This window comes from Salvia splendens, chromosome 12 (genome assembly GCF_004379255.2).
Source record: "Salvia splendens isolate huo1 chromosome 12, SspV2, whole genome shotgun sequence".
In the NCBI taxonomy this organism is placed as follows: domain Eukaryota; kingdom Viridiplantae; phylum Streptophyta; class Magnoliopsida; order Lamiales; family Lamiaceae; genus Salvia; species Salvia splendens.
Window position 1 is genome coordinate 21942936 of NC_056043.1, and position 71651 is coordinate 22014586.

At 37.3% G+C, this 71651-nt stretch overlaps 6 protein-coding genes, 1 long non-coding RNA gene, 1 other non-coding gene and 1 pseudogene across 10 annotated transcripts; 2 read left to right on the forward strand and 7 right to left on the reverse strand.

Moving 5' to 3' along the window:
• Positions 1-1242: 1242 nt before the first annotated feature.
• On the reverse strand, positions 1243-2787 carry LOC121759415. The gene is made up of 2 exons (XR_006041656.1): positions 1636-2787; positions 1243-1549 (listed from the first exon to the last, which is right to left on the reverse strand). It is a non-coding gene; the product is annotated as an uncharacterized LOC121759415 (long non-coding RNA).
• A 14132-nt stretch (positions 2788-16919) lies between these two features.
• LOC121758339 lies at positions 16920-18666 on the reverse strand (annotated as a pseudogene).
• LOC121757710 (G-type lectin S-receptor-like serine/threonine-protein kinase At1g11300) lies at positions 18608-22946 on the reverse strand. The gene is made up of 2 exons (XM_042153212.1): positions 22724-22946; positions 18608-19785 (listed from the first exon to the last, which is right to left on the reverse strand). Exons 1-2 carry the CDS (start codon positions 22944-22946, stop codon positions 18608-18610), a joined length of 1401 nt encoding a protein of 466 aa, XP_042009146.1.
• Positions 22947-25726: 2780 nt separating this feature from the next.
• LOC121758376 (calcium-binding protein PBP1-like) lies at positions 25727-26240 on the reverse strand. Its single transcript, XM_042153787.1, has one exon. It carries the CDS (start codon positions 26152-26154, stop codon positions 25795-25797), a length of 360 nt encoding a protein of 119 aa, XP_042009721.1. The 5' UTR covers positions 26155-26240; the 3' UTR covers positions 25727-25794.
• Positions 26241-28951: 2711 nt separating this feature from the next.
• Positions 28952-33921, forward strand: LOC121757165 (26S proteasome non-ATPase regulatory subunit 13 homolog A). The gene is made up of 6 exons (XM_042152675.1): positions 28952-29247; positions 31283-31729; positions 32405-32485; positions 32852-33048; positions 33148-33247; positions 33498-33921. The coding sequence occupies exons 1-6, from the start codon at positions 29098-29100 to the stop codon at positions 33681-33683; spliced, it is 1161 nt and encodes a 386-aa protein (XP_042008609.1). The 5' UTR covers positions 28952-29097; the 3' UTR covers positions 33684-33921.
• A 5394-nt stretch (positions 33922-39315) lies between these two features.
• Positions 39316-45665, reverse strand: LOC121759461. Of its 3 annotated transcripts, none has more exons than XM_042155041.1 (7): positions 45509-45665; positions 43804-44360; positions 43237-43400; positions 42438-42533; positions 41165-41421; positions 40388-40608; positions 39316-39951 (listed from the first exon to the last, which is right to left on the reverse strand). In XM_042155041.1, exons 2-7 carry the CDS (start codon positions 44107-44109, stop codon positions 39574-39576), a joined length of 1422 nt encoding a protein of 473 aa, XP_042010975.1. In that variant the 5' UTR covers positions 44110-44360; positions 45509-45665; the 3' UTR covers positions 39316-39573. The 3 variants fall into 3 exon arrangements, with proteins under 3 accessions (XP_042010975.1, XP_042010977.1, XP_042010978.1); XM_042155043.1 differs by having other exon boundaries at positions 43804-44377; positions 45509-45637; XM_042155044.1 differs by lacking the exon at positions 45509-45665 and adding an exon at positions 45408-45494.
• A 4443-nt stretch (positions 45666-50108) lies between these two features.
• LOC121758968 (protein IWS1 homolog 1-like) lies at positions 50109-54411 on the reverse strand. Its single transcript, XM_042154438.1, has 11 exons — positions 54164-54411; positions 53480-53951; positions 52911-53027; positions 52509-52729; positions 52245-52374; positions 52090-52152; positions 51561-51638; positions 51175-51263; positions 51029-51085; positions 50747-50900; positions 50109-50533 (listed from the first exon to the last, which is right to left on the reverse strand). The coding sequence occupies exons 1-11, from the start codon at positions 54178-54180 to the stop codon at positions 50435-50437; spliced, it is 1497 nt and encodes a 498-aa protein (XP_042010372.1). The 5' UTR covers positions 54181-54411; the 3' UTR covers positions 50109-50434.
• Positions 54412-63961: 9550 nt separating this feature from the next.
• Positions 63962-67402, reverse strand: LOC121759344 (26S proteasome non-ATPase regulatory subunit 8 homolog A-like). Its single transcript, XM_042154900.1, has 6 exons — positions 67208-67402; positions 66407-66485; positions 66197-66299; positions 65248-65511; positions 64539-64650; positions 63962-64407 (listed from the first exon to the last, which is right to left on the reverse strand). The coding sequence occupies exons 1-6, from the start codon at positions 67310-67312 to the stop codon at positions 64267-64269; spliced, it is 804 nt and encodes a 267-aa protein (XP_042010834.1). The 5' UTR covers positions 67313-67402; the 3' UTR covers positions 63962-64266.
• Positions 67403-70238: 2836 nt separating this feature from the next.
• Positions 70239-70319, forward strand: TRNAL-AAG. Its single transcript has one exon. It is a non-coding gene; the product is annotated as a tRNA-Leu (tRNA).
• The last annotated feature ends 1332 nt before the right edge of the window (positions 70320-71651 follow it).

The window sequence follows — 71651 nt, forward strand, 5'->3', positions numbered from 1 at the left end:
ACCTAGTTAGATAGATCTAGTAGTTTTACGTTGATTTTTGTTGTTTACGTGCTCGAATCTGCCTAGTTAAGTTAGATCTAGTGTTTTTTTAAGTTTGAAAGTTTCAATCGTCATTTCTTATAAAGATGCATGGATCTCTGTTATGTTCATTTCCGCCACCTTGCATGTTAGTCAGTTTAGGTATCCGTTGCTTTATGCATGATTTAGTTGTCGTAGTTTAATTTCTAGTTTAGATCTGGATTTTGCGACTTGAGATTGTGTTTGATCTGAGTTGTTAGAGTTTGATTCCGAGCATTCATCAATGGAGTCTTAATTTTCTGGTCATTTTCGCTGCTTGGTGAAAAAGACCATCACAATCTAAGTTGGGACCACTTTAATTTCTAGTTTATGCTTTAGTTGTCGTAGTTTAATTTCTAGTTTATGCTTTTTGTCCTTCCACCTTTTCAACTTTTCTGCGGATTTAGGTAGTTAGTTAGTCAGCATTGTTTGTTATTCCTTTTTGGTTTTGTTTATCCATTTATAGTAATATTTCACTTTTCACATGCACCTCAATAGTCCAGTTCACCCATTTACGTACACATTCCATTAGCATGAATCATTCAGAGTCTTACTAGTCAGGATAGGTGAAGGTCCCAATTTATTCTACGCCTAGTTAAAACTCAATCCCAAAGCGTGGTAGCAAACCAACCCTTCCAGAATGTCATAGAAAGTGTATAACGTCTACATCCATCTCTATGGGATCGATCATTTACTCCACTATACTAGCCAGTAGAAGTGGGTTGAGGTTTTTGATATGGAAAGTTAGATGCATGCCCAACGACACAACTAGGTCTTGGCACCCTTCTAACCAGTTGGAAGCATTCACTTACGAATCTGGTCAGCAACCAATTAACTCTCATCACAGTACAACGCTCACACTAACGTACACATCCCGCAACATGAAGCACTGGAACCTGCCAAGAGAATGCGTGCTAAAAATTGATAATAAAATATGTCGATCGCAGACTGACCAAGCAGATTGACTGGACCAAACTGATCAGGCAGATTCGCTAGACCTATCTGTGTAATAACCACAAATTAAAATTTCCGAGACTTATGAAATTAAGTTGGAAACGTAGAACAATTTCATCGTTTCGATTAATTAATGTATGATGAGTATACGATCCTCAAACCCATTTTTGGGAAACGCGATTTATAAGGGATACAAAACGAGAAATTTAAAGAAAGAGGATAAGGATCGAATGAAGCGAAAGTGTATCCATTTATTTCTTAAGTAAATGAAATACAATGTATAAATCTCAAGCTAAGTCTTAGATTACAAATAATTGATGATGGAAATTTAGGAAACAAAATACACACCAACTTTTATATAGATTTGCATACATGTTTGGAAAGAAAGGGGAAGACTTCAAAGTAGAAACACTACTCTATTACAATATGGAACTACTAGCTTCGGGCCGCTTTTAGCACGGATTTCGGCCCAGATTTTCGACGGCCTGTTGGGCCGAACCAAAGAGACTGCAGCCAGAAGGGATCGGTCTCCCTGTCCCTGCCAAACACAAACCATTAGACAAGAATGCATAAGGAATGGAGAGGTTAAACAGCCCACACTAGAAAAGGGAAGAGTAGTACTACCTTGCCAAAAGTGAGGAAGTGCTTGGGCTGAAAGAAGCAAGCCCAGCCGGCATCTCCATCCCAGCCGCTGCAGGTACCTGGCAAGGCTGATTTTGGGCAGCTCATACCCCATCTCACCTCTGCCATCGCTGAGAAAATTACCTACAAATCCCTGCCAACCATTGTACACCTGCCACAAGGGACAATTGCTATAAATGAACAAGGTACTAAGCAATTACAAAATGCCAAAAGCGGTTAAAAGAGCTGCAGGATGTAACAAGAATGCAGCAACTAGATTGGACCCTACGAGTACACCCCTCCCCTATAAGAGAACCCCTCCATGCTCACCCAATTCCCTTCACATTCCCACAATGTTCCAGCAGCAGAACAAAGCAAAGAGAGAGTTCATTCTAAGCTCGGCCGGAGATCCCACAACCTCACAGCCCATTTCTCAGTAGGTAACCCCACAATACACTCTTGCATCATTTAGGGAAGGCACCATAAATAGTCAAGAACTTAGAATCATAGAAGCATGATCACTTAAGAAGCCATAGAAATAACCAACAGCCAAACCATAACAGTCAGTAGGGGAAAAGCGTAGCATATCTATGTAAGAGTTCATTACAGTGAGCTAAATTTCTGCCAAGGATCATAACACAAAGCTCCTGGTACAAACTAATTAGATGAACAGTAATCGAACTCTCACAAGACCAAAGCTTGAACATCACCAATAGTCATAAATCGATTTTACATAGCTTTGCCAAATGAAACCTACGAACCAAGCTAAGCATTAAAGGGCAGAAAACTTAGCTTAGAGGAGGTCGTCTGTCGGTGGCGCTACGTCACGAGGGAAGGAGCGGCGGCTGTGAGGCTCGCCGAGAGCGGGGATTTGGCAGCAGTGCAACGAACGCCGGAGAGAGAGATCATAGAGGCGGTGCTGAGCTGTGTCCGTGGAGGGAGGCGACGCCTTCTCTGTCTCCGAAGGCGCAAAATCCGCCAAGCTGGCAGTGACACGGTGTCGACGCGGCCGTGAGGAAGGCGAGCCATTTCCGGCGACGAAAAGAAGAGAGAGATGCGGGCGATGAAAAAAAATGGGAGATGGATTTAGGGTTTTTGAAAATTGATTTGGGAAAGAGGTGAGAATGAGGGAGAAACCGACATGGTGAAGGGAGTGTTTTTTTTAAAATTTGGGCTCTTTTTTTTCAAATTGATTTGGCCACGATTTAAAATCAATTGGGCCCTTTCTTTTTTTTCTAAACTGAACTTGGGCCATGGAATTTTAATAGATTTGTGGCCATGGGATTTAAATCACTTGGGCCATAAGAAATGTGGGTAAATTTAATACCTTGTCAAATGATTATATGAATTGGATTTTTGCCATTTAAAAATCCAATTAACCGGGAAGCCCGAGAACTAAACTAAGAATGGGATAACAATAATATTTAAATCATAGCATGAGCTACAAATTAAAACATTAGTATGACAAAGAACATTGAATTTAATTTATAGATCCTCCTAATATTTTACCAAATTAAATAATGGATAGCCGCTATTTAATTTCGCGGAAATAAAGTTTAAGAAGCTTAGAATTTAACCAATGCTCGAAAAAAATTCGGCAAGGTTCACACTAAATTAAATCACTTGATTTAATTTATACTCAAGAATTTTATGGATTTAGGAAGAAGAAAATAAAAATAATCACACACTTAGGAATGCATGCACGCTAATTAAATAATTACTTAAGCATAACTTAAGTACATTATTTATTATAAAGGGACGTCGTCGTAAGGCAAGTAAAAGCAAGTCAAGGAACGCTCGTTTGAGAATTTAAGCAAACGATGTGGGCTTTTCTTTCAAAATTTGATTTTATGTGAAAACGTGAATATTTTTGAATGAGTTGTCATGCCATGTTTTGTTTATGATTACCTATCTGTTGGCTATGCCAAGCAAATTAAATCGAATTCGGGTCCCAGTAGGGCCGTAAACCCTACTCGGACTAGTGTACACATAAGGGACCGTGCGCTAGCGCTAGAGTTAGCCGGTCCAGTGACCGTCGTGGAATGTGGCCACATTCCCGGTTCACACCAGATCAGGTATGCTATGATATGAGATGTTATATGACTGCGCAGTCAAACTTATGAAAAGATAAAGGTTTTAGTGACCGGTGATCATTTTAAGAAAAATCCTGCGCTCACTCAAGTTTGGCTGACAACTAAATAAGAAATGTTTTCGGCAATGAGCCCACTGAGTATACCAAATACTCAGCCCTGCATGTTTGTTTCTCTTAACGTGCAGGTTGATCATGGTCGGAGCGAGGAGGTGTTGGGGAAGGTCTTATAATAAGAGGCTAGGTAGCTGATTTAATATGTCTCCACACATATTACTTCGTCTTGGAACCTTCCGCTGCAAGTTTAAGAATCGTTTTTAGAAAAGACTATGCACTCAGTTAATTACTCTGAATTCGATGAAGTTGTACCCTTTTCGCTATGAGACATTGTTTCCCTTGAATTAAGTACTTATTTACGATGAGCTTGTGACCATTTAATTAGTTTAGTCGTGAAATAGCTACACTTTCTATTACTAGGGAGTTGTGGTCGTGACAATCTGCGTGTCATCGGATGCGCAATCCAAGGATACTTTCAAAACCTTAACCCGCAAATACTATTAATTAGTATATGGAAGTAAGGATCGAATCCCACAAGGATGGAGGCGAAAAACATGTGTTCGGGACATTTTGGTAGGTTTTTTGCTGCTACCACGCAAACTAAGTGGGTTAAGAATCTACTTGACTTAGAAGATTAAACAGGGGACTCTACCTAACGGATCAACTAGACGGCTAAGCACGGTAATATGCATGAACGACTAAACGTGCAACAAACATTTAAATATAAGATTAAACAACCAAGAGCACCTGCAACACTAGACCATACTGGAACTTTTCCTAAAATAGACAAACAAAGTTTAAAAGTAAGTGGGGACCAATTTTCCTAAAATGACTGGTTTGGTAGAAAAGCTGTTAAAGGCAAAAGCAAAAAACAAGTTTGGATCTGATTTCTAACTACTCTCTACTTCATCTTCTTCAAACAGCCAAGTAAAAACAGAGGAAGAACAGAGCATTGAACACCATTGACGAAGAAAAAACAGAGCATGCTTCAAAATAAGACGTGAGCGAGGAAATTTAAACTAAGAACTACCAGATCATGCAGATCTAAAATAAAGAACACTAGATCTACAAAATCAAAACACGAACTAGCATGGATCTACGGAATCAGACATTAACAAGCTAGATCTAAACATCCTAACAACTACAAATGTCACACCCCAACCCCTATGATGTATATACTTATAATAAATAAATGCAAATTAAAGTAAATAAATCACATATCAACTACATGACCCGAAGGTCCATTGCCATTGTTTATAACCCGAATGTCTCATTGCCATTGTATATCATATATATAACCCGAAGGTCCATTGCCATTGTATAATATGACCCGGAGGTCTCATTGCCATTCTATATCATATATATGACCCGAAGGTCCATTGCCATTGTATATGACCCGTAGGTCCATTGCCATTGATATCAGATTCAATGCAAGACCGTCACAGATCCTCTTTAATCCAATGATAATTTCAATGTGTTGAAAAGTAAAATGCGGAAAAAAATAAAACTGAAGAACTCTTGAAGACTACATTGTGATTGATTTTTGTATTACTTGAGATACATTGTACATTCTTATTTATAGGATTAGAGGAGTAGATGTGCCAAGAGACATATGAACTTGAGACTCTACCATAATAATGATATATTACCTTAAGACCCTAAAGGTACTCTTTCTCACAATCTTGAGACTCTCAAATTTTCTGTTTTCAATAATCCCCCTCAAGTTAAGTATCTAGTTTTTCAACACTTAACTTGCACGATCTTCACTTTGATAAATAGTTTATACTCAGTACTCAGGAGTTCTTCACTCTTCATTGACAATTTATGCTCGTATCATAGAGCTTCTTTAATTCATCATTGATAGTTTATACTCATATCAAGGAGTTATATTTTTTTTCATAGAAAGTTTAGGCTCTTATCAAGGAGCTCTTCATTCATTATTGAAAGGTTAGACTCGTTTCAAGGAGATCTTCAATTTTCTGTTGACGGTTTCAACTCTTGTCAAGGAGCTCCTTAATTTTTGGTTGACAGTTTTAGCTCGTATCAAGGAGCCATCTTAGACAGTTTTAACTTGTGTGAAGGAGCCATCTTCGATAATTTTTGCTCGTATCCAGGAGCCATCTTAGACAGTTTAAGTTCGTATCTAGAAGCCACTTCATTTTTTTCCCTACTGACAGTTTTTACTCATGTTGAGGAGCTTACTGATCTTTGGACTAAATTTAATTTGCAGCCCAAAGCTTAATTTTTTGGAGGACCATTCCCAGCCCATTCTAGCTCAAACTATGAGCCCATTATTTTCATTTTTTTCCTTCTTGAGCCCAATAACCACTAGGTCCAAATTACTTCTCCTTTTTGGAAACCCTATAAAATGAAGACTAACACCATCAACCTCATTTCTCCTTTATGGCTCCCTTCTCAGTGATAGACTATCAAGGCACGCCACCTCTGCCGAGTAACCACTGAAACTTCGAATATCCTCTGCTCTGTAGGTCCTTCTTCTCCGGCTAACTTTGGTTGGTTCATTCCTTTGCATGGAGGGGCATCTCTACGGGCTCCATTTGGAAACACTTTTCCGACCTCCAATTTTATATCCTCAAACTCTGTTGGGATTGGTTGATTACACATCAATAGATGCTTTATCACTATCCAAAGCTACAACTTTTCCAAGTCCCTCTACTTCACGAGCATATCTCAAAGCTCTAAGTGAAGGGGTTGGCAGCGGAAGTGTGCATCAAATAAATCAGATAATGAAAGCGATCTATTTAGCAGATTATTTAGACAAATTCTTTTGGCGCAATTATCACATATATCTTGCTCATAACTCAAATAAAATCATGCTTTAAGTATAATTAAAACCTAAAACATGCTTTTCTACGTATTAGCTATTTTACCTTGATGATTCTCTAAAGAATCGAAGATAGCTAACGCATTCTCCACGTGAAGATCTTGATTACTAAACCACAGATCTTCTGACTGGTTCCCGGACTGTATACTGATATCAGGGTGGGCTGATCTCACCAGAATATTATGACTTGAATAAAGAAGACAGAAATTCTATTTCACAGAGGAGAGTTGAATGAGAAAATTTCATCCCTCACATTGTAGGAGAAGGAGACGAAAATTATGAATAATATTAAGTGTGTTTTCTGTCTCATTTATTCTCCTATTTATATTAAGTCACATATTGATCCCAGACAAGGATCTATGGAAGGTTTTCGATATGACCTCCCCCAATTAGCTTTTTACTAATTAAATTGAACCCACAATTTAATATAAGCTTATATTGTAATATTACGAGCAGCCACTACAGAAGTAATATTGCACTGCCCATCCAAATATAAAAATTATAAGTAATCTGAGTTTTCATTGTTTGTCATTTATTTCTCGAGCTTAAGATAGTAACATCCATTAATTAATTAGTGTCTGCTATAGACTTAATTAATTAACATCTTAATAATTCCAAGAGTGGACTCAGCAAGAAACGCTGATTTATTATTCATAGAGTAATCAAACTCCAACTAGCTAGGTTACGAATAATAAAGTCTTATTTCGAGCTCCTCTTGAGGACTTTATCAAACGAGACTCACCTCGCGCACGATCCAATATAATAGCAATCATAGCACCGCTAGTTATTAATCACCACTACCCAATATACCAGGATTAATCACCTCTTCCTTTTCTTTTCTTCTTGTTTTCTAACCCTTTTATTTCTCTATAATGAAACTAAACTTTATTATTCTCTTTCCTCTTCTCCCCCCTCCACTGTTTACTAACTCGACGGAATTTTTGAAGATGGTTATCCTAAAATTATTCAATTAAAGCTATTGATATGAATCATAAATAACTTAAAATAAATGTCAACATGCTAATTTTAATACTCCCACCGTTCGCAAATAGGGGTCCCGTTTTTCTATTTTAGTCCGTCCGCAAATAGGAGTCTCTGTTCACTTTTACCATAAATGGTAATAGAGTCTCACCTTCCACTCACCCATTCCACTCACATTTCATTTAAAACTAATATATACAAGTGGGACCCCTATTCCACTAATTTTTTTCCACCCACTTTTTATAACATTTCTTAAAATTCGTGCCGCCAAAAAATGGGACTCCTAATGGTGGACGGAGGGAGTAGTACTCATTTAGAATAAATATTATATATATTTTTCCATGCAAAAATTACTTCTTATCATTCCATGCATACACAAACATTATTACACGTACACACGCATACTTGTATATATACACAAACATATATTAATTTTCATTTAATTAGTTAAATCGTAATTTTAATACTAATTTACTTTTTTTATACTATAAAACACAATATAATATATAATAAAATATAAAACTTGATACAATTGGATTAGGGATGTCACAACCAATTGTGAAAAGCATCTAACAAAACATAAATAAAGCTCAACATCATCAAATCTAACAAGAACTCAAATGTAAACTTCCATAACAGCATAAATAAGATCAGATCCAAATTCCAAAACGATAATATCCAAACTAACAACGAAATAACTGCGAAATTCTTAAGCTAAGAGGTTCAAAGCACCAAAACGTAGCAAGACAGAAATTAAAGATTGTATCTTTGCTCCTCGGAGCGGTGGAACCACGATTACAAACTAAGAACAACCAGAACTAGGATTTCCCCTCTAAGCGTAGAGGCATAGAGCTTGAAACTGGAGTTGGAGTGGACTTTTGTAGCTAAGAACTCTATCTAATGACTACTGTGTGACTGTGTCTAGAATGGTGAGCTCCCAAAGTCTGCTATCTTCCTTCAATGTTGGTCCATTTATATAGGGTGGCTTGAGGTTCAAATCCCTAGGGTAAGCATTCCATGATTTGACATTTGTACCCTTAAAATTAATGGTATCTTCGAGTTCTCTCTCCTCTGTCCTACTTCTTGCCCTGCCTGCTCCTTCTGATAATTCCCCTTGACAAATTAGGCGGCTTTTTGGCATTCTCACTCCATTTCTGCTCAATCTGCGTCTGCTCGGTCAGTTTGCCTGATCTACTTGATCCAGCAGCAACCTGCACACTTAAACTCAAATTTGTGTGCATTATCTCCCTTGAAAAGCATATGAATTCACCCAATAACTTATGCATGAAACGAGCCTTATCAAGCATCTAGTGACTCAATGGTCAGGATATGTCTAGGTCCCATTTTATTTTGCGCTTAGTAAAACTCAATCCAAAAGCATGGTAGCAAACCAACCCTCCCAGAATGTCATCACAAGTGTATAACGCCTACATCCATGTCTATGGGGTCGATCATTTCCTCCACTATACTAGCCCGTAAAAGTGGTTGAGGTTCTTTTATAGTGAAGATAAACACAGACCCAACAACACAACTAGATCTAGGTACCCTACTAGTCAGTGGAAGTATACACAAACAAGTCTAGTCTAAATCTGATCACTTCACTACCGTATGTTGATATAGAAGTTTGTCAAATGGGGATTTGATACACTATATAGTCTAAAGGTTGTCAAAGTACGAGATAGGAATTCCCGTATGACTGAGAAAGTGGTTATATGGGACAGGCCACCCCACATAACTCGAATCTCGGTAGCGTCATTGTCAGACAAGAAAATTTATGACTCTAGTGAAATAGGTTTAGAAAGGTCGATTAGAACGTGTTCTAATAAAAAAATAAAAATAATAATAATAACGAGCTCATTCGAATTGTGGGAAAACATGGTGTTTAGCTAAAAGATTGTATAGAAAATGTTTAGGTCGAGGGAGGAGGAGGAGGATGAGGGGAAAGGGAAAAAGGAAGGCCATTGCAGGTGAGTCATTGCAGGCGGATGGGGAGGGTGCGGAGGAGCATAGGAAGGGTTACTGTCCGGAGGAGTGCACTGCTATTGCAAAGGCGTGGGTCTCTATCGTAGATGATCTCGTTCGGTCGGATAATCAGACAACTGATGGGATGTGGAATCGCATCCAGCTCAGCTAGGACCAATTTAAGACAGATGGTGCGAAGTTCCTCTAGCCTGACGAACTCCAGAAGAAATGGGAGTAGATAAAGGTTGTCGTCTCTAGATTCAGCGGCATCTATGACAACAATGTACGCAGGATAACCCAGTGGGCAGACCATCGAAGACGTAAAAGAGTTGTCTTAACAACAGTTCCCTGAGCCCCAGAGATCCGCTCGTTTTAAGTATTGGGAGGCCCGTGTGGTCCTGAAGGATTCTCCCAAATTCTTGCCGAGGATGGCTGCGGGCTTCCGGAAGCAGATGGGGCTCGGTGTCTCTGGCGACTGATACGCTCGGATTTTACACTATTTTAAGGCCTTTATTTGGTCTATTTTTAATGTCAAAATCACAATACATGTCCATATTTTACATATTTTCTCTATTTTAGTATTTTGACGTGTTTTGTGAGATTTGTGCATATTTGAGCCTAAAAAGACAGGAAAAAGTCGAAGGTGGAAATCTGGAGCATTCGAGATGCCCAGCGGTCCGCTGCAACATGCACAGCGTCCGTTGGGGCACAGCGACGGCCGAGCTATTAGCGGTCTGCTCCGGAGAAAGTTTTACTGAAACGAAGAACACGTCCAGCGACCGCTAGGGAGTGCGCAGCGACCGCTCGAAGAGTTTCCGAAACTACGGAATTATTCACAGCGACCGCTGCAACATAGTGTAGCGATCGCTATCTAAGAGGCAAAGGTTACAGATCAAGGTGCAGCGGCCCGCTGCGAAAATGCGGCGCACGAAATTGACCTACTTTTTCCCCAAGATTTACCAAACTTAGCCATTTTTTGCCTTATTTGATGGAGCTCGATTTTCCCTCTATAAATAGCCCCTCAAACCTCTTCATTAGGATCTTCTTTTTTCCATATAATTCTATAACATAAAATTGAGAGAGTTCTTCATTGTGCAAGAGGTTGAAGAAGGAATCAAGAGAAGATCAAGGCTACAAGGATTCAACCTTTAGGTTTTATTGCTTTAGTTCTTATGTTCACTTTGTTTTCTCTTTATTCTATGTTTTTAGCTTATTCAATTATGTGTAACTAAATTCATAGGATTCTAGGGATGTGTTAGTAACGACTTTGGTTATACAATTTCGTTTCCTATTTAATATCCGTTTTGTTTTTACTTGGTTTTTTCCCTAAGTTGTTCCATAATACTTCACATTTGAGTGACACATTCGGTGATGATTTAATATAACTTGCTACATAATTGTGAGAGGAGGTTGGCGAGTTAGATTCACTTAGTAGACACTACAATTAGCGTCCCTTAAAACGACACTGTTACTTGAGAGTGAGGACTTTATAAGGGTCTTAGGAGCTTTTAGGAGTTACGGATCTAGGATTGACAACCCTAGTGTTAGTAATCTACGCTTGTACTTCATGGGCAAAACTTATGTGACTCATTCTATAACCATAACTGTGACACATCCCTGGAATTCTCTTATCTCTCATATTTTTACCTCTTTAATTATTTGCAATTAGTTGTTTTATTACTTTCAAACTGCTTTTAGTTTTCAAAATCTCCAAAATTCTCGGTTTTCCAAATAGTGAACGAAGCTTAGTAGAAGTTAGCCAGTCTGTGACTTTATTGCCCATGTTCGATATCCGGTACTGACCTTTAGCTATACTATTATACTCTATATACTTGCAGGTTTATTTAGTGCTAATAAAAAGTGCATCAGCGACTGCAGCAACGGCGGTTCCATTAACCCTGATGACGCAGTCGATGAGGTGTCTCCCCAGTTCCCCACCGATGTCTTCTAGTGGGCCAGAAAACGGCGATGCAGATGTCGAGAGGATCGACCAGCGAGTGCACGCCTGCCCAATTGAGGGCTTAAAATCCAGAGCTGACCGATGGCCTCAAGATCCAAGCGGCACGATGCTGCAGTTGAACGCGACAACTAATTAACCCTAAATTCAAGAGAGAGTTGTATCTCAGGTACACTCAGATTTTGCACTCTTTTAAAGCCATTATTTGGTTTGTTTTGAGTGTCAAAGTTGCATTACATGTCCATTATTTGCATATTTTACCTACTCCCTTCGTCCGCCATTAGGAGTCCCGGTCACTTTTGCGCACTCGTTTTATAAAAATGATAATAAATACTCTCTCCGTCCTGGCTCTGATGACGCAGTCGATGAGGTGTCTCCCCAGTTCCCCACCGATGTCTTCTAGTGGGCCAGAAAACGGCGATGCAGATGTCGAGAGGATCGACCAGCGAGTGCACGCCTGCCCAATTGAGGGCTTAAAATCCAGAGCTGACCGATGGCCTCAAGATCCAAGCGGCACGATGCTGCAGTTGAACGCGACAACTAATTAACCCTAAATTCAAGAGAGAGTTGTATCTCAGGTACACTCAGATTTTGCACTCTTTTAAAGCCATTATTTGGTTTGTTTTGAGTGTCAAAGTTGCATTACATGTCCATTATTTGCATATTTTACCTACTCCCTTCGTCCGCCATTAGGAGTCTCGGTCACTTTTGCGCACTCGTTTTATAAAAATGATAATAAATACTCTCTCCGTCCTGGCTAAGTTGACATATTTCTTAGCCGGCACGGGATTTTAGGATTATTGATTAATGTGTTTAATTAGAGAGAGAAAAGGTAGGTGTAAGTATTAAATTAGAGAGAGAAAGAAAGATGAATATTTTAATATGAGTGATAAAAACTGGTTGAGTGTATTAATTGGAGAGAAAAAGTTTCTAAAAAAGGAAATGTGTCATCTTATTTAGGACAAACTAAAAAACAAAATGTGTCATCTTAAGTGGAACGGAGGGAGTAGTTAAAGTGGAGAAATGGTAATGTAAGATAGAGAATAAAGTTAAGAAGACTCTTATCAACATTATTCTCTCTTTTACTTTATCATTTCTCCACTTTAACTATTTATTATCATTTTTATAAAACAAGTGCGCAAAAGTGACTAGGACTCCTACTGGCGGACGGAGGGAGTATTTTGATATTTTGACGTATTTTGTGAGAAATGTGCAAAATAGAGCATAAAAAGATAGTAAAAAGTCGAAGATGGAAATCTGGAGTATTCGAGCCAGCCAGCGGTCCGCTGCACCATAGCCATCGACCGCTGGCCGCTATCAACCGCTGCCCCTGTAGAGGTCTGCTTCGGAAAATTAGAGCTAAAAAGAAGAACATGCTCAGGGACCGCTGATTTAGATCCAGTAGCTACGGAGTAATTGCTAGAGACCGCTGAAACAAGTGCAGTGACCGCTGGTCGAGAAACAAAAGCTACATGATGATCTACAGCGACAGCTGAACAAAGTGCAGTGGCCCGCTGCGTGACGTACGTAAATTGCCATATTTTCTCTCCAAGACTTACCATATTGTGCTAAAGATTGACCATATTGTGGATTCGATTTTGAGGCTATAAATACCTCCTCAAACTTCACCAAAGGAACCTTGTGCTGCATAATTTCCAGAGCATAATATTTGAGAGTTCCTTCTACTGTTTATCAAGATCCAAGATGTTTGAAGTGTGGATTCAAGAGAAGATCAAAACTACAAGTTTCTACCTTTGGGTTCTATTGCTTTAGTTCTTATTTTTTTTATATGTTTCGCCTACAAACTATGTTTTTAGAATCATATGTAACTAAACTCATAGAATTCTAAAGATGTGTTAGTAACGACTTTGTTTTATTCGGTTCCTATTTATTTAATATCCGTTTTGTTAATTACTTTCCTTCTATTCTAAGTGTTAGATAATTGCTTCATATTTGAGTGACACATTCTATGATGATCTATTGACTTGCAACATAATCGTGAGAGGAGATTTGCGAGTTAGAAGAGCTTAGTTGGTGTTACAATTAGCTTCCCATAAAATAGCACTGTTAATTGAGAGCGAGAACATTAAGAGTTTTAGGAGTTACAAATCTAGGATTGACGTCCTTAGTGTCCGTATTCTACTTTGTGTCGCATGGACAATAATTATTTGACTCGCTCTAGTAAAGTTTGAACTGTGTTAGGGTGTTGTAGTTGGAACTTATATAAACCATAACTGTGAAGCACATCCCTGGAATTCCCTTATCTCATCTGATTTTTCTCTGTGATTTTATCTGCAATTGTTTACTTGCTCTCTTGGTTTTTACAATAACTTTCAAAATCCATAAAACCTTTGTTCTTCCAAATAGTAGAAGAAGCCTAGTAGAAGATAGACAGTTTGTGATCGTTTTCCTTGTGTTCGATATCCGGTACTGACCTTTAGCTATACTATATATATACTCTGTATACTTGCAGGTTTATTTAATACTAATAAAAAGTGCATCAATCTCCTGATGAATCAGATGAATCGCAACATGGGGATGCCAATCGATGACGATGAGCAGGGCTATTGGGATGCCGATGGGGATGGTGGAGAGGACTCTGACGAGTGAGCCGAGCCGCTTGTTGAAGCTTGAATAAGGAACTCTTTTTTTTTATTGTAGTAGATGTTTGTTTTGAATCGTAGTAGAAGTTTTTATATTCCTGAAGTATGTTCAAACTTTCTTCGTTTTTGTCTATTTTTTAATTTTGTATTTGTTACTTCCTCCGTCCGCTAATAGGAGTCCCATTTTTCCATTTTGGTTCGTCCCTGAATAGGAGTCCCGGTTCATAATTACCATAAATGGTAAAGAGGCCTCACATTTCACCAACTCATTCTACTCACATATCATTTAAAACTAATATATACAAGTGGGACTCATATTCCACTAACTTTCTTCCACCCACTTTTCTTAACATTTATTAAAACCCGTGCCGGAATGGAATGAGACTCATATTCACGGACGGAGGGAGTATTTGATAAATGAGAGGGCTAAGCTAGGCTATGGGAAGGCTGGGGCATTGCCTAGGTTGTGACGGGGCTGTGATGATTTAGCAGGAAGAATTTTATGTTGGGATGTGGTTGGGTTGTTCTTATTAGTATTACTCTAACGTACAGAAAATAAGGCCACCCGCAACGCGTCAAGCGGGTGGCCCGTAATCCGTCACGCCGGGACGAGACGGCGGCATGACGCGTTGCAGCGCCCCGTCTCGTCCCCAGCCCGCCGAGCGTTCCGTCCCGTCTCGCCAAGCGCCAGCGCGACGTGCTGTGCTCCGGCGCCATGCGTGACGCCCACTCGCGGGCCCGCCGGCCCGCGAGTGGGCATCGTCACGCTGACGCAATAAATCATTTTTTAAAAAAAATCAAATAAAAAAAAAATAAAAAAATGAAAAACGGTAATATTACCGTTAATATTACTTTTTTTATTTTTTATTTTTTTACTCTATAAATACTCCTAATTCATCCTCGTTTCACACACAAATACACATCTATTCTTCCCAAATCATCTTCATTTCCTCTCCAATTTTCATCTAACCTCTCATCACAAAATGTCCGGCGACGGAAACTCTGGCGGTGGCGGTGGCGGTGGCGGCTCCGGCGGGTTCGACATCAACGCGTTCGGCGACTGGGGGGGCATGTACAATGTCCTGGGTGGTGGTTCCGGTTCGTCGACGCTGGGCACCCAGGGTTCGTCGACGCCGGGGGGTACCAACCACCCCATTATGATGTGGATGCATACGTCCGTCCCTCCGCCTCGAGGTATTCGCAGGGATTATCCCAGATTCGGGATGATTATTCCGTTGAACCCACTCCGGAAGAAGGCCGATGCGGTGGAGGAGGCCGAGGCGGTGGAAGCTCCAGGGCGGAGGCGGACGAGGAGGAGGAGGAACTAGGCCGGCATCCGTACAGCCCCAAAGAAACGCTGGCGGTGTACAACGCCTGGATCAGAGTCTCGTACGATCCCATCGTCGGGAATCAACAATCCCGGAAGTGCTTCTAGGAAAAGGTCACTGAGGCCTACCACGAGATTAAGCCGAAGGGGTCCCGCCGCCGCACATTTAAGATGCTCCGCGCTCACTTTGACCGAGTCGACAGAGAGGTCAAAAAATTTTGCGCCATCTACAAGAGTGAAGTGGCTCATTACCAAAGCGGAGCCACGAGAGCCGACATTCCGAGGTCGGCTTTGTGAGTCTACTTCGACGACACCGGCAAACAATTCAAACATGTCGATATTTGGGAGGTCGTCAAAGACGAGGAAAGGTGGGCCGGCGGTGTCCGGTCCAGCTCGGGCTCGACCTCGAAGCGCACGAAGCACACGACGGGTGGCCAATACTCGTCTAGTGAGGGCGGTTCGGGCAGCGCCGCACAAGAGTTTGCCTCACAGGAGGTTGAGGGCACGACAGACAATGCCGGGGGGTCCTCCCGTTGGCACCGTCGGCCGCAAGGGAGAAATGCGACGAAGGCGGCTAGAGGAGGAGGGGCCGAGCCGAATCAAGCCAGGCGGGCTCGGGGGCACCCTCGAACTCCCTAATGTCCATGTACATGACCGCCACAATGACGAACACTTCCCGCATGACGCCTCCCCAATACCAAGTCTATCTTACCGGAATTGAGTTTATGGCAAGACAATTTGGTATTCCACCTCCAGGTGGCTTCAGTGCACCTCCACCGCCTTCGGGGGATGATTCGCCGGCGGAGTAGTTTTTTTTATTTTCTATAAAATTGTATTTTAAATTATGTAATTTTTTTTGTAGGATTTTAATTATGTGTTTTTTTATTTTTTTGAATTTTAAGTTGTATTTTTATTTTATGTTGTAATTTTATTTTATTTAATGAAGTGTGTTTTTATTAATTGAATTTGGTTGGAAATAAAAATAAAAAATGAAATTAAATGAATAGTAATTTAAGAAACGGCTAAGGGACGGATAAGAGATGGAGGGTTGCAGGTTTCGTCCCTTAGTTAAGAGATGAGTAAAAAAGTACAATGTGGTCCATGAATAGTAATTTAAGGGACGGTTAAGGGACGGATAAGAGAGAGCGTTGCAGATGGCCTTACCTATTACATCCACATTATGCTTTCAATGAATAATTAGTTATTGTTTCTCGCTTTTTTTTTACCAAAATTATAGAATAATATTTTACACTTACAGACTTACAGGTATTTATAAATTATTTTAATGGCTACATTAAACATAAACATAAATATTCGGGAAAGAAGGAAATCCGAGAATAAGCTTATAAACTGTTTGACGCAAGTATGACCTATTACAGGAAAGGTAGTAATAAAAGATAAGTTGGCATGAAATGAAACATATATAATCACGTAAAGGCTGTGTTGCGCTTCGTGTTGTTGTCGATGACATCTGTTGGTGACTTACGGTATTGAGCTCATAAAAGATAATACTATAACGATACAATCGGAAATAGTATCATCTTCCATCAAGAACACTGAGAGTGAGTTCGTTTTGGTCTGTTGATCCAGGTCCTGGAGTCGAACCATTTTCCGCAAACACAGGCTGCTTGGGCAGTGGCAGCTCCACTATATCACGACTCAGCATCGACAGCACGATTTCAATGGAAGGCCTATCCTTGGGATATTCTTGCACACAAAGCAGCCCTATCTGAATCCATCGAACCATCTCTTCCTCCGTCTCCCTATCTGCGATGCATTCCTCCACGAAACTCAAACACTTACCCTCATTCCACATTTTCCACGCCTGAAATATAAAGATAAATCATTCAATGGCAGTGATTAGTTTTAAAAGATTATGACAAAGTTAACAAGTGCTTACAAATCCAATAAGGCTCAAGGACCATTCATCATTTAAATAGTGTGTGTTCTTTTTTCCTTTTATAATCTCCAACATTAGCACTCCGAAGCTGAATACATCAGATTTTTCAGAAAATCTGCCTTCCATTCCGTATTCTGGCGCCATGTATCCACTGTAATTATCTTACCATATTAGCAAAACTTGTTGATATATTAACTGATCAAGATATACTTACTATGTCCCCACGACTCTTGCAGTATTGCCATGTTCTTCATTGCCACCGAATATTCTTGCCATCCCAAAATCTGAGATTTTTGGGTTACACTATTGGTCTAGTAGAACATTACTTGGCTTTAGATCTCTATGAATGATCCTTAGTCTTGATTCTCTGTGCAGGTACAATATGCCTCGCCCAATGCCTTTGATAATGTTGTAACGCATATTCCAGTCTAACAACTTCTTTGTCGGATTTGTAGCATCTGTCCAGAACATATATATTATGAAAACTTTGCTGCTGAAAATATTTTTAGATGCTTAAGAACAATGAAATCGGTTGAACTGACCAAAGAGACAAGCGTCCAAGCTTTTGTTTGGCATGTATTCATATATCAGAATCCTCTCTTCGTTCTCAACACAACCTCCCAACAGTTTGACAAGATTCCTGTGTTGGAGTTTGGAAATTACAATCACCTCATTCATGAATTCTTGCATTCCTTGTCCAGATTCCGCTGATAGTCTCTTAACAGCGATCTCTTTCTCGTTTGCTAGAACTCCCTACCAAACACCATAAAATCTTGTTATTCATTCTAAAAAGTGAACCTTACAACCCTGTGTACCTTGTAAACAGGACCAAATCCTCCCCTCCCAAGAAGATTATCTTCGTGGAACTGGTTTGTTGCAGTAGCAAGCATCTTAAAAGTGAACTTTGGCAATTCACCAATATTAACTTTCTTTGATTCATTTTTTAGAACGATTGCAGTTGAATCTGTCGTGAACATATGGCCTGCTTCAAAGTTACTTGTATCTTGCGCTTTGTTCTCTGATTTGACCAAGAACACAATCATTTCAATAGTGACGTAGAGCAAATATATGTACTGTGTCAAATGTAATAATAGGTCAATCACCTTTCCTCTTGACTATTAACCACCAAGCAATAAACATCATAACAGATATGCAAACAAAACCCACAGCTACTCCAACTATGATGTACAACTTTCTCCTTTTGTTACTATCTGGATAAAGAAAAAGATAAATTACAAGAAAAATAAGCTACCATTAGCAAGTAAATTGTGAAAGGAAGTTACCGAATTCAGACGCAGAGAGACGGATGTAGAGATCAACACCAACACTACCAAAATCCTGAGTGTCAATCAAGATATCGCTCCAAAACATACAGCCAATGTTATCATAATAAGCATAAGCTATACAGGAGCAGTTCCCCAGACATGTGGTCCGACACTCGTCTTGAACCATAAAAGGCAAGGGTTTAGCAAAGTCCGGAACCTTCATATTCCGCAGCCTCTCAAATCCATCGTCTCCACACTGCAACTGGCTCTTCCTCCTACAACCATTAGTCCAATTCCCTCTCCTCCATTCATCCTCATTTGCAGGCTCAAAACCTCTCAAGCAACTACAAATAGGCGATTCGAGAGCATTGCAGCTACCAAACGCCCCACACGTTCCATAAACATCACACTCGTTTTCAGGACACGCCATCACCACGTCCCATTCCATGCCATTCCACGCCTTTCGGTTCAGACTTCCTGAATAATTCACGGTGGATATGATATGCCTATCATTCTGCTGGGGCGGGGTAAAGAAGAAATTTCCAGCACTGTCATTCGTGACTTGATTGAACCCATCTAAGTAGTTGTAGAACAATTTCTTTATCCCAAGGAAAAGCAGGTTGTTCCACGGCCCGCTTCTCCAGCGCGGGCGCCCCTCGTTCCAGATGTAAAGCTGCTTGGTCCCGCTAATGACGTCGAGGCCCATGGTGAAGCTCCCTTTCTCGGGGTCAGTGGCGTTTTTCCACGCCGTCAGCAGCACCTGCTTCCCGGTGTTAACGTTCTGAGTTAGCCTCATTCCCTGCACCTGAACATCCAGAGGTTGTGAGAAAGACTCCCACAACGTGTCTCCAGAGGCCTCTTCCCGTAAGACGAGATTGCCAGTGTCAAGGATTTGGACTACTGGATTGGTAGGAGAGGTGGTGAGATTGGTGGACCAGACGGTTTGATTAGTAGTCCCGTCCAAGACGACAAGATTGCCGTGTCGGGACAGAGTAACGGAGCCGGAAGAATCAGTGAGGGGTGTGTCTCTGTTGGCGACCCAAATCACGGTTTCTAGGGAGAAGGAGAAGAAGATGCCTAAGTAGCGGTTGGTTGTGTTTGGAGGTGTGAAGAATCCTAATTTGTATATCTGTTTTTGGGATGTGATGGTTTGTGGATCTTTGATCACTACACGTGCGGCAATGGTGTCATTTTCTTTGCTCAAACATGCAACAAGTACACATTGGATGATAAGAAGAAGAAGAAGAAGAATTGAGATTTATGGACAAAGAGTTGAGAGATTCTTGGTGTCATCTTGCGCTTATGATTTTGGTAGCTTGCAGTGAATGGCTTTTATGGTTGGTGGAATGGACTAATTTTACACCACTACTCGAATTGATAATTTTTCTAGATACAAGTTAATTTAGTTTTTTCTTTTTAATTATCGAATTAATAGAAATATAATAAACAGAAAAGATAAAGTATACAAGTAAAAAAAGAATAAAATAGTATAAATATATATATTTTTTTCCAAAAGATATGTCTCATTTAATTTGGAATGTAGTGATAAATAATATTACCTCTATACACCAATTATAATCTCATTTTGAATTGACACGAATTTTAATAAATTATTTGATTTTATAAAGAAAAATAGATAAATGGGTTAGTGAATCTCACTTTTTATATATTGGGTTTAAGAGTATCATGATTTATTTAGTTTAATGGTAGAGTGTATTTAACCAAAAAAAAATTAAATCGCCGACACGTAACTAGAGTAATTTAGGTTAGCGATGATAAGTAGAATGAAATGATGTTATGGTCACCAAATGGGGAGACTTTGAAAAATCAATATACGAGACTATGAATAATTATTTTGTTTGGTATTGTAGAAGTAGCATTTTTCTCCATTTTGCTGGACCGATGCCAATGTTGTCGTAGCGAGTCCGAGAATGATATGTATGTGTTTGTCTAGTAGCTCTAATATTTGCATAATATTCAAAATGGGTGAATTTGAACTAGCGTAAAACTTGGGTACAAGCGCGTATCTACGCGCAGAATTAGACGCGGTCATTATATGGTAATAATTATAATGTTTTTTTTTTTATTTTTAAAACAAATTCTTAGAAAATATTAATAAAACATGAATCTTATTCATATATATTAAATTTATATTAAATATGAGTGAAATAAATTAGTGGAATATGAGGTTCATTTATTAAAATTAGTAACTATAAAATGTTAATATTAGTTCTATAATAAAATAAGAATAAAATGAAGTGAAGCTTGTATTTGTATAAGGATGGGATTAGCATATGGATATTTATTCATACCACATTATGCATAAAAACTTAACCAGGATTTAGTTAATTTAGGGTTATTAATATTCACGTTCCAATTTAGTTTTTATGTGTATGCATAGTACTTAATTAGTTTTTTAAAATCCTTGGTCCATTAAAAAAAACTGTTAATTTGATCTTACCTTATTAGTTAGGTTTGGTATACTGAAAAGCATGTTTCGAGCACGAATCAGCACGAATAGAATCTTGTTTGTATACGAAAAACTCTACAATCCACTTTTAACCCGATTCGGTATTATTCGAGCAGTTTTCGCACGAATAGAATCACTAATATTATTACATTGTGTTTGCTTGTGCATTTATAAGATGTTTTATAAACATTTAAATGCATAAGAAGTAAACAAAGTCTAAGTCTTTTGCTTAGTAGACCGGTTGTGGGCGTCGTCCACTTTAAGGTAACACGGTCGGTTCTATGCAATGCTTTGCAAAAGAAAAAGAAGAATTTCACAACTCAGATAGGCTTAGACTACCTATCGTGAAAGGTTGCAATGTCAGTCCGATATTTCTAAGTCTTACTGAAATAAGATGACATTGGTGTAGTATAGCACTGAACGAATCTAACAGCAAAACATATCTTCATGCTATCTACTGGAAGACTAGGTCTTGATAAACAACTATTTCTTAATCAACATACGTTAGCATTGAGCATACATTATTGATTATGCACTACTTTGACTTATCAATTGGTGCGGATTTTTCGCAACCCAATAATCATGATATATTGGGTAGTGGTAATTAATATCTAGCGGTGTTAGGATTGCTATTATGTTGAATCGTGCGTCTGGTGAGTCTGGTTTGATAATGTCCCCAAGAGGAGCTCGAACAAGTTTTTATTATTCGGAAATTGGCCAGTTGGAATTTAATTATTCCATAAATAATAAATAAGTGTTTCTTGCCAAGTCCACTCTTTGAATTAATAAGATGTTAATTAATTAATTCCATAGCAGATATTAATTAATTAATGGACATTTATATATTAAGCGCGGGAAATAATCATTTAAACAAAAGGAAGCCCGGATTACTTATAATTTCGGATTTGGATGGGCTGTGCAATATTACTTCTGTAGTGGCTGCTCGTAATATTCTAATATAAGCTTGTATTAAATTGTGGGTTTAATTTAATTAGTAAAAAACTAATTGGGGGAGGTCATATCCAAAACCCCCCATAGATCCCTGACTGGACTCAATAAGAACTTAATATAAATAGGAGAATAAATGAGGCAGAAAGATTATTAATTTTAAACATGAAATTTCGTTCCCTCCACTCTCTAGAGTAGGAGTCGAAATTTTCAGCTCTCATCCGTAAGATTTTTCAGCTCCTCCTCCGTGAGGAATTTTTCTGTCTTCTTTATTCGAGTTATAGTATTTTGATAAGATCAGCACACCCTGATATCGAGATACAGTTCAGGAACCAGTCAGAAGATCTGTGGTCTAGTATTGAAGATCATCACGTGGAGAAGGCGCAAGCAATCGATGATTCTTTGGATAATCAAATCGGTAACTCTAAACCGTAGTATTCATGTTTAGGATTTACTTTCTTCAACCATGAATTATTTGCGTTCTAGCATGCAAATTATTTGTTTAACATGTGATTAATCACATAATCGGTCAAATAGATCCTTATCTGATTTATTTGTTTTGTACAAGTCTTCCGTTGTGCAAGGGGCACCAAATCCCAGCAATTAGCTCATACTATAAGATAAACACGCGATGGATGTTATTGTCAAGAATATAAGAATGACGTAATATATAACGCTATAACGTACCTCTACTATTAAGTCTTGCAAAAGGTTGAAACTCTAACTCAAGATCACCCCATGTCCTGGCCCGATAGCCGATAGTAATATGAGACGTTTTTAATACGGGTATGCAGTGGCCCATTAAAAGGGAAGGTGTAACCCATTGTCCTGCCAGAAGCTCACCTCCCAAGTGCTCACATTTGTACCTAAGAAGTGTTGCAACTACATGGCAGTAGTGAAAATCGATCATTGGTCATTATTGCAAATCTGTCCCTCCGGAACCAACTACACTGCCCCTATGAACACTTCGATTACTAAGTCTATACCCTGTTACCTACATTAAGTCTATACGACTATACCTACATAATAGTACTAGTACAAAACACTTTCTTTTGTCAATTTTCCGAATAAATATCATCTCTTGATTAATTTTATAATTTTATCAAAAGAAATTACGATCGTTCCTACTCCCTCCTCCATCACATCCAAAGTGATTGACTGTTTTTCAGCAGTTTTTAGAGAAAATGATAATAAATAGTTATAGTGAATAGAAAGTAAGAGATAGAATAATAGAGAAAGTAGAGTAAGTGAGAGAACAATAGAGATAAGACTCTCTTCTATATTATTCTATTTATTACTTATTTTCTGTTCACTTTAATTATGTATTATCTTCACAAAACTAACTGCTAAAAAAATCAATCACTCGAGTTGGGACGGATGAGTACTTTCTAAAGTGTAAATCATCTAACTAAATTTCGCAAAATATTGACAAAAATTTCGCAAAACAGAAATGAAAAGAAATAAACAAAAAATTAATAGCCATCATTAATGTCGCAGCGATATTTATTTTGATTTGGTGTAGATTTTAAGAAAATGGAAAGAAGAGGCGAATGAAAAAAATTAATGTAAATGAGTCTGACTTTATTTATTTATATAATTAATTATATACTGATGAATCATAAAAGTCAATCTAAGAGCATCCACATCGGAGAGTATGCAGCCGTCCGTCTGTCCGTGTCAGCGGTACGGAGACGCTGTCCGCCGCTGCGCTCGCGCTGCTGGCACGGCGCTGCTCGATGCATCGAGCACGTCCGTGCTAGCGAGCAGGCGACGTGACGCGTTCTGATTGGCCAACGGCATATCCGTTGGAAAATCATTTTTTTAAATTGAAAATAATACCAAAGAATAATAATAAAAAAATTCTCAATCCCAAAAAAATGGTCATTTTTTGGCCCATTTTTCTGTATTTTTTTGATTTTTTTATTTTTTTCCCTAAAATCATCTATAAATACACACATTCATCATCCATTTTTCATATCAAATAATCTCTTATTCATCTCTCATTCATATTTTTCATATAACTTATCTACACATTCATCTCTCACTCAAAACCTCAAATGGATTTCACCCATCTCATTGCGGAAGCGGAGCGCGAAGAACAAGAATACTACGAACAACATCGTGCCGCTTATGAAGCATATGTCGGAGCGAATACCCCCCTCCTCCTCAACCAACTAGATCAACTCGCCGCTACATCCATCGTGACCGGGAGGGAGCCCACGAAAGGCTCGTTGCCGACTATTTTTCCGACCAGCCGCGGTTTCCGGAAGATTACTTTAGGCGCCGTTTTCGCATGTCAAAGCGCTTGTTCATGCGTATTGTCAACACATTGTCCGCCCGTGTTGAATACTTCCAAACATGTCCAGATGCAGCAGGTCGACAAAGTCTCTCGGCGTTACAGAAGTGTACGTGTGTCATCCGACAACTCGCTACTGGGCAAACGGCCGACCTCTTCGACGAGTATTTGTATGTCGGTGAGTCCACTGGAATCCTTTGTCTTAAAAATTTTTGCAAGGGCGTTTGTTCAGCTTTCGGTGATGAATTCCTTCGGGCACCCACCACCGATGATTGTCAACGGTTGCTTCGTCTTCACGAAACATTCCATGGCTTTCCCGGTATGCTTGGCAACATTGACTGCATGCATTGGAGGTGGAAGAATTGCCCGACTGCTAGGAGGGGGCAACACTTAAGCGGCCACAAAGGCAGCGGCCCAACACTTATCCTTGAAGCCATCGCCGACTACCGCCTATGGATTTGGCATGCATATTTCGGTGTTGCCCGATCCAACAGCGACTTGAACGTGCTCTATTCTTCATCCCTCTTCAATGATGTGTTGAATGGTGTAGCACCGGCGATCGACTACACTGTCAACGGAAATGTATACCACATGGGTTACTATCTCGCCGATGGTATCTACCCAAGGTGGTCGACTTTCGTGAAGACGCTCAGCAACCCGCAAGACCCGAGACGGGTTCTTTTTGCGCAGCGTCAAGAGTCCGCGCGGAAAGACGTTGAAAGAGCCTTTGGGGTCCTTCAAGCCCGATTCAACATTGTGAAGGCCACGTCTCGGCTGTGGTACGTAAAAAATATCGCCGACATCATATATACGTGTATTATCTTACACAACATGATTATAGCCGACGAAGGACCTAGGGCGGCTAGCTTTTACGACGAGGATGAAGCCGGAAGCTCAAGCGCGAGGTCTCCCCCACACCGAGGTGTGCATACGACGGTGGGTGAGAAGATCAAAACAAGGCACACAATGCGCGATACCCGAACCCACGTTGAGCTACAAGAAGACCTAATCAAACACATGTGAGCGAAATTCGGCCACGAGTAGTAGGTTTTTTAATTTTATGAATTTAATTATGTAATTTTTAATTTTTAGGTGTTTAATTATGTAATTTTTAATTTTTAGGATTTTAATTATGTAATTTTTAATGTATTTTGTAATATTATTCCGGGTATTTTTAATGCATTTTAATTTTGTGGAAATGTTTTTATTTAAATTGAATAATGGAATGATGAGACCCTTGTGCTCGTCCTTGCGAAAGAACACAGATGAGGGTGGTGAGCTCTTGCATAAGAGGAGGCAGAAAAAAGTGGGTCACACATCTGTGCTCGTTATCAAAAGCACGGATTTAGATGCTCTAAATGAAAAAAAAGTAAATACAGTAAAATTTTAAAAAATACGCATCAAAATGTTAATCGTATTAAAAAATAAACTACACAGATCCAAATACAAAATGTGAGGTAAGCTAATCGAAGTCATGAAACAAGATATCCGTAGCATGATCCATGAGATTGGGGCTCAATCTCAACATCAAAACACAAAATTCCATCTGATTGAGACAGCCGTCGCCGTCCAAATCTCCTTCCTCCAACATAGAGCGCAGCAGCTCATCATCATCATCATCTTCAAATCCCAACGCCGCCGCATTGTTCTTCAAGCTGGTGAATGTGATCATCTGGTTGTGGGAATCCATGAGCAGCTCAAACCCTTTGCACAGCTCATCGATGAACCCCTCCGCCCCCAGCTTCTCCACCATCGCCGGAAAATGATCCTCGAACACCACGCCGACGCCATTAAAATTGTTGCCTTCTCTCTTCTTATCCATTTTATAATTGCGATTGTATGCAATGATTAATGAGAGAGGTTGATTGAAGGGTTTGATTTATATAGACAGACGTGGTAAAAATGTGTGGAGAAGGAAACTTCGCAATTTGAAGAATGGCGCCGACTTCGAAAGCACTGTTCAGATTGGATTCTGTTTAAACTTTAATGCTACCATTATTGTAGGGGAGATGGATCGTCTCTCTCTCTATTTCTCTCTCATAAGAGAAAGCAACTGTTTCGTTGAAGTTTCAGGGAAACGAAGAGGCGATTAGGCATCGTGCATAGCATTTCCTTCTCTCTTCCAAATCGGTTTCTTAATTTGGTGTATATTCTAATCTTTATTTTCTTTTCATCAATATCAAATCATTGTTCCAAACATATTAAACTAACTTACTTATATAATCATATAATATTGAATTCCGATTTAGGAATTTCGGGCGACACCTGTATTTGCCTGTCAGACTTTGCAATCCCTCAAATAATAATAATAATAATAATAATAATTTGCCTGTCAGACTTTGCAATCCCTCAAAAAATAATAATAATAATAATAATAATAATAATAATAATAATAATATAATACTAATAAATAATTAATTTTTAGTTTACAACTTAATTTTGATTTAACTTTTAGTTTAATTTCAATATATTTGATACTCTCTTCGTCCAAGAAAGTTGAGACAAAATTTTTGGGCATGGAGATTAAGAATTTATATTAAATAAATAGAAGAGATGAAAAAAGTAGGAAATATAAGAGATAGTAAAGTAATTGATAGAATAAAGTAAGAGTGATTATATATTTTGTCTTTTGTTAAAAAAAAGAAATGAGTCAACTTTGATGGAACGGACTAAAAAGAAATACGACTCAACTTTTTTGGGACGGATGGAGTACTACATTTCGTCCCATTTTAAGTGACATATTTTTCTTTTTGAAATGTCTCCGTTAAATGACACATTTCTTAAAATAAAAGCATCACTTTCTTTAATTTTTCACATTTTTATTTTGTCATGTTTCCACTTAACTTACAAAACAACATTACATAAAATCTCGGGTAAAAAAAATTCAATTTAGAGTAGGATGGAGTGATTAACGAAGAATCCAAAGTGAAAAAGTATACCCCCTCCGTATTTTAAAAATAACAACTATTTTCATTTTAGTTTGTTCCTTAAAAATAACAACTTTCAAACTTTCTATTTTAAGAAATTTTTACACCCATATATATCAATTTATTTATCACTTATACCACTAATAAAGTGGACCTCATAATCCACTAACATTAATTTTTCTCTCTCTCTCTCTTACGTTACCACTTTTTTTTCCCTCTCTTGTTTTACCAATTTTTCTCTCCATCTCTCGTACTTTAACAAATTGTGCATTAAAATCTTTGTAGTTTCAAATGATTTTATTTTTAAAAACTAAGGAAGTAAAAATTAATTATAGTTTTGTAGAGAAGTTAGGCCACCCTCAACGCGTCACGCGGGTAGCTCGTAACCCGTCATGTCGGGACGAGACGGCGGCGAGACGCGTTGCAGCGACTCGTCTCATCCCCAGCCCGCCGAGACGGATGGCGAGCCGTCTCGCCACGCGCCAGCGCGACATGGCGCGCTCCGGCGCCATGCGTGACGCCCACTCGCCGACCCGTGAGTGGGCATCGTCACGCTGACGCAATAAATCATTTTTTTAATTCGAATTAAAAAAAATAAAAAATAAAAAATCGAAAAACGGTAATATTACCGTTATTATTACCGCTTTTTCTTTTTTTATTTTATTTTTTTACTCTATAAATACTCCTAATTCATCCTCATTTCACACACAAATACAAATCTATTCTTTCCAAATCATCTCCATTTCCTCTCCAATTTTCATCTATCCTCTTATCACAAAATGTCCGGCGACGGAAACTCTGGCGGTGGCTGCTCCGGCGGGTTTGACATCAACGCGTTCGGCGACTGGGGGGCATATACAATGTCTTGGGTGGTGGTTCCGGTTCGTCGACGCTGGGGGTACCAACCACCCCATTTTGATGTGGATGCAAATGCCCGTCCCTCCGCCCCGAGGTATTCGCAGGGATTATCCCAGATTTGGGAGGATTATTCGGCTGAACCCACTCCGGAAGGAGACCGAGCCGAATCAAGCCAGGCGGGCTTGGGGGCACCCTCGAACTCTCTAATGTCCATGTACACGACCGCCACAATGGCGGACACTTCCCGCATGACGCCTCCCCAATACCAAGTCTATCTTGCCAGAATTGAGTTTATGGCAAGACAACTTGGTATTTCGCCTCTAAGTGGCTTCAGTGCACCTCCACCGCCTTCGGGGGATGATTCGCCGGTGGAGTAGTTTTTTTTATTTTCTATAAAATTGTATTTTAAATTATGTAATTTTTATTTTTTTAGAATTTTAATTATGTGGTTTTTTTAATTTTTTTGAATTTTAAGTTGTATTTTTTATTTTATGTTGCTATTTTATTTTATTTAATGAAGTGTGTTTTTATTAATTGAATTTGTTGGAGATAAAAATAAAAAATGAAATTGAATGAATAGTAATTTAAGAGACGGTTAAGGGACGGATAAGAGATGGAGGGTTGCAGGTTCTGTCCCTTAGTTAAGAGATGGAGTGAAAAAGTACAGTGAGACTAAGAATAGTAATTTAAGAGACGATTAAGGGAATGATAATAGACACCTTTGAAGATGACCTAAGGATTTATATGGTAGGTTTTAAGGGCGGTGGGCTTGTTTAATAGCCTAGCCCAGAATAGCAGTCTACTCAAATTCAACCCACTTAATTCGTTTCTTTGGGAAAAAGAAAGAGAAAAATAAACAACTTAGTAACATTTAAATTTGCATATAAATCTCTAATCCTTCATTTTCTCTTTCACTCTCTAGAATTTGATACCGGCGAAGCACCACTGTCTCGTGTAGATTGGACGGCAGAAACAATTCGATGGCGGCTTTGCAGTATTTGGAATCCCTGCGGAATGCACACCCTGAGCTGGGCGAGTGGTACAACACGCTTTCAGATCTGTACCAGAGGAAGCTCTGGCATCAGCTCACGCTCAAGCTCGAGCAATTCGTCACGCTCGCCGTGTTTCAGGTGCCGGAGCACGAATTGAGCTTTGTTAATCAACAACTGTTGCTGTTTTTTCGTCTTAATTGTGTTATTGGGTATTTGTTTTGGTTTCGGTTTCTGTTTTGTTCCGCGTAATGAAATAGTGAATCTTACCTTTTGCTTTGTGTTGAAGAAATTATGTTGAGTTTTGGGCTAAGGGGATGGGGTTTTGTTGTTAGGGTTTTGTCAACGGTGATGTTTTTGAGGGGATCGAAATTTTACCATGTGTTGAATTTTCACTCACCTTCTGTCATGTCAAATAATCAGGAAGTTTTCTAGAAAAAACCCAGGGAAATGGACCTTATATTAAGGTTACGTATGGGAATGATTTGGTATTCATCTATATTAGCTTAGTGGCTCTACATTTTGGAAATTGCCAAGGAAAGTGCTAGACTTGCTTCAGTTAATAAAGTTGAAGTAATTACTAATATAATACTATGTACTTATTTAAAATAGTCAGTTGGCAAATACTGCTACTCATGTCCACGAAAATAGTCTTAGTAGTGGATGACACGGGTGTTAACGCAAAATTGGTAAAGTAAGAGAGATAAAAGAGAAAAAGTGATTGATGCATTGCTAAGGGGAAATGGAACCAACTTCATTAGATAGAGAAACTTACCATAAATGGACAGTCTAACTTTGGTGGACGAACCAAAATGGAAAACATGACTGTTTTTCGTGGACGAAGGTAGCATTTGTTAATTGACTTATCATTTCCAACTTAGAGATGCCCTGTCGGACAGGGTCTTTGCCCACGCTTACTGATTTGGAAACAATCCAAATACGTTCTATCAAGTTTCAAGGGTTCTATGTATAAATTACCAAGAAATCTGTCCGTGTGTTTCTTGCATGTCTGCTGCTTTGCATGCTATTTCATTACCAAAGGATGATGGAGTGCTGATACTTCCAAGAGCTCTAGAAGGAAACTGCACATCTTCTTCCCGACTCTGTTTACTTAGTACCGATTTAGTTATACAGTAGAGGCGATTTTACGTAGTACTGCTAGCGCTCTGTGCTTATGATATGGGGAAAAAAATATTCTTATGGGTGGTTGTCGAGAGGAATTGTTCCTTTTGCTGTCAATCATCTTTGAATAAAAATATTACGAGTACTATATTTTGAAAGTTGAAATGTTTTATATTACTTGCCCAAATCCCGACTCTCTTCATTTATGTGATTGGGTCCCTATCTTGCAAAGGTATAGTTTGATAATACAATTGTACGGCAAAGGTTTTCCGACGTATGGTATGTGCTTGTAAAATTTGATGATGAACATGAAATGTATATGCAAGTAGTTATGTTCATGCATGTACAACTAAAGTCGAAGAATTCTTAATTCAGTCAAAAGACTCAAAACCCATTTGCTGTTTCTACAATTCTCTATTTTGGATACAACTTTCAACTTTTTGGTTTTTCTGTAATGTATATAACAGCATTTACAAGACATCACTTGATTAGCTTTATTGTATTGAGTGGTGGTGTATGTGGCTAAACATTTTGTATTATTGCATTGATAAATTGTTCATGACCATTCTTTATGTTGCATAAAAGGTAGTCAATAATCCTACACTGTATGGATTTTTTCCTTTGGTAATCAAGGTTGTAAAGGAAAAGTAAAGCTATGTTCAAATGAGCATTTAGTTATCCGACCCAAGCATCAAGTAATGTGATGTCTGTTTCTCTGTAATCTGTCTGTCTTCTTTGTCTTAGTTTATATGAATGGAAAGTTCACTAGTAATAGGAATTATATCTGGATTCTGGAAGGGATATATTCCAGAGCTACCTCAATGTCAAAAGTACTATATTTATTTTGCTTAGGCAGCTACGCTACCGACTACATCATCTTCTTTTTCCTACTTCCTGCTGGTGTTCGGATTTACCTTTATTTGAGTGGATAACTGTTCATTCATCTCTTTAAAATTCTTAGTTTGCTTTGATTATTTTTCAACTTCTTTTCTGAAATTCCTGTTTCTCTAGGTGATTTGTATCTAATCCTTTTCTTTCTTTTGCCCAAATTCAGGCTGGGGATTCCCTAATCCAACTGTACCAAAACTTTATAACTGATTTTGAGACAAAGATCAATCTACTCAAGCTTGCCCATTTTGCTGTCATAGTTTCTCGCCAGTATTCAGAGAAAGATGCTGCTATATCATATCTCGAAGGAGTGATAGAGAAGCTCCGAACTACCAGTAAAGTACGGATAGAGGAGCCGATACTTTATATCAATATGCAGATTGGTTTATTTAAGCTTGAGCAGGGAGGCCAAAAAGAATGCAAGAAACTCTTAGAAGAGGGAAAGAGCACACTTGATAGTATGACTGATATTGATCCATCTGTTTATGCTAGCTACTATTGGATCTCATCGCAATATCATAAAGCCCGTCAAGAATTTGCTGAGTTCTACAGAAGTGCTCTTCTTTATTTAGCTTACACGTCAGTAGAGACTTTGTCAGACTCATTTAAGCTGGTACGTTGTTTATTTGGTTGGTGCTTGATTCATAACATTTTTTGATATGCGAAAGTGGAGCATTATGTTAGGTGGTTGTGCAGTTCACGTCGACAGAAACCCAAAACTCCCATATTACTCTATCAGCGGTTGTTTATAGTGATTTTACTTTTATAGTCAATTTTGTTCATAGAATTCAGATGAGTTATCTACCCTACCAAATATGCTTTTAGGATATTCATTGTGAACCTTACTATCAAACAATCACTTGTTTTACATAGATGAGCTGGTATGGTATTATACTTGCATAGTTACTGAAAAATGATAAAAGAATAAAAGTGACACTTTTCACGAGATGCATTGATCTTTCTTTAACTAGTGCAATTCCTCTCATGCTTTTGTGGTCCTTTCTGTTATGGAAATGCCTTGCTCTGTAAGTAGACAGTCACTAGTTTTACATAGACTAGGCTGGTATGTTGTTATGCTTCTGAGAATTCACTTGTCCTTAATTTTACATTCATATAGTATTATTTATCAGACTGGGATCATCAATAAAATGCATTTCGCAGTCTGTCAATCATAATTAGAATCATATGGAAATGCATGCATTTTCTGGTGCTCTAATAGTATGCTTCTTGGATGTTTCCACTAATGATGCCATTGCTGTTTAACTAACTGTCTTGTTTTGTTTTTTAGGATTTGGCATTTGACTTATCTCTATCAGCCTTGTTGGGGGAGAACATCTACAACTTCGGTGAACTTCTTGCTCATCCAATTGTAAGTAGTTTGTCAGTGCTGGCTCTGTGCTCTTGGTCAAAGCTTAATTTTTCTGAACATTAGAGAGGACATGTGTGCATCTATTGATAAATAGAAGTCAGTCTACCTTATAAATAAATACATCTTGAAGTCTAGACAATTTCGTGTATGTCTAACCTACCAGTCTAATTATTTGCTGCTAGGATGTATCCCAATACGCCTATTGATATTGTTGTGAGTAATTATATGAAGTAACATTGGGTAGTTAAAAACAACCCTCATGTTAATGACAAGACTGGAAAGATCTGAGCATGTGCCATTTTATCATTCCTTTCCTGAACACTTGGTTATAAGCTGATAATCTTTCCACTTCCGCAATTTCTGCAGATAAAAAGTCTTATGGGGACTAAAGTTGAGTGGCTTTACTATATTCTCGAAGCATTTAACTCTGGTGATTTAGTGCGCTATCAAGAACTGTGCCGTGTACATGGAGCTGCTCTGAGCAGCCAACCAGCACTAGTCCAGAACGAGAAAAAGCTTCTTGAGAAGATCAACATTCTCTGTTTGATGGAGATCATATTCAGGTGATTTTTTTTGCTTGTTATACGCCAAAGATTGCTGGTATAATGAGTTACGTTTCATCATTCTTTATCCTCTGGTATTAAAGAAACCTCTACTTGCAGCCGACCATCAGAAGATAGAACCATTCCGTTGGGTATTATTGCTGAACGAACAAAACTAACAGTTGAAGATGTGGAGTACCTTCTTATGAAGAGCCTTTCAGTAAGTGGATTCAGATTTTTTTTTATTTCTTATGGTAAACTTCCGTGATATGATCGAGAGCAGAATACAAATGTTCAGTTGACAAAATATCGCTAGAGTATGTGAAATGCCCTGGAGTTGGATAGAGTAATTGTCTTATACCATCACCCCAGAGTGCTGAACTTTGGTTGTGAATGTCACATCTGAATTCAGGATGTTTAACTTATCATCTCGGGGTCTAGAAAGAGTAATTTGTTTAATCTCATTGCAGGTGCATCTTATCGAAGGAATTATTGACCAAGTAGAGGGAACAGTTTATGTGTCTTGGGTTCAACCCAGAGTTTTAGGGATCCCTCAGATCAGGTCATTGCGTGACCGGCTGGACAACTGGGTGGACAAAGTACACACCGCTCTGTTATCTGTTGAGGCTGAGACGCCTGATCTAGTTGCAGCATGATCTTCTTAGCTCTCATTCCTTTGATTTCTTCTCTGACAATGTTTTCAGAAGGCCAAATCTGTTACTTCCACCGGGAACAAATCAGTTGTTGGCCGCTGCGTTCGGTTCTCTGGCAATGCCTGTATTTTCCTTTTCCCTTTTTGAGACAAACCTCTTTATGCGACTGAATATCTGTTTCCATACCCAAATATCATACTTGTAATTCTCATTTTAATATTTAAAAATCTTTTCTGTTGAACAGGATTGTTTAGATCGTATGGTAACTAAAGGTGTACGACTTTTTCGGCCTGATTCCGACCATGATATTGTGCAACTAAGCAAACAATTTGTCTTACCAAAAGAAGCACAAGATGAAAGTAAGAAAAATACACAATTAGTGGGTGATTGATACACAATTAATAGGTGATTGATACACAATTACATTGTCTAGGAATGGATTATTTCCTACCGTACACACGGTTGTAATGCGGCCTATAATAAGGCAAACCTAGTGATGATATGGCCTATATTAAGGCAAACCTAATAATGAATCAAATACACTGAAACATATTACAATCATATCAATTTTTAATATGGTATCACTAGCAGGTGAGGACTTAGAAAATTATCATCATCATCCATAAACCTTTCCCAACCCTTTGTACCTGCCAAACCAGCGAAAATCATGTCAGGCACAGAGGAGTTCAACTCCGGCGACATCAAAATCCAAACCACCGAAACATCAACCCAAAATGTGATGGTGTTTCCACCCAAATTAGCCGCACAATTCGCGGAATTCTTGAGACAAAGCAGCCTCGGATCTGCCTCTGCCTCACCAAAACCCAACACAGCACCAACAAATCATCACCCTCATCACCCAGAATAATTAGGCGGTATCACAGTCAACCCAAAACTGAACGGAGAGAACTATCCTCTCTGGTCCAATCTGATGGATCGAGGAATCGGGGGAAAGTGGTTGACGTCTCACATAGATGGAGTTTCAAGTCCCCCCGCCCGATCTGATCCTTTGTTCCCAAAATGGCAACAACGTGATCATTGCATATTCAATTGGATCATCAACAACATCGAGACAGACCTGATTAATGAGGTCTCGCAATATGAGACGACATATGACCTATGGGAGGGTCTCGCCATCACATACGGCAGCGGGGGTGACATGCTCCAGATCTACGACCTACATCGATAAACCAACACAGTCAGACAAGAAGGGATATCACTTGAAGCCATATGGAATAAGTTCCAAAGGCTGTGGATATCAATTGCTCGACGAGAATTGAAACCAATGCACAAACAAACACTACGGCTGTATCAGTTTCTCATCGCACTGGATGACAAATATGATGCAATAAAGAAGGAGATAGTTAGACGTGACCCTTTACCAATGGTGCGCGAGGCTTACGGAATTGTTCGTCGCAAATCGAACAACGACGCCATCCTTGGTGTTGGAACTGGAGGAACTGTGAAGGATGGAATCGACTCCGGCCTTGCTGTTGTCGACCGTGGACGCTCCAATTAGCCGCCCAACACCGCCAATCGACCGTGGAATCGACTCTCCGATGATGATAAAAGTCGATTAACGTGTTCCCACTGCGGCGGGAAGAAACACAGCAAGGATGGGTGCTTTCACCTCATCGGATTTCCCGATTGGTGGGATGATATGAAGAAGGCAACGGCTGCGCGTGCACTGAACAGAAACGGCGGAGGAAGAGCAGCACTTGCTATAACCGACCGGGCTGCCGACACCGGAACTCCTGTGGGTAGCACCGGCACAGCACGGCGGGAGGCAGCCGACGGAGGAGCAGCCCACACCGGCGACGAACTAGTCAGGGCATCGGCGGCTAAGGTTTGGGAAGGAGGTATCAATTTACCCCTTTTATACCCTGACTTTGCTGGAATTAAAAACAACCCCAAATATTCTGTAAAGCTAAATATGAACCCCAGAGCTTCCGGTATTCTTAGTTTGACCTGAAAAAAAATCCTTCTTCAAAAACCAACCACACATTTCCAAAAAATATTTAAATGAGCTCATCAGTTTCTGTGCTTTTGCAAATACAGCCCCAAATACCCCAGAATTGGAAATTGCCCCCAATATCCGTTGCCACAATAAATTCCAAGCCCTTGCACACTCATCAATATCCGAAAATCGACCTAAAGACTATGAATGGACATTTGACTGTGGTGCTACTGACACTATGTCTTATGAACCCACTGATTTTACTAATATTTCTGCTCCACATAAGAAGTATGTTCAGACAGCATATGGAAATATAATTCCAGTCCAGGGGGCAGGCACAATCAAGATCACTCCAACACTGCAGATCTCGAATTGCCTATATGTGCCTTTATTGGCACACAAATTACTCTCAGTTAATCATGTAACTAGAGAATTATAGTGCAGACTTCTAATGGAGCCAAATTTTTGTGTTCTACGGGATATCAAGACGGGGACGACAGTTGGGCATGACACTGAACAACAAGGACTGTATTATTGTACAAGATGGCTCAACCCGGTGCTGCGATGCTGACTCACGGACCAACAGAATCACAGGGTTGGCTTTGGCATTGTCGGTTAGGACATCCCTCCATAGGATACCTGCGTATGCTTTTTCCCAATTTAGCCAGTACTCAGTTTTCTTTCAATTGTGATACTTGTTTTTTTGCTAAGAGCCATGGACACTCATATAAGCTCAACAACTCTCGCATGGACACTACTTTCTCTTTGATTCACTCTGACGTTTGGGGTCCAACACCTGTTTTGGATAGCCTTGGATTTAAGTATTTTTTATTATTTATCGATGATTGCACACGTTTAACATGGATATACTTTTTAAAATCCAAACCTGACGTTTTTGAGAAGTTTACTTTGTTCTACAATCTTATGCACACTCAGTATAACAAGAAAATCAAAATCCTTAGGTCAGACAACGAGGGGGAGTTTGTTAACTCAAAAATGCAACAGTTTTTTTTCTAAAAGGGGGTTAGTACATCAAACTACGTGTCCACATACTCCTGATCAAAATGGGGTCGCAGAGCGAAAAAATAGGAAAATCCTAGAAATGACTCGAGCCCTTCTAATCGACTCACACGTACCTAAAACCTTTTTTCCAGAAGCCGTAGCTACCTCAGTTTACCTACTCAATCGGTTACCCACCCATATCCTAAACTTTAAAACTCCATTTGATATCTTCTCTACACAAAACCAAATTCCACCACCACTTACACTCGACCCTAGAATTTTTGGGTGATCTGTCTTTGTCCACATACCAAAACAAGACCGAACCAAATTCTTTCCATGTTCAGTTAAGTGTGTCTTCGTAGGATAGGGGATGGATCAGAAAGGATATCGGTGCTACCATCCAATAACCAAACGTCTTTACATTACTATGAATTGTGATTTTGTGGAAAATGAATATTTTTATGACCAACTTAGCAGTTAGAGGGAGGAAAAGGGTTCTGAACCCGTTAGTGACTCACTAAGTTGGTCCCCGAGCCCAAGTCCGGACCACCCACTTTCTTGCCTACTGTCATTGCCAAGTCTTGTGACAGAAGATGGTCCAACAGACGAAGCGAGCTACGGTACTACCGGGCCGTCTTCGTCCCTTGATCAACCATGCGAATCCAGTGACGTAGCCTCACCGTCAGACCCGCCTACGATTCTTGAGGTTAGTAATCCTGAGAATAATTCCATCCCTCAGCTTAATACTGACCATGTGAGACAGGAAAATAAGACAAGTGAAGAGCCAAGTGTGTGTGGTAGAATGTTTGAGCTGCCACCAAGAAGCACAAGGGGTGTACCACCAAAGAGATACTCACCTGACTAGAAGGGGAACAAAACAAAGTACTCTATGGCGAACCTCTCAGTTGGACACCTAACTGAGATGGCTCGAGCTTTTGAAGTAGCCTTGTATGAAGAGGATCTTCCATGATCGGCTGAAGAGGTGATGAAACATCAGCACTGGCGAGAGGCGATGAAAAATGAGATGGATGCACTTCTCAGGAACAATACTTGGGAAAAATGTAGCTTACTAGACGGGAAGAAACCAGTAAGGTGCCGATGGGTGTTTTCACCATCAAACGACGGGCAGACAGGTCTATCGAGAGGTACAAAGCACAGTTGGTGGCAAAATGGTACACTCAAACCTATGGGATCAACTATGAGGAAACCTTCTCCTCGGTGGCAAAAATGGATACAATCAGAACCTTGCTTTCAGTGGCTGCTTGCAAGGATTGGAAGCTGCACCAGTTTGACGTAACAAATGCCTTCCTACATGGAGAATTGAAGAAAAATGAAGAAGTTTATATGGAAGTCCCTCCAGGAAACTCAGAAGAATTCAGAAAAGGACAAGTGTGCATATTAAGGAAAACTCTCTACGGACTAAAGCAGTCCCCGAGAGTATGGTTTGGGAGGTTATCACAAGCCATGACCAAGTATGGATACTCTCAAAGCCACTCAGACCTCACTTTGTTCATAAAAAGAAGAGGTGACCGGATGACCTGTTTAATTATCTATGTGGATGATATGATCATAACATGGGATGATGAAGAAGAAATAGAGAACTTAAAGAGAAACTTGTTCCAAGAGTTTGAAATGAAAGATCTGGGAGCTCTCAAATATTTCTTAGGGATTGAAGTGCTTCGATCCAAAGAAGGAATATTCCTGACACAGAAGAAGTATGTGTTGGATCTCCTCGCAGAAACCGGGCTCCTAGACTGCAAACCAGCAGACATACCGCTTAAGGTGAATCATGGACTGAAATTTGAAGATGGAGCAAAATTAGCCAATAGAGAAGAGTATCAGCGTCTTGTTGGCAAGCTAATATATCTCGCCCATACAAGGCCAAACATAGCCTATGCAGTGGGAGTCATAAGCCAGTTCATGCACAAACCTCAGGAAAATCACATGGATGCGGCACTAAGGGTAGTTCGCTATTTGAAGGGGACTGCAGGTTATGGAGTATACACTGATGCTAAGAAAGAATGATGATCTTGAAGTGGATGCATACATTGATGCTAACTGAGCAAGCAACCCGATAGACCGAAAGTCTACTGGAGGATACTTTACCTTCGTTGGAGGAAATTTGATCACCTGGAAAAGTAAAAAAATAGAAGGTGGTAGCATTATCGAGTGCTGAGGCTGAATTTCGAGGAATCAAGAGTGGTCTAACAGAGATTATGTGGTTAAGGCGTTTACTCACTAGGATTGGTCTTCCTCCTAAAAATAGAAGTCAGTTATTCTATGACAACAAGGCAGCTATCAGCATCTCCGAAAATCCAGTTCAGCATGACAGAACGAAACACGTGGAAGTGGATCGTCACTTTATCAAAGAAAAGATCGAATGAGGGATTATAGAATTTCCATTTGTCAGATCAGAAGATCAACTCGCAGACATTCTCACCATGGCAGTAAACCCCAAAAATTTTGAAGGAGGTCTTAAGTAAGTTAAGCATCGGAGATGCCGCTGCTCAACTTGAGGGGGAGTGTCACAAATACTTACCAAAACAAGCACAAGATGAAAGGAAGGAAAATATGTAATTAGTGGGTGATTGATACACAATTGCATTGTCTAGGAATAGATTATTTCCTACCATACACACGGTTGTAATATGGCCTATATTAAGGCAAACCTAGTGATGAATCAAATACACTGAAACATATTACAATCATATCAATTTTCAATACAATTATTGTAGGAATTGGGATGGAAGATTTAGAGCATTTTTGAGTGACCAGAATATCTAAGTATCGAACCATGATTTGAATCTCATACATATATATTTAACTTCGGCAAAGCACAAAATCTCATTATTACACTATAATAACGTCACTGCCCAAAAACAAATGACAACTTTGAACATCATTATCATTACTTCGCCGCAGGGAAGAGATGCCTCAGCGGGTTAGTACTGGGTAACTTTCACCATCGTATATTCCCTCGATAAACGCAACCAACACCCAGATCATGAGGATGCCTATAACAGCAGTCCGTATTATTTGACTGCTGCCATTTTCCATGATCATATCATACTCAACAGTTGATTCTACTAAAGGAAAACCCTCACCATCGACAACATCTGGAACCGGTTCTGTGGTGCTTGTCTGCCTCTCTGCGATTTGGCACAACGTGCCAGCCCCTTGAAGCCTAGCACATCTTATGCAAGTGCACTGTCCGCCAAGATATGAAGGAATGCTTCGAAAACGTTCAGACAGAACCTTCTTATAAGAATCCCCTTCGATGCTCAGTTTCTGCCTAGTTGTCGGTGTGAGAACCTGGCGCAAGGGGAATGAATCATTATTGATGAAGACCAACATCATTTTTCACTTTTCAAAGTGTCATTCAGATAGTTTTTAGTCTAATACAATTAATACTATAAGAGAGGAATTTTTATCGTAAAGACCTACATCATTTTCAATTCGATACAAAATATTGATGAAGAGAACATCATTTTACTTCTTACAGATCAAAAGCAAAACTCAACAACATTTTCAATTCAGTTCCATTATTGACGAATACAACATTATTTTCTTTTCTTTTTTTCAGATCAAAAGCAAACTTTGTATCATTCAATTTGATACGATTTCATTATTGATGAAGCCAAAATCACTTTTCTCTTTACAGTGTATTATCTTGGAACTAGTTATAATAGAAGATGTGATTTATCATTTGATGGTGATAGTTTTATAGTCTAGTTCAGTAGCTGCTTACTTGTATGAATGTTTGGGCAATAACGCGGACAACTGAAGGAAGCCGGATGACAACCAAAACACCCAAAACATTAGGAAAGTGATCTTGCAGAATGTTGCAGCAGTGTCTCAATAATTTCACGGGAATTCTCAGTGGTGTTAGTCCTTGACAATCCACTAGAACCGTAATTTGACGATTTTCTCCATCCAACAAGTGCAGGACACCGTGCTCCACCTGAGATACTTCATTTACAAACACCCCGTGAGTTGAGCATGCTTTATAGAGTAGCTGCCATAGCATGTACTCAATAAAAATACATTATATGCAAAACAATATATATACATACTATAAGTTAACATATGAACAATTATGTTATATAAATCACTTAGATAGCCCTCATTAGTAATACTAAAGTTTCAAATGTCCATTGATAAAAAAGAAAACATTTTACGGTTATTAGTGGGAACATGTGTAGTATTCTTGTCGCTTTGAATGCACTCCTCTTCAGTTGGTTAAAAGATTCTTCCGCTAATTATCATCGAGCCACTGCAATATTAGATGATTGCAGAAAAACTCATGTTCTCCTAGATGTTAGTGAACGAATCAAGTGGGAGGAAGAGTCAAAGGAATTCAAGAATTGTGACATACTTAAGTTTCTCTAACTCTCCCACCACAAGGATATCATCCTAACTTTCTGCTCAGGCCTCGTGCCATCAGAAGGTAATACTAATCATGACTCACGAGAACTTCAACATAAACAAAATATGGACAACTTAGACCAGATGCAGAAGAGCTTACCAAGAGCTTGGATAAAGCGTGGTCTATCATCAGATGGCAACTGGACACATGCAAGGCCAAGTCGGACAACGAGACACGGTCGATGATTCACATCTAGTCCATGCCAGAAGATCAAATTTGACCACAACTCAAGTTCCTCTCCAGAGAGAATTCCGTAATTCTCCCTCCATTTTATCGTCTTCTTTATAGATGATAGCAAGGTTGAGAAATCACCATCTGCAGCTACATAAAATCTCTGCAGTTCCTCTTGGTTGATTCTGTACAAATGTGCATATGTAATTAGGGATGTCAGTGCAGCCTCATAACCCGCTAAATTTAGAGGGTTAGGATAGAAAATTCTTGGCACGATAAAATTATAACCCGATTAGCCCGCAACCCGAAGTGCTAGCCCGACTCACATCCCTATATGTCATGCTCCAAAGGGTGTAGGAAAATAGAAAGACATAAATGTATTGGATGGTTTATGTGAAAACAGAGCAAAGTCTAGGGCGCTAACTAGAAGAAATCCATTAACAGAATCTGAGTGATTTATTTGGTAATCTAAAACTTAAAGGACTAGAAGGAATCCATTTGTTTCTTTCTTCTTTTTTTGGATAAGAACTAAAAAAATATTCTCCCTCCATCTCAGCTAAGATGCCAAATTTTCCTTAATAATCTGTCCAAAATAAGATGACACATGATTATTTTTTTAAATAATAAAGTAATTTTCTCTCTCCAATAAATACACCCATCCACTTTTTTTCTCCACAATTAAAATATTCAACTCTCTTTCTCACTTCATTTGATACTTAACGCCCACCTTTTCCCTCTCCAGTTTAACACACTAACCAACAATTCCTCAAATCCCGTGCCAATTAAGAAATGTGTCATCATAGCCGGGATGGAGGGAGTATTATTTTAGATGGTGAGCTGCAAAGGAATGAGTCAGCCCTTAAAATTCAATAATTATTGCTAAAGATAAAACTCCAGTCCCTAATTAAGTCCAAGACGAAGCCAGGACAATAACCCCCCATAAGGCCATAACACTTGCCTTTCTACCGATAAGCCTCCAGAATAGATAAAACAAAATCAGTAACTGACCACCACAAGTTTCTGTACTCTCAAGCATTTAAGGGTATGAAAACAAGCAGAGTATGAGTCTATGAGAGGAAGAGAAAACATGAATGAACACTGAATTTGAGATATCAGAGGAAGGCCGCAAATTAGACCATAGACTTCTAATTTCATTTTAGTTTTTACAGCTCCTCAATGATAATTAACAATTAAAATTCACCTTTCAGGCAAAGTGATACCCTGGGTTTCCAGCTCTTGGCAAAGGTGGTTAACCCAGTCTGTAGAGAAAAGGCCTTGAGGATTTTCATCACCAATTCTGTAAAAGGAAGAAAGAGATGGATAAAAGTAGCCCAACAAAAAATGATAAGAAGAACAAAGAAAGCTAAGGAACAATAACTGATTTTTCAAAAAACTTAATAGAAACTTCTCATGAGTGTATTTGAAGGTCTAGAAAGCCAATGTAAGAAATCAAGACCATAAAATGTTTCTCATGCGTTGCAGCCTAAAATTTCATGCACTCATGCTATACCGAGAACATATTAGAAAGATTGGCGGGGACTCAAAGGATTGACTATCACAAGAGAAAAACTCATAAAAATGGCCGTAAAAGAACCTAGTAGCATAGGGAGCAGATATCAAGATAGTAAAAAAGGAGGCTGACACATGAAAGGGAGGCAAAAGGAAGTTTATACACATAAAATTAAGAACAAATGTGATAAGCATGAGTATGATAAACAACAATCTAAGCCAAATCAAAGTAGAATTGCCCGAAAGCAGAGTACAGGGATATCTTCATCTTATGATATTAGAACAAGAACAAAGGTATCGTGTTATTCAAGATATGTGCTTTGTTTTGCTGAAACCAATTCAGTTATCTTCCAAGAAAGCTAGAATCAAATTCCGTCTTTCATTATTTTAAACAATTATCTCAGGTATCTTTTTGAGGCAAACCAAGAGAAACCATCACAATATCTTTAGCAAACTAGATGTAAATATGAGCCATAAACTGCAACATGTACCTCACGTTCTGATTACACTCTAAAGATGAGGTTTCTGAAAGATTTTCTGCACCTAATTGATAATCATCATGGCTAGGAGAATTTTCAGCTTCATCCAAGTCCTTACTGCTGCACTCATATAGAGCATTTGCAATTGAGAGAACCAATAATGGCCGTGATATCATCTAAAGCCCCAGATACATTCCAATATGCGAAGTAAGAAAATACAAAATTAGGAACTAGAGATAAAATTAGGGGTTGGGAGGAGATGATGCCAAACAATTTGCATTTTAAGAAATACTAATGGAATTTAAGGAATGTTAATAACCATGGTAATAAAACTGAGAAGACGTTTATAACCACTCTACTGAAGGTTGACCTGAAAGATACTCTTCAATGATTTTTCCAGAAGACGTATGAACATGGAAAAGCAGATTTAACATTTACTGTATTTTATATTAGACTCCTATATTTGTGAAAAACATGGATGCTTCCCCAGGAGTAGCACCAGAAGTCCATACATATCTAGTTAAGATGAGCAAGTATGAGTCAACACCCTGAGACCACACCTTTCAGTTGGGAGCCTACCTGAACTCCGTGAACCAAGAAACCAAAAGGTTTCCACTGCTGAACCCATTTGAATGGGGGGCAGCAAAGAAATTGTGAGCCTTGCAGCGCAGTCCAGAAAACTGGGCATTTGGCCCTTGATAACCTCCGCACAGTCTCTAATGCAACTGTTTTAGCAAGAAAAGTTGCCACCTGAACACCAGTTCCCTTTCCAATTTCCCACTTATGTGATGTTATTGGTTTTAAAGACTGACTTAAAAAGGATTTAGGGCCAGAAGCAATCGAAGACCTTCGTGAGACATTTTTATTACTGGGAACGTTGGCCATGCTAGACAACCCCAGCTAGCCAATATTGTCACTGTACTCACTAATTAAATAACTGCGTTAAACAAACTGTTTTAGATCAAACAAGAATAGTGGAGACACTTTTGTCCGGAGGGGATGGGGTACAAGAGCAGAAAATTAGAACTATTTGAGAGCATGAAGATCACATCTCTCAGGCGATGAAGATGTTGTAATGGAAGCAAGAAAACTTCACAGATCCAGATCTTAGGAAGTCAAAACATAGCTGCATAATCCTGTCAATGAAGACACACTGGAATAAGAATCAGAAACGACAACATGCAAGAGTGAGTAGACTAGTCATTAACTACATTACAAATATGACAGAAAACATCACTCATATATTGATGTTCAGTACACATGCTGAGAAACATAGTTCAAACCAAGCAAATTTGACCTTCTCCAAATATAAGGGGAAAAAAGCAAGAAGCTTAAAGCACATTACAAAACAGATAAGAATACTAGTACAACCCAATAGCAAAAGAAGCGTGTGTGGCGACAGAAAATTATAAAAAATGTATTTTCATTTATCGATTCATAATCACTCAATGTGAGGTCCAATAGTGTTGTCTATAATCAAGATGAAATAAAACCATGATGGCAGGCTGGCTTTAGAAGATGAATGAACAGTCGACATCTGCATTTGTTGAGAGACATAACGGAAATGTTTATCCTCTGTTACATTAGTAAAACACACGATGGAGTTGCCCCCAACTAAACCTATAAAAATTATTTGGAAAAGCTGAACTTTCGAGAAAAGAAGAATGCAGGAGACAACAATCATGAGATGTAATGATAATACCAACAAGGACCAACTTGCAAGATGACTAGTACTGAAAATTTGTGACCTAAATCAACTGGTAAGCTGTCTTTTGAGCTGATCAAATACTTCCACTCAAAAGGAAATTCCAAAACAATTTATCTGATATTTGATTAGTAAATAATTTAACAGAAGTAGGACTAAAATACGATCGCCAAAACATCTACCTTTGTCACAGCAATATCATCCACCTGAAAATGTCCTACTAATAGCGATTATCCCCGCTCAAGCACTGTGGTTGCTAATCAAAATACTTACTTATTTTCCAATTTTAGGTTTAGATACATGATTTCACTGAATTAATATGCGGACACCATCTTCCACTCATAAATTGAAAAAACCAGATGAATCAAAATCCGAAAATTCGTTGAACGCACATACAGAAACACAACGCAAACAAATATTTTGAAAACATTCAATTGAGACCGACGATCATTCTAAAACACACACATAGTCCAATTACCAAAAGAAATTCCGAAATTGTGCAATAGCGATTGAGATCACATGCGATGACAATAAATCCACAACAACCACCAGAAAAGAGAGAATGAATACAGAGGTTACCTATATAAGAGGAGAATAATTCTACGAAAGCGGAATCGAGAGAGAAGTTGAAGAAAGTATGAACACAGAAGCTGGGGGTGTTGATTACAGTTGGGAAACTGGTATTTGTCACGTGCCAAATACGAGCAACAATTTCGCGTATTCATATACGTGCCAAATACATTAATTGAATATCAAATCCCAGAACAATTTTGGACACTAATGTTTTTTAATTGAATATCGAAGCCTGTTACTCGGAGCCAAATTATCTACACCAATGTTTATTAGGTTTTAAAATTCAAACAAAAGTAAATTGAAAAAAATTAATAGAATATGAGTCTTATTTTTCTATATTAATTTTATAATAAAATGTTAATGTAACGAGTTAGTGGAGTGTGTGTCGTACTTATCATTTACGATAAAAAATGAAAGTGGACAATATTAAATGGTACATGCAACACATTTAGAGAAGAAAGCAATGAGAGAAAATAATTGTATTGAATTGGATGATGAAATGGTACTCAGCACCCATATATTTATAGGGATGTTGGTGACCCTTGAGATCCTACAATAAATGTATTCTTTGAACTACACTATTATTGGAACAAGGCAGGCATGATAAACGTTCCAATCTTGGAACTCCATTCTTCTTTAATGTTTATCCTTTTCTCAACACTCTCCCTCAAATTGAGTGGTGGGATCTCCAAAACTCAATTTGGAAAGCATATCTTCAAAACTCCTTGAGTTGACTGCTTTAGTTAGGATGTCGGCAAGTTGATCCTCAGAGCGAACAAAAGGGAGTTCAACAATCTCATTCCCAATGTTTTCTTTGATGAAGTGTCTGTCAACCTCCACATGCTTCGTTCGATCATGTTGTACTGGATTTTGTGAGATGCTTATAGCGGCTTTGTTATCACAGTACAACTGCTTCCTTGTCTCAGTGTGGTTGCTTTGAACTGAAGATCATACACCGGGATTTTATCTCTTCCGCTCACATATGTGACTGCCAAAGCATCCCAGATATGCTTCGCCGTCGGATGTTGTAAAACTCGACTAACCAGTCGAGGCTCGATGTTTTGTATCAACCAAGTGACCACACAGTGATCGGCTTGTTGCCATTGTATGAAGGCTGGATCGGTTCACGGTGGGGGAGGAGGCACTCCGGTGACGTGAGAGACCATTCCCCGACCGCTTATTGCCGTCTTCACCACCATGGACCAAAGGGCGTAATTTTCTCCATTCAACTTGTTCCCACCGATGTAGAGGGGATGCGTGTCAATTCTGTATGGCATGGCAGCTGTTTCTGGTGGATTTGGTTGGTTTGTCGCAAAACTATTGCGCATAAAATTGGCTAAGTGCCGGGCAAATTCATCTGCCATAGATGAATCTGAGGTTTCAGGTATTATTCTGTTGTCACTTGACATTTTGTCTTATGGTTACATGTACAACGGAAAAAAGGAAAAAAAAACGAGAAAGGGCAGAGAAAGGTATCAAGGACGATGATGATACCTTATCTGAGTCCAAACCCGCTCTGATACCATGTTAAATGGTACATGCAACACATTTAGAGAAGAAAGCAATGGGCGTAATTTTCTCCATTCAACTTGTTCCCACCGATGTAGAGGGGATGCGTGTCAATTCTGTATGGCATGGCAGCTGTTTCTGGTGGATTTGGTTGGTTTGTCGCAAAACTATTGCGCATAAAATTGGCTAAGTGCCGGGCAAATTCATCTGCCATAGATGAATCTGAGGTTTCAGGTATTATTCTGTTGTCACTTGACATTTTGTCTTATGGTTACATGTACAACGGAAAAAAAGGAAAAAAAAAACGAGAAAGGGCAGAGAAAGGTATCAAGGACGATGATGATACCTTATCTGAGTCCAAACCCGCTCTGATACCATGTTAAATGGTACATGCAACACATTTAGAGAAGAAAGCAATGGGAGAAAATAATTGTATTGAATTGGATGATGAAATGGTACTCAACACCCATATATTTATAGGGATGTTGGTAACCCTTGAGATCCTACAATAAATGTATTATTGGAACTACACTATTATTGGAACAAGGCAGACATGATCAACTTTCCAATATTGAAACTCCATTCTTCTTTAATACTTATCCTTTTCTCAACAGATAATTAATAGGGACGAATGAAAATGACAAAAATAAATAATTAATGAGAACGGAGGGAGTAAGTTTCCAAGTAAGAAAACTTTTGGATAAATATTGGAGCTTTTTATTTGATAAGTATCCAAATAAAAAATCTATAAATATCTAGGTTGTGACTATTTTACTTATGATATTGACTTACACTCATTTGCTTAAATTACATAAATGTATGATATAAAGAATAAGCAAAGAACCATGGAAAAACTTATTTCTTCTCCTAAGGGGCCGTTTGGTAGCTATATTACAGTTAGATAGAAGGACTTATCCGAGTTTAGTTGTGTGTTTGATAGCTATGTTACAAATCCGCATGACCCGTGTTTTGTATCCGGCCCGGACAAAGCCCACTTAAAAGCCTATGTTTCAAGCAACAATGTAACTACCTATTTGCCTAGGTTACATATCTGGTCAACCTAGTTAGTTTTATGAAAATATAATTTTACCCATCAATTTTATATATAGTCATATTTATATATACACTATATTTTATACAAAATACTTTAATTATATTTCAATCTACATAAAATTATATAATAAAAATTAAAAAATGAAATATTTAAGTTATGATTAAATTTATTATGTGCTCCATTTTTAGCATTTTATATAATAAGAAATGGTGTGCTTGGATATTTTTCATCGTCAACAAATTGCCAAAACCATCCAAAATTAAGGCAACATGGGGATATTTTAATCATTAAATTAAATTAATGAGGATAATTTCGACAATTCTAAATTTTATCTTTATTTGTAACTTGTTGTACCAAACATCTAAATAGGATAACTCACAATTATCCTTAGCTACCAAACACTCAATCAAGATAAATTAACTAATCAATACTATGATAACTATCACTATTTGTATCATGTCTAGTCGAAACATAACATGACTATCAAACGATGCCTAAGTAAATAAAATGCAGATAGATTTTACATGTATAAATCACTCTAAACATATTTTTTAGTATACTAACTAACAAGAATAATGATCTTACAAATGTCCATTCATGTGCTTTGCCTAATATTGAAAAAACTTTTAAACTTAAATATGATACAAGTGGAGTTTTAAAGCAAGAAGTAAAACTCATAGCTTACTCTTTTGAAAAACTTAATCATGCTCAATTGAATTACCCTACTTATGATAAGAAATTATATATTTGTATGTTATTTTGAGGTGTCTTGGGAATTGACAATTTTATTTGTTGCAAAGGTTGTGTATGGTTTTAATACTCCGACCATGATGGATCTTTCCACATTAGATTTGACTATACCTTCTTATTAGTAATGTAGATGATGCTCAAAACTAGGTAACTCGCATCATGGAACAACCCATTGAAGGACTTAGGTCGACCTCGAACTCAATAGATGACTCGCACATCACAAAAAGTTTTGAGCAACGTCATCCAACAAGATTAGTCGAGTATCGAACGGAAACGTGCCATGAAAATGGTGCTTGAAGCAAGGACGAAATGGTCGAGCCTAAACAAGACGCCGGAAGGGGAGTATTTGGAGCTGACGGAGTTCAGGGGCCTGGATCCAACCGGGTGGGAGTAGTGCACTTTATCGGGTAGCGAAGGCGAAGTGTGTAGGACAGAAACTCGTACCCGACCGGGTGAAACTCGGTGCCACAAGCCACCTGACCATGTGTGCATAAGCGTAGACTTGCAATTTTTTTTAGACTTTTCACCTTTTTGTAATCCTAAATATAAAAACTCGTGTACTGTCACTTTGGTTTAACCTTGAGTTTAGTTCCTCTCATTTGAATGGAAGAGTTTTATCTAAAATTTCATATTTCATGGTTGCTTGAGTGATCTTGTGTTACTTAGGTAATGGTAGGTGAGTTGCTTTGGTATAAGTAGTAAGAGTTGTTTTCATCTTCTTGAAGAAGATCCAAGGTCCCAAATGGGTTGGTTCTCTTATTCCTAACACCTTCTTCATTCTCTTATCTTTTCATCCTTATTGTTTTACCTCAAATTTTTTATGGTTTTAGCCTTTGATCCATAGTCGTGCCAAGAGAAAGCAGCTTATTCATTTGCCATATGTGCAAGGATTCACCTCGATTTTACTTTCACACAGCATACGGCCCTACCCGACTCAGTGACTCCATCTCCATGGATGACGATCAGGGACGGACACACTAGGTAAGCGGGTAGGGCACAAGCCCTTACCCCAATTTTTTTTTTAATTCTTTTTTACTTGTAAATATTTAAAATTTCGAAAAGTCATACTAAGCCCTTACTACTGAAGAACAAATTCCCCTATAGATAAGTGAAAAAATTATGTAAAATCATGGTTTTGATACACGTAGACACTGTTTCTGCTTACATTATTTACTTGCATCGGTTACTATTGAGAGTTTAAATCTGGTTAATTATTTCCTTTGTACGTAATTAAGAATGTCTCTATTTTTATGGGACAGATGAAGTACGACTTTTCTAGTAAACACCGAGATATTCAGTTAAACAATGGAAGTTATGATAGATTTATAACTAAAAACATTGATATATTCATATATGAGAGCAATAACAAAGGTAGCATAAAAGGATTACTTGTCCACGATCCAATTCCAGGATGCAATAACACACACATTATGGAAGGTTGATCAACGCAGCAAACACTTCCCCACACACATTCAATCAAGGTCACCCAGATTGACCAGATGCTTTCATCCACCACTCAAAACTGATGCAGCTTATTAGTATATCCATTTCATCCCATGCAAGTAACTGGGATACAGCAAGCAACACGCCACATTCGTGTTAATACCCAAACGAGAGGATTACAGATATTTCACCATGCCACGACCCTCCACGCTGAGCTTTGTAGCCTGTAGTTGCTTCCGTTTAGGCGCTTTCAGCTGTTGCAACTTCTTATTCATCTGCATATATAAAACAACAAAAGCACTTATAAACTACTACCATTTCTGAACATCTATTTATGCTATTAAAAATCTATGGGGATTACAAACAACAATCTCTTCAAGGAAAGGTCTGATATTTCTCATGAAAACTTTCTTTTAATCAAGCCCTATATTTTTCCCAAAACTGGTATTCCATCTGAGATTTGTCTGTTTCATGAAAGAACTACCAACCTTTGCCCTACGCTGATCTTGTACCATTTGTTTAGCACGAGCTCGTACTGCTTCTGGATCAACCTTGGATTGAGGACGAACCATAAAGTCCATGGACATTGCTTCAGGCCTAGAGGCATGTTGCCTCGAAGATGACTGACTAGATTTTCGCTCCCTGCACATTGACGTGTACGTACGTAAACAGAAAATTTGATGCAACAATCGTGATAATCATAAATATATAACAGGTTGAAGTTCCAATGCAAATAAGGAAGTAACAGGTAAACTGCAACTGATTCTTACTGCGAAAAATCCAGATCATCATCCCGTGATGCTCTTCCTGCTGCATTATTCATTACCCTGTCAAAGATCAACAAGAGAAATTTGTCAGTGCTGATTGACTTTCAAAAATAGAGTAGCTCTCCAGTCATAGGGTAGATTATAATTACTTTTTAGCAGGTGGCCTTCTGTAGCTTCTTTCGTCCTCAAAGTTTTTCATGTCTTCAAACCTTGTGCTCTTATTGAAAATTGGTCGGCTCTGTACCAATTACATCCACAAAGTCAAGTGATTCTTAAGCCATTAATAACAAATAGTAACTGACAAAGGATGTGATTTCCTTGAATTGTTTAATTTTATTTAGATACAGAATAATTAGTATCTTCTCGGAAAAAAAAATTAACTAAAAAGAAAAGGATTTTAACTCTGATCAAAACAAAACTAGCAATTATCACTTTTCAAGCACCACAGCTTGTTCACAAACAACCAGGATATTCCTCCACAACAGTCGAGGAGCAATAAATTCTTTAATGAATTAAGGGGAAACAGTTATATTACCCATTTATCCACCAATTCTTTGGCAAGTTTCCGGTTGGCAGTAGTTTCCTCATCAACCTTTGACAAAAACATAATGACCTACCAAAATATGATGCAGTATCAAGCTCAATCCCCAAGCAAGCCAGCAAAAACATACATATATAAATGCAGTAGAAAAAAAATACAGAAAGAATGTATATTTGAATGACAATCAACAAAACAGAGAAAAACTTGATAACATGGTTACAATATAAAACACGATGAGAAAATATCATAGGGGAAGATAATTTAGGACTCAACATTTAAGAAATCAAAATAAAGATTCTCAAGATATAAAGTCAAGACAACTATTAGAGTGAGTAAGTAAATGGAGGGGAAACATATCAAATGAGGTCAAAAGGACATATTTTACTACCTTGCTACAGAAAATCTTTTTTCCAGATCAATCATTCACTCCCTCACAAGTTATTAATAGTAATTATAACCACATAGAAGGAGATAGGTTTAAAGATATAACCATATGAAAATTTAAATCGAAGCTAACACTGACCTTGCCTAGTCCGCTCTTTTTTAGCTGTTCTTTGCGGTCATACTGCTCTAAGTCAATTGGGAACTGCAGAAGTACAAACAATTAGGCCTCCACTCCCCAGATGTTTTAAATTCACAGAATGGACAAAGTAATCGAAGAAGAACTGAATTACACACATCATTTAGGATCTTCAAAACAGCAGCACGAACATTAATATTTGGTAAGCTTCCATCTGGCAAAGGCTCAAGCCAATTCTTTAAGAGAGTCAAAACTCCATGATCAAGAAACTCTTGCTGGAGTTGCTTTCTGCATGATACTCAATCCTTATTAAAAACAAATAAAACTAGTATCATATGAGCATGGTCATAGGCCAGAAAACTGAAAATAAGGAGCTTATGAGCATAAGGAGATGCCCAAAATGTTTAAGGATAATAACTAACTTTGAGAGAACATCTGTCAGAAGGGACAGCTTTTTCAACTTATTGATTGCAGGTTTCCCCTGTCTATTGAGCTCTGCATCTTCTTCTGCAACCACCTCGAGCTCAGCCATCACATTCTCAACTAGCAATGCAATTTCAGCAGGACTTTTTTCACTCTTCTTCTTTTTCCTTCCAGCCTTGAAGAGTTCCTTGATTTCATCATCCTCTTCTCCCTCCTCTGCCTACAAATTAAGAATGCGATATTAGAATGAAAAAGCAAATGAATAAAACAGAAAAGAACAGTAACTTGACTTTTTTAAGGTTTAGATTATAGACCTTCCAAAATTAGTTATATAGAAAAGAAACTGCAAATTCACAAAGCTATAGAACAAGTGCATACTCTACACAAGATGTAATTCAAACCTCGGGAGCTCGACTTGGAGAATGTTCACGGTCACTTGCATAACGGTCAGAAGGATCTACGCCAGTATCATCGATGAAATTATCATCATCCAGAGTCCGAACACCTTCTTGGTCATCCTGAAAAAGTTTGGGTAAAAACCAGTCAACATTGAAGATGCATGTCATCATCAGACAATTAATATAACTAACCAAACATGAACACCAACAATGATGTGATTAATACTGGGTCATCAAAAATCGTGAACTGCACTTATTAAGGCATCAGATCAGATCCTCAAATTCAGGGAGCATGATATTACCCAAATTTGGCTATGCACATGCGTAAAAGCCAAACTATAGCTTCACAAAATTTCCGTAAATTCAACTTGTAGAATAAAAGTTCAAAATCAGATTATTATATTCACCAATACAATTTTAAATCCATAATATAGCAACATGAGCCACTGGACACTTGTCAATGCATTTTATACCAACAAGCAGATGAGATGATGATAACCTACACAGCAAGCACCGATAAAGAAGAGAAACTAGTTCGAGAATGAAACAATTGACGAGAAAACAATTATAACCTCAGAATTGTCACCCGCAATAGTGTCCCACATCTCTTTCATCTCTGGATCTGCCTGATGATCCTTCATCCTTCCTCCTCCACTCTTCCTAACCTTAAACTTCTTCTCCTTCTCAGCCTTTCTGTTTTTCTCCAGAATTCTTAATTTCTCCTCTTTGTCCCTCTTCCTCTTTCCGCCATCAGAGTAATCATCTCTCACCAACCCAGACACATCATCCTCCCGGCCATAATCCCCACCTACATCATCGTCATCTAATCCAAAATCTATGGGGCCTGGTTCTTTAACAGCTGATTTTTTAATCAATCGCTTCCGAGGCCTAGAACTCGAGTCATTTAACACCGGAGTTGGAGACCTCTCCCTGCGGTCATAGACGGAATCATCTATGTCATCGAAGAGATCCTGGGGCTGTTCCCCTTCAGATCGGACATCATCATCGAAGTCCACCAATGGCTCGCCTTCTTCATCACGGTAGCTAAATTCACATCATAAAATGCCAATCAATGATTTTGTAGCCCCAATTCAACATAGAAACTCGTACACCCATAAACGACAGAGCAATAAATCCACAGAAGCCCCCTGATTCCCAATCAAAACTCAAGCTTTACGGAAACACGCACACACAAAATATGAATGAAAAACCTAATTCAACAATCAGAAATCGGGAAATTGGGGAGGAGCACTTACGCGTCGTCGTAAGCCATGACTGTATCGTCGAATTACCCCGCGTCAAAGTAGAAACGAGAAAATTGGGTGTACAAATACGTTTATAGAAGTATAAATATCGCGTGTATCCAAGTTGTGGTGCGATTGTAGCTTCCTCAATTTGGTAAACAGATGGTATGAATGAGAAACCTATGTTTTGAGAGACGGCAATCGGAGCAGAAGCCGTGAAATTATTGGACAATATTACAAAAACAAATAAGAGATGTATGACTAATGATCAAAGAGTATGCGTTAGTTAGAATATAATACATAAATAAAGAACTTGTTATTTGAGTAGAGATTAAAGAGAAAATTAGAAAACAATAACAAACCAACCAATAGTTCATAAGTTTTGAAAAACTTCTTTGTAAACAATATTAACAGTAGCATCGCTTCTATTATCATCTTCATCTCCACAAACTAAAATCTTGAGACCTCTACGACTCAGAAAAAAATTGTGGTATGGGCTGCACAATATATACATACTTCCTTTGTCAGCGAAGAATTATAATTTTATTTCATTTTCGCTTCATCCATATATAATGATCTCATTTTACTCTTTTATTTTAGTAAGTGAACTTCAAATTTCACTAACTCGTCTCAATCACAATATGCTACTCCCTCCGTTCCAACTAAGTTTCCTTTTTGGGATGTCCCAACTAAGTTGAGTCGTTTCCTTTTTTTGACTAAAAAAACATCCCATCACTTTTATTTAATTCCATCATCTACTTTACTTTCTCTTTATCTTTCTTACTTTATTTTTCTCTTCTACTTTTTAACACAATTTCTTAACCGTCGTGCCAAAAAGTTTTGACTCAACTTAGTTAGGACAGAGGGAATACTATAAAAGTATAATTTATATTTCATACTAATCCAACTGAATAACTCAAAATATTGAAATTTAAAAACAATAATCAAACTTTCTGTCTGATATATGCTAATTTAAAACTTTTTTACAAATTTAAACATTAGTGAAACATTTTGTATGTATGGTGTAATTACCCCTCAGTATAGACTAAAACCTTTAATTATTGATGGACTCGTTACTCTTGAAATTGCAACACATAATTGTCAATGACTAAAAAATGACTTTTAAGAAATAGGCCAACATGAGCAAGCAAATACAAAAATAAATATTTTTTCACAATTAATATATTCATTTATGCCAAATTTAAATTCAATACAGGAAAATATATCTAAACTAAGAAAAATTAAAAAATACTTGAAAATTTTATCGTCCCTCTTGAGTTGAAGTAACACCAAATTTACGATCTAATATAAAGAAAATAACATATAGTATGCGTTCGTATTAATAAAAATGTTAAGTGTGATGCAATATTGTTCTGGGTTTGATATTGATATTAATTTAGTTTCGCCTTTTTATCATTATTATTTGGTATTTTATTAATTATTATTTGGTTTAGCCAAATTTTATTTCAATATGTGATAATATAGTTACATATTCCAATATTTTGAAAAATCTAAAAGGAGAAATATGAGTAACTCAATTCTAACTATATACTATGAATTTAATTACTTAGTAAAAAAGACTTCAAAATTTTGTTTTCCCTCTTGAGTAGAAGTAACATCACGTATACGATCTAACATCACGAAACTAACACATAGCATGTGTTCGTATTAATAAAAATGTTCTTGTGATGCAATATTGTTCATTGTTTAATAATAACATTAATTTAACTTCACTTTTTATAATTATTTTGGTTTAGCCAAATTTAAATTTAATATATACATATTTCAAAATTTTGGAAAGTCTAAAAGATAGAAATATAAGTAAATCAAAGTCAATTCTAACTATATATATAGACTTAATTATTTATTAAAAAAAGTATTTAAAAATATATATTATACAAAGTCCAATAAATAAAAAATGCAAATTAAAAACTGTATTTAATCAAGAAAGATGCTATAAATTGATTACATAGTTTTATAAAAAGTACTAAAAGCCTACTAACTCAAAATGACCAAAAGGGCAAACAAAATAGCTTCACAATTTCCCGCCAAAAAGGGCAAATAAGTCTTTTCATTCAACTGACACTTTAGATTATGATTGATAGATTATTCTACAAAAATATAGCAACATGGATCATAACAAATCATTATATCTTACTTAACCATTTTGATTTAAGCCCAGAAATAATTAAATTCGAAATCGGGCCTCACATTCACCATGCACTGCAGCCCCAATTTATTTAGAAGTAGTTGGGCTCAAATTTATATTTGCATAGCCCAAATAATTAAATCATGAGTCCAAATAAAGAAACCCACATTCAAATACCTTAGGTCTTCTTCTTCCTCCCTCATTCACCAAAAAAAAATGACTCTCCCTTCCTCCCTGCCTTGTTGCCGCCGTCCCGCCGCTCTACCAGCGCTGCCGTCTCCGGCAGCGTCCCCTTCCCCCTCTCGTTTCTGTCTCTCTCCCTTCTCTCCCTCTTTCTCTCTTCTCTCTTCTCTCCAGCCTCGCGCCGCCGCCCTCTCTCTCTCGATCTGCCGCCTCCGCCACTGTGTATGAACAGGCGGCGGCTGCGCCATCCTCCTCCCGGTAGTCCGGCCGTATCCGGACAGCAGCAGTCTGCACTCTCTCTCTCTCTCTCTGTCGGTTTCTCTCCCCCTTCACCGTACCGCCGCTGCCGCTGCGGATCCGCCTCCGCCGCCGATCTGCCCCTGCCGCCCAGCTTCCACTCCATCACCTCCTTCCTCTCCCACTCCTTCTTTCTCTCCCTCGGCTCTGCCGCCGCCGCCGCCACTGTGCATGCACAGGCGGAGGCCTCGGCCTCCTCCGCGCCTCGCACCGTCGGCCGCCGCCACTGCCGACACCCCTCCCCCCGCCGTACGTCATTTTTCCGATAGGTATGGTGAGCAGATTTTGTTTTTCCACTTTTCTCTTTGTTTTATTTTCTAAAGATTTAATCTTTGATTTCAAGGTTTGGTGTTTAAAAGTGTTTCAAATCTTCTTCAAGAAGTTTGCATTTGGTTGGACTATTTGAGAAGCCACTATTGCTCTATATGGCTGCCTTTTTTCTATACAATGGTTATCATTTCTCAAAATGACCTAAAGGGCAAACAAAATAGCTTTACAATTTCCCGCCAAAAAGGATAAAAATGTCCTTTCATCAAATTGGCACGGTAGATTAGTATAGATGATGTGGATATGAAATTGATAGATTTGAAGAAGAAATTTGACGAGAGATTTATCAGGTTCTCCGCTTTGATTTAAAACAAGGCTTTTTTATTTTTATTAATGAAAATTTATCATTTAACTCATAATTTTTAGTTGATTTTGATTTCATCGAAACTTATAAAACTAGCTTAATTTTTATACATATTTCAATTATAATACAAATAAAATTTTAATAAAATTTATTGTGAGTTTTATATTTTTCATCATTATATCTTCATTAATTACATAATAATTATCTAAAATCGGTCATCGTGGAATAATGCTAGATTTATTGAAAAGTTAACCAAAAATCGATTTAAAAATCATCAAAATTTTAGTTATAGGAGACAATGGAGAAATGCGAAAAAGTTATGATTTAATGAACTAATTTTATAGAGTGAACTGCACCGTTAGTCCCTAACGTTTAGGGTTCTTATACCACAAGCCTCTAACAAAAAAGAAAATCGCCAAACAATCTTAACCAAAGAAATAATCACAAATGAGGTTCAGACCTTGTATAAGGGCCTTTTTGTCACTCCACTTTATTGCTAACATTGCCGAGTTGCATTCATCCAGACTTCATGTCGTTGTCCTGAAAAAAACCCAGTTACTTGAACATTAAAGTTGTTTCTTTTTATCAACATTTATACGTCTATATTGGAAAATAAAATCTCAGTATTTATACGTCCATATATGTTTCTTTTCCTCTTATTTCTTTATGTTCACTTTTCACTTCGTATGTATTCCATATTTAGTTATATTTCATATTGAATTTTTTATATACATTTATAATATTTTATTTTCTATACTAAAAAAGTACTACTATTGAATCAATCATTTTTTATCATATCAATCTTTTTGTTTATGTTTCATATTTCTTAATTATATTGTAGTATTGACTTTATCATAAGTTTCAGTTATATATATTTTATTTTGAAGTAATTTTTTTCATAATCATTTTAATATTCTCAAATTTTGATAATTAAACAGTATATAATGTTTTATACTACTAGTATAAGAAAAATAAAAGATATTCTATAATAGAATAAAAATATTTTTAAAAAAACTAAATTTCTTTCAAACAACAGCACATACTTTTCTCCTTTAATTTTTTTATATTTTATGGAACATTTTTTTATTTTTAAATGTTCAAGATAATTATCAAAATGGCGTAAAATTAATTCTACAATATGAAATATATTACTGGACCAAAACTATAAAAAACCAATCCTACTTAAACATTAATAACGTGAAATTAAATACTGTATGAACTATATCAAAAACCAAACCGAAAATGAGAGAAAGGAATTGAATAGAGAGAGGAATTGAATGAATAAGTTTTGGCCTCCCAACATATAAAAATGAAGATAAAGAGAGATAGAGAGAAGCCCGCAGCTTGGGGTAATATGAACCAAGGATGGGGTTCTGGGGATAGATTCGGACTTGGATCTCCTGGTGTGGAGGAATCACAACAAGGGGTGTTAGTGCACTCATACCCCATTATTCGGACTTGGGGTGCTGTGATTCACATGAGGGAATCCAAGTCCGCATGGATCCCATCCATGAACCAAAGACTTATTTTGACAGAAGTGTGCAGGTATAAGAGACTACGACATAAGTGTGTAGGTATGACACAATTTGACTATATTGCCCTTCAAGTGATTTGGGTGTTTTCATCTGAAAAAGTGGCTAAAAAACCTATTTGTGATTATGTCTTTCATTAGGTGTGTTTGGGTATATATATATATATATATATATATATATATATATATAGGATTGTATTCGATGTCGAACTATTTTTAATGACCGAACTAAAGACTGAATCTTGTCCACATATTTTTATAATCTTGTGGTCATAATTAATTCAAGCATTTAATATCAAATATTACATATTTCCATTAATTTAATTCGAAAATCAGAGCTGGGGGATTGTTTTGTCATTCCAACTTTGGCAGTTATCATTTCTTCCTTAATTCAAGTCACGTAAATATGGTAGAGATTTGTATACGATGAAACTGCAATCTCTTGTTCTCAATTAAATCTGCATTTCCATTCCATCGCTAGAACCAGGGCAGACCCATTTTTTAATCTTCATAACTAAATATCTTGGTTTGCTGCAATGGAACATTCAAGCACCCCAAACGCGTAGAGATGATTTTACTAATACGTCAATGCACCTCGATTGATCTTTCTCCGACGACTGATTTTACACATGAAGCAGCGAATGGACATGCTTCAACCGAGATTAATCAAGAGCCTCAGGAACAATATTTGATGAGTTACAATAAATTCTGAAGAATCAAGCGATCCTAGTTAGTTCTATCGTTTCTTGTTGTATCTGTTATGCTACGTGGTCGACGACAGATTTATCGAATGATTAATGTATTCAAATACTTATTTTAGTGATTAATGTATTCAATAAATTCAATGATTTTGTTTGATTTTTGAATGTCGAATTGTAACAGTTTATGTATCTAGTAATTTATGTGTTTGATTGTTATGAATGTCGAATGATTACTGATTATGTGTTTTGTTCGAGTAATGAACTGATTATCATTTGGGATGAATTGTTTTGTTTTAGTAATGAACTTGTTATATTTTGCGATCAACCGTTTTATAGGAGCAGTGATACGATTATCTTTTTTATTATTATAGTAGTTTTAAGCATCTTACAAGCAACGACTGATTTTCCATAATGTTTGATCATGATGCAAGGAATCGCAAAAGGTTAAAGGAGAAGCAGAAAAAAAAGTAGTTCAAGATCCCTAATGCCATGTATGATAGGCTCGTTGTTTGACTCAATTGTGATCGTGAGTCGCGAGTCAATTTTGATCTTAAATCAATTTTAGATGTAATTTTTCAGTTTTTGAACTTCTTTAATTTTAAAGTAGTTGAACTACATTTTCAGTGTGATGCATCGTTTTACATACATGATGAAGTTTTTATATATTCTGTTTCAATGTTATACTATTACTTTTATATTCTCTGGAATGACAATGAATTAACACTTTTATAAAGATTGATGCCATTCATCTTTTCCAATTAATTTAATGCGTTTTTGAATTACACTATATAATGAAGTTTTTCGCATTGTTATTCCGAAGCTATTTTTTATATAATATTATACCTGCATCTTATACTTTTATAACTTCATCATATAATGTTATAACTTCATCCAAAAAAATGAACCCAATTTCAAATGAACCAAATATGAAACAAATCACTACATCTTATAAGGTTATAACTTCATCAAATATTGTAACCACTTCATCTTATAATGTTGTAATGTCAACTGAGCCTTGAAAACACACCAGTTAAGTTGAATCAAATATGAACTCCTCGAAAAATGAATCAAAAATTGAAATGACTCAAAGTTGAAAGAAAGAATTACATTTTAAAATGTAACAATTTCATCTTATACTCATATTACTTCATCTTTTAATATAATAACTTCAAATTCTAAATTGTACCTTTCCAAAAAATAATCAAATTTGAAACAAACCAAATATGAATAAAATCACTGCATCCAATAAAGTAGTAACTTCATATTATACCATAGTCATTTCATCTTATACCGTAATCACTCATCTCTTGAATAGCTTTCTTGAAATCCAAAAATCTGAACCAAAACTGTAAAAAAATATTATAGACATCAATTGAATTATCGTAGAATGTGATCCAAAGACAACACTCAATTTTTCTTTCTAGTCGTTTCCTCAAACACGGGTGGCACTCTTGGGTCATGCCTACTGGATTGCCCACCCCCAAGTTTTGCACAAGCAGTTGTTGTTTTACCTGTGTTCAATTATATCATTACCAAAATACATCTACACTTCACCAAAGACCAAATTCCAACTACATAACCATCTTTATAATTTAAACGAACAAAAAAAAAATCAGAACTCGCCACCAAAAATACACTAAAGCATGAATAGAAATTAGAAATTAAAGTATGGAATCAATTCATCTTGTAATCACTTTTCTTCATCTTATAATGAAATAAATCCACCCGAGAAACGGAAACATTTCGGTTAAAATGAACAAATTTGAACAATCCTAAAACAGATAACTTTATCTTATGATATAATTTCTTCATCTTAATGTGAAATGTCTTCATCTTACACTGTAATAAATTCATCGTATACAGTTAAAATAAACAAATACCGTTCAATTTGGCCCGCCTTGTGTCCACCATGGTGAGAATCGTTTGATAAGAGATTAGAAATAATTCATCTTATAATGCGCACACTTCATTCACAAAAATTATATATATATACACCAGATATAACTAAGAGATTAGAAACAATTCGTCTTATAATGTGCACACTTCATTCACAAAATTTTTATATATACACCAGATATAACCCTGACCAAATTCATATACAATAGATACAACATAACAACAGATAACACATAAGCATATATGACTGCATATCTGTTCACAATTTTATCTGTTCACAAATTCAGATACAACACAAGCATCTTTGACTCTTGAATGAAAATAAGAGTATGTAATAAACTTTTTTATGGTTGAAATAATCATACAAGTTAAGTTACAGCAAACCACAAACAGAATTCAGTTACAACAAACCACAAATAGAATCCAGAGTATCATACAATCGAAAAATATTTCAGCCGATGTTGAACATACTTCATCTTATAACTTGATAAATTCAGTCGAAAATACTTCATCTAATAAATTCACCCAAGACTGAATGAAAAACAAAAACTTTAATCAACTAATCAAACGAAAAAATGTGAACAAAATTAAATTTCCAGAATTGGGATAGCTCACCCGAACGGTTTGGTTCCATCGGGATTGGGGTGGACCTCGGTTTGGTTTTAGGAAGGCGTCCTCGTTTACTTTTTCCAATTGAAGACAATGGTACTAGGCTTAAGTAAAACGAGAATCAGAAAACATAAAGGATGAACTAAATTACTGCATGCCCTGAACTTATTTAAGCAAAACGAGAATTAGAAAAAACAAAATCTAAACTAAATTAACTAAGGAATAGAACTCACCCGCACCGGCTGAAGTTCTGGAATGCAACATCCACTCATCTACAAGTTAGAGATTACTTTGTAGGATTTTTGTAGACTGTAAAAATCGATGAAGACAACAATTACCGTTCAATTTTCTGCGTCTTGTGTCCACCATGTTGAAATTAGGCAGATAGCTGGGGTTGAGAATGACGACGGAAGGAATGAATCAAACTAATGGACTACCATGCCGCGTTGGGGAGAAGAGAATTGGGGGAGGGGGAGGTTGAAGCGTTGAGAGGGAAGTGGGAATGGGGCGAGTTTTTGTTTTACCCTGATTCATACTCCCTTGATTTACGCCAAAAACAATTTTACCCTATTTGACTCATATACAAAGTGACTAAGCTACCCATGGCTGAACTAATTAATTCATAGGATGAAATACGGAATTAACGTGCAGTAGCTTTAATCTTAGCCATTAAATTTAAATCTATTGGCCAATATTTAGTCTCTAGTTCTACACTAAGGTTGTGCTGTGCATATAAGGGGACCCTATATATATATATATATATAAATACATCCCTATATATATATATATTGTTAGGAATATGTGGTGCAAGAACCCAGTTAGGAACTAATGATGTACTCCCTCAGTCCCACTAAAGATGACACACTTTCCTTTTTGGTTTATCCCAACCAAGATGACTCATTACTAAAATTGGAAACACATTTATCTCTACTTCATTCTTTCTCTCCTATTTTCCTCTCTTCACCTAACACACAAAATAAAGATGTATAAAATCTCGTGCGGCCCAAGAAATGGGTCATCTTCTTGGGATGGAAGGAGTAGTTTATTTAATTTTATGAGAAACTACATAGTGATGGAAGTGTCCGGGTATGACACAATTTGACTAAATTGTCCTTCAAGTGATTTGGGCGTTTTTGTCAGAAAAATGGCTAAAAGAAATCCTTATTCGTGATTATGTCTTTCATTAGGAATTTAAGGGTGTCTAGAGATATTTTTTTTGTTAGGGATATATGGTACAAGAACCCAATTAAAAACTAATGATAATGTTCATTCAATTTTATGAGATAGACAAAAAGTCCACAAATTAAACTTGTAATTAATTAAATGACAATTTTCCGTTTATTATTCAGCTGGGCCACACATGGGGCTGAAATAATACATCGTTTTGACTCTCAACAAGATTTTAGATGATCGGAATCATCCAAAGTTTAACGATAATCATAGTAGTATTATTTATATGATCTCGTACATTAAAAGCTTAATAATATAATCTGATTCCATGATTTTTAATATCCGAAGTACTTAGTCTTGGAAAGAGAGTAGCATAGAAGGCAAGTGAATAATTTCATCTAATTTGAATGGAAGACCAAGTTCCTTTTAATACTCCATATTTGTATAGATTATATTGATAGGGCTAACTTAATCTATTAAACCCAAATAGTAATAATTATTTTTACGGATAAAACTAAACAACTTATAGCAGTACTGCATATAACAATGGACCATGGCGGTGATATTTTCAAACATACTAATTTTATTTAGAAGAAATCTAAATCTAAATTAAATGTCCAAATCTGCAAGCCAATGCACAAGATTGAGAAAACAAAAATGTCATATATTAAACAAATTTTATAGCTAACATGCAACCAACGCAATACTTGCTTGTACCATTGAACAAAACAAGGAAATAGAACATGGTTTCAAATATGAAAATTTAGCTCAAGGCAAAGTCAAGTGAGATGCAGGCAGTTAGCAAATGAAATCCCTCAGTACAAGAGGTTGCTGTCATCAACCATAGTTTTTTTTCTTCTAATTTTCGAGAGTACGGTTGATGCAACCAAAATGGAGAAGATTAAAAAGGAAGCACGGATAAGGGTTGCATTTTCTCGTATATGCCCCTCACACAATGCGCTCCAACTCCCTCGCATAACTGAGGGTCTGGTTGATCAGCTGCAGCGACGGAATCTCCTTGCAAGTTACAGATTCCTTAGCTCTTCGGAAAAACACAAACCCATTCTTGACCTCCCACTCAGGATGCTCCTGCAATTTCCGAATGCCAAGGTGCTAGTGAAACTAAGTTTTGTTTAAGCCAACAGAAGAGATACTACTTTACTCAATCCTACAATTTACGAATAGTGCAGTAGGAGGTAACAGGATGCAACCGACTTTACCTCCTTGATATATTCAACTACTTCCTTGTCGGACGAATACAGCAACATTTGACGTGCATCATTTACTGAAAGAGAATCATAGGCCTTCTCACTGCACCCAGCTATCTCATCTCTACCAACAAATAATCAAACATTAAAATAAGACCAAGTATAATACGGATTCAACACTATGGCAAGATCCAGAACGGCCTGGAATTAGGATGTCAACATAAAAGAAGAGCAAACATGAAGGGGGTGACCAAGCCTGATCAGACGCAAAGCACAACACCAGAAGCAATAAAGCAACTAGAGATTAATCGAACAATGCGATGGAAAATAGATACGTGCTCCCAATATCCATGTTCATTCTTCCACTTTCCACAATCCTTCCTATGCTAGCATAACATCACAGTAAGGCTGCATCTAAGCAGACACAATGACATAAACTGAACTCCCAAACAAAGTGCATACAGGTTGGCTATCAACCTTTGTGAAGTACATGACTGAGTTCTAACGCTGCACACATATTCAAGTAATAACTATTACTATAACACAAAAGTATCAGATAGGCCAAACCAGTTTTTCTTCTTTAAAATGGAGAAATAAGAAAGGTGTAAAAAGTATAAATCAATTCAACAATCACAAACAAAGCAATTCACATGGTTCCAAAAAAAAACACATATATACATGACAATGATGGTACAGTAATCTGTAAGACTACAAATTTTACCTGACTGTCTTTGCTAGCAAGTCCATGAAATAGACATATGTTTCATGAGGTACAGCCTGTCTAGCAGTCAGCACCCTGTTATATGCTCCTTCCATGAAGGATTGTTCTAGCTCGACAGCATGCTTGATACAAGGGTTCTCCAAAGCACTAGCAGAAAGCAACTCCAACTCAGTGTGGAATTCGGCTATTCTGTTTTGCACAAGGAGTCTTAGCAGGTTTAGACCTAATATTGGGTACTCCTGGGGAGAAGGTGGGAGACGACTACTGCACGATTACATGGAATAAGAGTTAGGACATTGTTTGGAACTAAAATGCACATCTGTGGAGTGGATATATATAGTCCAAGGCGTACACAGAAACTAGTATTCCCTCCGTCCCATAAAAGATGTCACACTTTCCTTTTTTTTTGGAAAAAGTTCACTCACATTATTATATAAAAATATATTTTCTCTCTCCACTTAACACACAAAACAAAACCTCCTAAAATCTCGTGCCATCCCACAAGTGTGACATCTTTTGTGGAACGGAGGGAGTACACCAAATTACAATAGCTGCTCAACCACATAGAAGTTCATGAAGCCCTGATTGTATCCCTAGCCTGGTTAAAAGCACTCCATCTTGCCATGTTTATGGGACCAATTTATATACCTTCAATACTAAATATCATTCATAAGATAATGCCTTTGTTTCATAAACAACAAGTACTACTATCCTAATTTGCTCAAGAAAACACTTACTAAAAGAATATGTTTATGTTCAGCTACATTATCATATAGTTACCCATACACCATGGTTCAAGAAACATGTAACACTAAAAACAAAAGTCGTAGTTTTCTTCATCTATTTTAATGCATAGAAACTCCAGAGACATCTAGTTCTTATCATATTTAAAGCAAAAGACAAAATAAGGGTTAGATAGTCTATGAAACAATTAAAGACAGATACTTACGCGGCATCAGTATAATAAGGCTTTAGTTGGCAAAAGTCTCTCTCAAAAGCATCCTGATCCTCAATCTTCACGCTCAGGATAACTGCATGCTCATAAATGTCCCCTGCAAAAAGAGGGCAAAATAAAAAATAACTCAGAATATAGGAAAGACACCAAAACATGAATTGTATAAACTATACAAAGATATGAATGAGAGGTAGAAAGACTTACTTGCGAGTGTCAATTCACGGACAGCATTTGGAGTTTTTTCAAATAATGGAGGCAGACTCTTGAATCCTGTCAATGCAATCTAGCACACATAATGTATATTACTAGCAAGACATTACAAAATATTAATCTTGATCAACGATTTTGCATTATATTTATGACTAAGTTAAATTAGTATTAGGCATTGACTATGCAAAGGGGAACATAATCTTCTAGCTGAACTTCTGGTTATTAACTAAGATGTGAATTGAAACTAACAGAGTTTCAGACCATTAATCAGTGTCTCAAATAAGGATCCCCATTCTATATAATTGTGAAATACAAAAATAGTTAGAAAGAGAGTGCACGGAACAATTCTGTTGTTCAACTCCCGCATAATGTTCAATGCTTAACTCCGGCATGTCTCAGAAAGCACCAACAGTTATCGGGTGATTTTCTTCTGCATGTGTTTGACAAATATACTAAATAAGAGTACAAAAAACCACTTATGTGACACTCCAATCAGCCTAACTCCTCGTTCCAGTATGACAATATCCCAGCAATTCCAAAAACAGGAAGAAATGAGCAACATTAGGTCACCATCGACATAATAATTGATTTCCCCCAATCATCCGAACCTATCTAAATCCAGAACCAAAAAATTCAACAGATGTACTAGGGTTTACCATCCAGTTAACTTTTACTACAATAATAATCTATCATAATGAAGAAAAACATATAAACGCTCATAATCTGTGTAAACAACTATATCTAATCTGTACAGCATAAAAAAATCTCCATGAAATTCGAGGAATTGAGATGTACCTTGAGCTGAAACAGAAGTTTGGTACAAATATCAAAATCTTTGCGGAGAATTGCCGCTTTGAATCGCTCGAAGAGCTGGGAAACCTCTGTGGTTTTCGGATCCATTTCTCTCTCAAGATATATGATATATCTTCTCGCCGGATTCCGTTTTGTAGGTTTCGCGTAGATTCTTTCTGCCCAAGAAAGCAAGCTGAAGTTACAGTCTACATATACAAGATTTAAATCGGGTTTGGCGGTTCGGATCATCCATGACCCGTATTTTGTTCACCATATGCAAAAAGGCTTAGCATTATCCAATTCCAAGCCCAACTTGATATAATGGTTTTCCACCATACTTGGGTTTGTAACTATTTCATGTCAGAATAAATTAATTAATATGTAGAATAAAAAAATCTCAGCTCCATTTCAGCCATAACTTCATTTTTCATCTGTCACATAAATTTTTTTTTTGTTTCGGTCATTATTATCAATGACAGATCACGAAATATAAATTCTAAAGGGATAGGATACAGTAAAGAATTAATAATAAATAAAAATATTTAAAATCATTATTGTTAAAAATATATACACCCTATATTTAAAAATAGTCCACTTCTATTTTTGGTAAATTTTTTCCTCTAAAAAGGTGAATCCCATTCTCCTACTTCAATTACTTTTTCTTTCTATCTCTCTTATTTATCAATTGTACAATAAATTTGTACCGACTCTAAAATTTCTGTTTTTATAAGACGGAGTATACAATGATATCTATGAAATCTTAAAGCTAAAAAATACATGTATATTTTCCTAAGTCTTCTTCTACATCTTCATGTATATTTGAGCTTATTATGTTGGGGTTCTTTCCATCCTTGCACCATGATACACATTTTTTAACATTAAAAACATAATGTATGTGAATAATGCTATTATAAGTATAGGTTAAAGTTAGTACAAGTATTGTATCCACGAGACTAATAATTAAACTAAATACTGCAATTTGAACTTCAACTAAGGAAAGGTCTTATAGCTAAGAAACAGATTAAAAGCCATTAATAAAACCAAACAATTTAATAAGAAGATTAATTCATGCAAAAACAAGAATTCTATGTACACCGACTCTAGTTTGACTAACTTTTATTTTGGCGACTAATGGAATTATTAAGATGGTGATTTATGCATTTTCGCCATGACCTCCATGCACGAAGGTCACCACCGAGGTGTGTGCCCAGGGACCGATATGCCGCCAAAATCCACGACTCATGGAAGAAGACAAGTGTCTGGCTTGGCCTACGACAGTGCTAAGGCCAATACCAAGACCAACTTCTCGCCGTCAACAGGCTGTGGCGTATCCACCTTAGAACAAGGGGTACAATTTTACCCCAAAACTAAATAGCCACCTTAGAACAAAGCGGTATAATTTTACCCCAAAACTAAATAGTAATACTAATACCAAATATATTGAGATAATTTAGCCAAAACATTTATGTGGTCTGGTGGTTATGCTCCCCGTTTTCAAAGCTGAGGTTTTGAGTTTGAAACCCCTTATTGTAGGCATAGATGCATAATTCAATTCTTTTTATGTTCTAGTTTCTTTACCTTTTTTTTCCAGTTTAGTTTTATTCTAACAATTAAAGTTTCTATATCATTTTACTTATTTCAAAATATTTCTGTTTTGTTTTGTTAATACAATTTGCTTACCCCTTTTTCACGTTTTATGTTATTCAAACAATTAAAAGTTCAATAGCCTTTTACTTCTTTAAAATGATGGATTTACTTTTTCTTTGTTTAGTGTTATTGAAATAATTGAAAGAATAGATGTATTATCTTTTTTGTTCGTTAAAACATCTAAAAGAATGAATTTATATACTTCTTGATCAAATTCACAAATAATCAAAAAATTTACTTTTAAACTACTCCCTCCGTCCGCAAACTTTTAAACTATTCCCTCCGTCCGCGAATAGGAGTCCTGATTCACTTTTACCATAAACGGTAATAGAGTCTCGTCTTCCACTAACTTATTCCATTCACATTTCATTTAAAACTAATATATATAAGTGAGACTCTTATTCCACTAACTTTTTTTCACCCACTTTTCATAACATTTCTTAAAACTCGTGCCGCCCATAAATGGGACTCCTAATGGCGGACGGAGGGAGTAGTATTTTATCTATTTTGTAGCAAATATATCCACATCTATAATTTCGTTTTTAAAAATAGTTGACATTTTGCTTAAATTGTTTAGGTTCACAAGGTTTACTTCTAAAAACTATTACTAATACTTTATAAAAAAAACTTTACTCAAATATTTTATGTTCAAAAAATTTATTTCTATATTATAGAATTTCTTGTTTAGTCGTTATATTCGCGTCTATGCACGACATGTGTATTTAATACAGTGAAAAGAATTGTTCGGATTTTCAAACTCATATGACTATATGTCGTACCCCCGAATCCAAAATCATGGATCCGCCCACCACGGCGCCAAGGCCAAGACCAACTTCTCGTCGCCGTCTGCGAGGCTCTCCTTTAATCTCAATTTGTCGTCCGATCACCGCCGGATCGCGCCAACCGGCCGCTTCATGATTTCGGAAGATGGGAAACACAACTGCCCCACCACCTGCTATCAACACAATTTTGGCGAAAAGTGACGGTTCATCGCTCGTGTCATCTCCAACAACACCTTGGTTTTTAGGTGTTTTATTTACATTTTACCATTATATCTATACACATATAAAGTTTTGGGCTTATTTTGAATATTCATGAATTCAGGGTATGGATTTTAATATTTATAAATTTTAAGCATGATTCAAATATAATAGTATGGCGTTACCATTACAATTCCATTGATTATAATTTATGAATAATTAGCTAATTATATTTAACATCATGAGTATATTCAATATGAGGAAAATGAAATATATCTTGCATAGCACGTGGGTTAATACTAGTTTAGTATAATAATCAACTGATATTAGAAAATACAGTAGCAATTTATGGCTAGTTTGTTGACAGTTCTGTATTATATTTTAATGTATAAGCTAATTTATCACATGTTGAGATGGCCGAGTTGGTCTAAGGCGCCAGATTAAGGTTCTGGTCCGAAAGGGCGTGGGTTCAAATCCCACTCTCAACAGTTTTAACTTTTACTTATTCATTTGATTTATTTATTTGATTTATTTATTTGATTGTTGATTCATCCCGTTTTTACCTTCTTGTTTGGTGTATATAGCAATAATCCATAATAATCAAACCTGATACATCTAAATAATTTTCTTTTTTAATACAGTTAACTGCAGTTTAATTCAAGACTTCGTAACCAGATACGTGAATGAATAAATATACTCCTAGAATTTTTATTTTTAAACTTGCTCGCACTTTTGATCATATCTAGTCGATGGGCGTAATCCTGGTAGGCCAACAAAATATCTTTAACACATGACATCTCAAGAAAATATGCCTTTCTACACATGATATGCTCTAGAACATATGTCCTTTTACATGCAATATGTAATCATCTGATTATAAGAATTCTATTTAAACGCAAAAAATGAATAATCATTGCTAATACCATCGTGTCGAATATTCAAATCCAGTGAGAAGTACATATGGCATAAATAGGAGTACTGGTTTAGAACGACAATATGGATTTGTGACAATTTTGGACAATTTTGGTTCAATAATATGACATTTACTTTGTATGCTAGGAACTTAGGAATTAGGATACATGTTCAGAATTAGTCAAGGCATAAATTAACTTATACTCCCTCTGTCCATCAATACGTGTCTACTTTGATATGACACGGGTTTTATGAAATATAAAAGAAAATGGGTTGAAAAAGTTAATGGTATATGCTGTGGCGGATGCAAGACTTCGATTCTAGGGGCACAAATTACTATTAACAGTTACAAAGTATTTTTCGATATTTATCTTACGGCAAGTAGTTGTGGCATGAGTGGTAAGACTGTGAAGAAATTATGTCCTTAGTGGGAGTCGAGCACGTGCCTCTATGATGGAAGGCTGAGGTGTAAGCCACTTGAGCTTAGAGATGCACATTTACTTTAATGTGGGACCCCAAGGTTCTACGTAGGTTAGCCTCTGGGTATATGGATCTCATTTTTGTATATGGATCTTACTTCTAATAAAATGTGAGTGAAATTGAGTTAGTAGAACGTATGATCTATTATTAAAAATAGTAAAAATGAAATAGGACAATTAATAAAGGATGAACTAAAATAAAAAACTAGAACACATAATAGGGACAGGAGGGATCGAGTACTGATATCTTTATGACTGTATCTATTAAATCACTCATGACAAACGCTCATCCAATTCCAAACTCTATTGTTTTTAATCAATTTCTTTTATCTAGGTTATCTATGTGCCATATAATTGGATACTTTTAATTATCTGAAAGTAATACATATTGCAATTGTTGTATTTTTGCAAATCGGGAACTTTTAACAT

Coding starts and splice junctions, on each gene's coding strand:
- LOC121759461 (XM_042155041.1), bottom strand. CDS start 44,109: ATGGCCAACGTTCCCAGTAATAAAAATGTCTCACGAAGGTCTTCGATT. Junction 43,401..43,803: donor TCTTGGTTCACGGAGTTCAG/GTAGGCTCCCAA, acceptor CTGGGGCTTTAG/ATGATATCACGGCCATTATT. Junction 40,609..41,164: donor ACGCTTTATCCAAGCTCTTG/GTAAGCTCTTCT, acceptor TTGTAAATGAAG/TATCTCAGGTGGAGCACGGT.
- LOC121759344 (XM_042154900.1), bottom strand. CDS start 67,312: ATGGATCCGAAAACCACAGAGGTTTCCCAGCTCTTCGAGCGATTCAAA. Junction 66,486..67,207: donor AACTTCTGTTTCAGCTCAAG/GTACATCTCAAT, acceptor TATGTGTGCTAG/ATTGCATTGACAGGATTCAA. Junction 64,651..65,247: donor TTGCTAGCAAAGACAGTCAG/GTAAAATTTGTA, acceptor ATTTGTTGGTAG/AGATGAGATAGCTGGGTGCA.
- LOC121758376 (XM_042153787.1), bottom strand. CDS start 26,154: ATGGATAAGAAGAGAGAAGGCAACAATTTTAATGGCGTCGGCGTGGTG.
- LOC121758968 (XM_042154438.1), bottom strand. Junction 51,086..51,174: donor AGAAGGCCACCTGCTAAAAA/GTAATTATAATC, acceptor GATCTTTGACAG/GGTAATGAATAATGCAGCAG. Junction 50,534..50,746: donor AAGATCAGCGTAGGGCAAAG/GTTGGTAGTTCT, acceptor TTATATATGCAG/ATGAATAAGAAGTTGCAACA.
- LOC121757710 (XM_042153212.1), bottom strand. CDS start 22,946: ATGATCGATTTTCACTACTGCCATGTAGTTGCAACACTTCTTAGGTAC. Junction 19,786..22,723: donor TGCAAGACTTAATAGTAGAG/GTACGTTATAGC, acceptor CCGCACGTGTAG/TGATCAAAGATCCACAAACC.
- LOC121757165 (XM_042152675.1), top strand. CDS start 29,098: ATGGCGGCTTTGCAGTATTTGGAATCCCTGCGGAATGCACACCCTGAG. Junction 29,248..31,282: donor TCACGCTCGCCGTGTTTCAG/GTGCCGGAGCAC, acceptor GCCCAAATTCAG/GCTGGGGATTCCCTAATCCA. Junction 31,730..32,404: donor TGTCAGACTCATTTAAGCTG/GTACGTTGTTTA, acceptor TTTGTTTTTTAG/GATTTGGCATTTGACTTATC.